We start from the raw sequence: 72089 nt of genomic DNA on the forward strand, positions 1-72089 counted from the left end.
TGCCTATCAGTAGTTAGTGCCTTCAGTAGTTAGAATCTTATTTATCTGGCAGTATTGGCGCTCGCTGTATTGCAGTAGTTTGAGTAAGGAAGATTCTTGTGAGGTAAGTGATTCATGAAAGGTATAGGTTATTGTTAGTCAGGGCCATTCTTTTGTAGGGATTATTGAAAGTCAGATTGCGTTGCGCAAAAAATATTCTGTGTCAGTTTAGTGTCGATCAGAATAGGTAAAGAGCGAAATGTCTGAGTACGTTCAGTTCTGCTCAGCTGTTTGAAAATCAAATAACGTAAGAGGTTTATCAGCACAATAATTCATAAATTTTTCTACGGGGATGTTTCAAATGGTCACCCGCACACGGCGAGAGTTTCTGCAGCTTGTCTTCGTACTCGCCAGACCATACCTTGGCCAGCACGGTTGTCGGATCTCTCCCCAGTTGAGATCGTTTGAAGCATTATGGGTAGGGCCCTCCAGCCAGCTCGGAATTATGACCGCCTAACGCGCCAAAACTGGACAGAATCTGGCGCGATATCCCTCAGGAGGACATTCAACAACTCTATCAGTCAATGCCAAGGCGATTAAGTGCTTGCAGAACGGCCAGAGGTGGACGAACGCCTTACTGTCTTCCTCAATTTCTGACTCTCTCTCTCTCTTGAATAAATCATCCAATCTTTCTGAAATTGCAAGCATTTGTTTGTCTGTACATGTACATCACATCTGCCGATTTCCGTTCAATTCGGGTAATTTCTTCGTCATGCGTCGTATTATTATTATTATTTTCTTTGGTCTTAGAGTATACTTTAAAATCAATGGACAACTGTTGAAAATATGATTTGTAAGGTGGCTATAATTTCGCACCTTACAAGCACCTATCCACATACTTTGCCGTGACCCACAAACACAATTAGGTATCATGTGACAGGTTGTACATCTTATATATGAATATATAAAGGAGACTGACATTGTCACGTACGTCTTGTAAATAATTGTTAACGCTTATTGCATGAAAGGTGACGGAGTGACTTTATTATCAGAACGGCATAATGAATGATTGCCTATACTACACTCCTGGAAATGGAAAAAAGAACACATTGACACCGGTGTGTCAGACCCACCATACTTGCTCCGGACACTGCGAGAGGGCTGTACAAGCAATGATCACACGCACGGCACAGCGGACACACCAGGAACCGCGGTGTTGGTCGTCGAATGGCGCTATCTGCGCAGCATTTGTGCACCGCCGCCGTCAGTGTCAGCCAGTTTGCCGTGGCATACGGATCTCCATCGCAGTCTTTAACACTGGTAGCATGCCGCGACAGCGTGGACGTGAACCGTATGTGCAGTTGACGGACTTTGAGCGAGGGCGTATAGTGGACATGCGGGAGGCCGGGTGGACGTACCGCCGAATTGCTCAACACGTGGGGCGTAAGGACTCCACAGTACATCGATGTTGTCGCCAGTGGTCGGCGGAAGGTGCACGTGCCCGTCGACCTGGGACCGGACCGCAGCGACGCACGGATGCACGCCAAGACCGTAGGATCCTACGCAGTGCCGTAGGGGACCGCACCGCCACTTCCCAGCAAATTAGGGACACTGTTGCTCCTGGGGTATTGGCGAGGACCATTCGCAACCGTCTCCATGAAGCTGGGCTACTGTCCCGCACACCGTTAGGCCGTCTTCCGTTCACGCCCCAACATCGTGCAGCCCGCCTCCAGTGGTGTCGCGACAGGCGTGAATGGAGGGACGAATGGAGACGTGTCGTCTTCAGCGATGAGAGTCGCTTCTGCCTTGGTGCCAATGATGGTCGTATGCGTGTTTGGCGCCGTGCAGGTGAGCGCCACAATCAGGACTGCATACGACCGAGGCACACAGGGCCAACACCCGGCATCATGGTGTGGGGAGCGATCTCCTACACTGGCCGTACACCACTGGTGATCGTCGAGGGGACACTGAATAGTGCACGGTACATCCAAACCGTCATCGAACCCATCGTTCTACCATTCCTAGACCGGCAAGGGAACTTGCTGTTCCAACAGGACAATGCACGTCCGCATGTATCCCGTGCCACCCAACGTGCTCTAGAAGGTGTAAGTCAACTACCCTGGCCAGCAAGATCTCCGGATCTATCCCCCATTGAGCATGTTTGGGACTGGATGAAGCGTCGTCTCACGCGGTCTGCACGTCCAGCACGAACGCTGGTCCAACTGAGGCGCCAGGTGGAAATGGCATGGCAAGCCGTTCCACAGGACTACATCCAGCATCTCTACGATCGTCTCCATGGGAGAATAGCAGCCTGTATTGCTGCGAAAGGTGGATTTACACTGTACTAGTGCTGACATTGTGCATGCTCTGTTGCCTGTGTCTATGTGCCTGTGGTTCTGTCAGTGTGATCATGTGATGTATCTGACCCCAGGAATGTGTCAATAAAGTTTCCCCTTCCTGGGACAATGAATTCACGGTGTTCTTATTTCAATTTCCAGGAGTGTAGTAGAAGTTGGAACGCCAATGGAGATGAAATGGCAGGCAGAACTCAAGCTCTGGGTGGAAGGCCCGTACAGGTGTTGGTCCTGCTTAAACACAGGAAGTAGACGGACGCCGTGACACCTGAGCGCGAAGACACAATACAGGGGCGACCGGCCGCTATCGGCCGCTGTTGTAGTAGGGCCGGAAGGGTAACAGAATAATTCTTCTGAACTTTGCAAATCTTGGACGGAGGTCAGAGGAACGAAGAAGCGGCACCTCGGAAACCACGCAGGCTGGGTTATGTCCAACGATTTTTATTCAGAAGCTTACCATTGTATTAGTATAGGTATTTCCTCGCAAACTTTCCGCGCTGGACGACAAAAGACTAAAATATGGTGGGTCGGCGATCGGAAGAATCTGTAGAGAGGGAGAATATTTCTTGGTTATGGGTATATGATTTGTTTTCGGAATTACGAGGGTGGGGAGCAGAGCCTTGCTGGGAGGCCAGCGGTGGAGAGACGTGGTCTTCCGTTGTGAGCGCCCGTGTGTGACGGTCGCTCGATATCAGCTTTTGTTGGTACAGACGGACTTGCTGTCTTTGCTCTCAGGAGAGTTTATAGTTAGAACAGTTAGGCACTGTACTGTTGCGAACCTATACGATACTGGACTATCCCTCCGGGTTGGAAGTCGTCGTTGAGTACGCAGCGTTCAGTAACCGAGAGCACTTCCTCTGTCTATACTTACGTTGAGACATTATCTGAACTCCGTCCTTGTGGCTGGGAGTTGGCGTTTCTCGTCTGTAGAACACAGAGAGAAGAAGAAAGTATAACAGTATATTAGTCAGAAGACCACCTTCTGCCGTCCTAGTGTTTGGAAGAGTTTATTTGTGGCTGGAGTTCTTCCATCGTCGCAGACGAGTACGAGAACCATCACTTCGACGCACCGGACGCAGTACATACAGTGAAATCGCAAATTACTTCGGCTTATTAGGGCTATAAAAGTCAAACAGCTGTGTTCGTGTTAGTTTATTTCCACTGAGGTTCCACACCACTGTAGATCATCTTTGAAAGTAGTGTCTTCTAGTGTTTGGTACGTAGATGATGTCAGACATTTCGCATTATTGATATTAGACGCGCAGTCATGATAAGGGTCAGAGTCGGGCAATTGATTATTAATTTTACTCAGGAAATGTAAACTTTGTAATATTAAGATTTTTTTAAAATCTACAATAAATATATAAGCAGGAACAACGTTTATCATTTAGTAGGATTAGTTGCTTTCATCATTCATTTATGTTTAGACTGTAATTTATAGAATTAAGAGATCTTAAGATCTGCTTCAGGGGGTAGTCAGACAGGGCCAAATCTTCATTTTAGCGATTATTATTCTCCGTTGCGCACATTCATTTTACGCCCGCCAGGAGTAGTATCATGGACAGTGGAAACCTAATGTGTCAGACGTCCCTGATCCAAATCAAAATCTTTGAACATTAACTTGAGTCGCACTGTTTCTTTTTTAATTTCTGTAAAGAACATAGGAGTTGCTACCTCCTACAAACTTGGCGCAGTGTTGTTGAATTAACATACCTGTCAAATAATAAAATTATAAACAGCCGACCAGTTGCAATGGATAAAGAAATTCCTTGCCTAGGTTTCGACAAATATAAATTTGACTTCTGTAGGAGGTAACTATTTTACATTAGTAAGGACTAACGTACCATCGCCGTTTAAACAGTTGTCGGCATAGATCCATGTGTCAAAAATAAAATATAACCCTAGAATTAGGGTTTGTCACGTTAATATAAAATATCTCATGGATCTTGCAAAGCTCCTTTGTGGCATGAGTCAGTCGGTGGCTAGCAGGCAATGGGTGCGCATCTTGTGACCTGAAAGAGGCGAGAAGAATAATATACCCTCGGATGCGGAATTAATTCGGCTCATTATTCATGTCAAATTTGGTTAGCTCTGTACTGTGAAAATGCGACGCTAAGAAGAGAAATTTCAGAGATTGTTACACAGGAAGAGAAATGGATAGTTTTGCCACATTTTTTAACACCAAGGGAGGACGCTGCCAGCACCTTCATAACAAAGTATCAGTTGAGTACTGTATAATATCATGGACCACTTATATTGTTTCTTTTCAATAGTAATTTTGTGTTCAGGCACTGTATTTTCTCCTTAGTCATTTACCAAGACAGGGTCCTACCCGAGTGCTACGATAATCCGAGTATCCTGCACAATGTGATCAAAAGTATCTGGATACCTGGCTGAAAATTACTTACAAGTTCGTGGCGCCCTCCATCGGTAATGCTGGAATTCAGCATGGGGCTGGCCCACCCTTAGCCTTGATGACAGCTACCACTCTCGCAGGCATCCGGTGCTGGAACGTTTCTTAGGGAATGGCAATCCATTTTTCGTGGAGTGCTGCACTGCGAAGAGGTATCGGTGTCGGTCGGTGAAGCCTGGCACGAAGTCGGCGTTCCAAAAAATCCCAAAGGTGTTCTATAGGATTCAGGTCAAGACTCTGTGCAGGTCAGTCCATTACAGATATGTTATTGTCCCGTAACCACTGTGCCACAGGCAGTGCATTATGAAGAGGTGCTTGATCGTGTTGAAAGATGCAGTCGCCATCCCCGAATTTCTCTTCAACAGTGGGAAGCAAGAAGGTGCTTAAAACATCAGTGTAGCCCTGTGCTGTGATAGTGCGACGCAAAACACGACCACACCATAACACCACCGCCTCCTAATTCTACTGTTGGCACTACACACACTGACAGATGGCGTTCACCGGACATTCGCCACACCCACACCCCGACATCGAATCGCCACATTGTGTACCTTGATTCGTCACTCCACACAACTTTTTTCGACTGATCAATTGTCCAGTGTTTAAGCTCCTTACTCCAAGCGAGGCGTCGTATGATATTTTCGGGCGTGATGTGTGGCTCGACCATGAAATCCAAGTTTCCTCATCTCCCACCTAACTGTCATAGTACTTGGAGTGTATCATGGTGCAGTCAGGAATTCCTGTGTGATGGTCTGGATAGATGTCTGCCTATTACACATTACGACCCTCTTCAACTGTCGGCGGTCTCTGTCAGTCAACAGACGAGGTCGGCCTGTACGATTGTGTGCTTACGTGCCCCTCCACGTTTCCATTTCACTATGACATCGGAAAAAGGGGACCTAGGGATGTTTAGGAGTGTGGTAATCTCGCGTGCAGACATATGACACATGTGACACCCAATCACCTGACCACGTTCGAAGTCCATGAGTTCCGCGGAGCGCCCCATTCTGCTCTCTCACGATGTCTAGTGACTACTGAGGTCGCTGATATGGAGTACCTGGCAGTTGATGGCAGCACAGCGCACGTAATATGAAAAATGTATGTTTTTTGGGATGTCCGGATACTTTTGATCACATGATGTATCTTCTCTTAGTGCAGAGGTACGTCATGCAGAATATATGGGTTGTCCTGCGACCAGTACCTGCAATTCTGGGAGTTTACAGAACCTGACAAATGAAACTAGGCTTCATCGGACGTGAAGTAAAGCAGGGTTTTCAAGTAACTGTTAGCAAATCATGTTAACAGCCTTCCATTTCTCATATAGATCTTGAATAGTGCTGGTCATGGGGAAATTCTTACCACGATAGTTCGCCTTAAACATTTGTTTACATTTCTTGATGGAGTCTGTCTTTATGTAAAAATATCAGTTCGCTGTTCTAGCCCCATTTCTATAACGACTCAACAAAATGAGCTCCTCACAACTGGCGTACTACTGAAGACACAAGTTCATTCAACTTTCCAATAAAATGCAGCGTACCTACGGTTTGAGACAGTGTTGCGCTTCACAAGCAATTGGACCAAAGACCATTAACCTGTAGGCGAGGAGTTCCGGTTTTATGCGGGACAGCCTGTAGCACATATTAAGGATTCCTACTGTTCCTTTAGCATCTGTAGCGCGGAATTAAATGAATCCCAATGCGTTATAATTAGTCAAATCTTGTCTTCACAGGCCCTACGGGAGCGATGGGCATGTGGATGAAGTACCTTCCTGGATTCCTCACTTAGAAGTGATTCCTGAAATCTTTTTAAGTAGGCTTTCGCGTTTCTGTCTATAAGGGTCTAACAATCCCTTGACTGTCTACCGTGGTAAAGAAAAGAGTTCGACACTCAGTGCTCTCATTTTTTATATCGATTCAGCATCGCAAGATAGTCCTATGTAGTATGGGTCCCACACATTTCAGTAATGATCGCCAGTATGTGCTTGAAAGCATCCGAACACTCTTACGTAATACGGAACCGACCATTAGAATTCACGGGAGCTCAACCTGACAGTGAAAAAATTTGCCTGGAGTATTGTATTGTCAGTAGAGAAGGAGTAACAGCATGATGGCTCGTTCCACGAGAGCTCAGAGACATCGACGTCGAATATTTATTGGATGTTACCTGAGTAACAGATCCATCGGAGACGTTTCTACGGCTCTAAAGCTGCCTACGTCGACGTTGATGGAGCGATTGTGGTATGGGAAGACAGAGGAACGACCACAGCTAAACCACGACTAAGTAGACCTCATGTTCAGACGGACACGGGCCGCCGAACATTGTGAAGGGTAGCTCTAGAAAGATCGGTGGAAGGGAATCACTTGTGAGTTGCAAAGTGCTACCAGCGGTGCAACTAGCACCATAATTGTGTGTTGGGAGTCGAGCTAGCACAATATTCGTGCGTAGGGAGTCAAAACGAATGGGGTACAGTAGTCGACTAGCTCCTAGTAAGCCACACGTTTATGTATTAAAAGCTAAGAGACGCTTTGTGTGGTCCAAAGAGCGACGCCACAGGACAGTGGATGCAGGAAGCGAGAGATTTGGAGCGATGAATCACTGTATACTCTGTGGTAATCCGATGGAAGGATTTGTGTTTTGCCGGCCATTGTGGCCGAGCGGTTCTAAGCGCTTCAGTCTGGAACCACGCGACCGCTACGGTCGCAGGTTCGAATCCTGCCTCGGGCATGGATGTGTGTGATGTCCTTGGCTTAGTTAGGTTTAAGTAGTTCTAAGTTCTATGGGACTGATGACCTCAGATGTTAAGTCCCATAGCGCTCAGAGCCATTTCAACCATTTTTTTGATTTGTGGGTGGTGAATTCCTGGAGAACGTTAAAATGGTTCAAATGGCTCTGAGCACTATGGGACTTAACTTCTGAAGTCATCAGCCCCCTAGAACTTATCTGTAGTGCTAACAGTGAAGTGCGGACTGAGAAGTGGTGTTGCGGTGTGGGAGTGTTTCTCGAGGTTAGGGTGTGGTCCTCTTATTATGCTTAAGATAATGTTTGATGTGGGAAGGATATGAACGTATTTTACAGCATTGCGTCCTGTGTACAATAGAGGAAAGTTCGAAGACGATTCTTGTTTGTATCAGCCTGCTAATTCACGCTGTCACAAAGCAGCGCCTGTGAGGCAACGGTTTGTGGATAATAACATTCCTGAAACGAACAGACCTGCCCAGGGCTCTGGATTGTAGCCAATGGAACATTTTTCGGATGAGCTACAATGTTGACTTCTCTCCAGACCCCAGCGTCCATATCACTACCTTCTTTGGTTTCAGTTCTTGAGGAAGCATGGGGCACTATTGTTCCGTAGGCATTCAGACACCTCACTAAAAGTGTTCCCAGCAGAGTAAAGCCGTCATAGAGACGAAGGAAGGACGCACTCCATATTACTGTCAGATAATAAGTGTCCGGATACTTTTGATCAGATAGTGTATAATAGGTCGTCTGAGTGTGTTGTAAGCAATTTCCTTCACAGATTGACTTGATTTTCCCACTGTGCTACCAGTGGGTCCAAGTCTACCAACTGATTGACTTATGTGATCGATCCATTTCATAGCCCTACAGTTTGTTTACATCCAGGTATTTGTTTGTGTTGATTGATTCCAATTGTGAAGCTATACCTATAAATATGTAAATGTCTGTTCTTTGTCCGTAATACCAAGACATGTGTAGTGTCTTCGCCAAAGTGACTCACAGGTGAGGAGATCTACCACAACTCCGTAGAATGATATACACTCATGCTCATAAATTAAGCATAATGCTGATACATGGTGAAACAACGCTCTGGTGGGCGGTTTGCGGGTTTAAATCGCCTCGGGGTGTGACCATGCGGTGCATTTGACCTGCAGTCGTCGTACGGTGGCGCTGGCAGCAGTCCACATACGCAGAGGCGTGTTGGTGCATGTCAGAGTACTTGCAGCGAGTAAATGTGCAGGCGTTTTCAGACGTGCTAATAGTGACTGTGTGTTGAAAATGGCTCAAAGAACACATATTGCTGACGTTATGAGGGGTAGAATACCAGGGCGACTGGAGGCTGGTCAAACACAGCAGGTCGTAGCACGGGCTCTCCATGTGCCACAAAGTGTGATCTCAAGATTATGGCAACGATTTCAGCAGACAGGAAACGTGTCCAGGTGCTACAGTACGGGACGCCCACAGTGTACAACACCACAAGAAGATCGGTATCTCACCATCAGTGGCCGCAGACGGCCACAGAGTACTGCAGGTAGCCTGGCTCGGGCCTTTACTGCAGCCACTGGAACAGTTGTCTCCAGACACACAGTCTACAGACGACTGCACGGACGTGGTTTATTCGCCGGGAGACCTGCAAGGTGCATTCCACTGACCCTTAGTCAGAGGAGAGCCCGTAAACCCGGTGTCAAGAATGGTCATTGGAACAGTGGTCCCAGGTTACGTTCACGGACGAGTCCAGGTATAGTCTGAACAGCGATTCTCGCCGGGTTCTCACCTGGCGTGAACCAGGAACCAAATTCCAACCCCTTAATTTCCTTGAAAGGGACCTGTATGGAGGTCGTGGTTTGATGGTGTGGGGTGGGATTATGCTTGGTGCACGTATATCCCTGCATGTCTTTGACAGAGGAACTGTAACATGTCAGGTGTATCGGGGTGTCATTTTGCACCAGCATGTCCGCCTTTTCAGGTATGCAGCGGGTTCCACCTTCCTCCTGATAGATGACAACGCACGGCCCACCGAGCTGCCATCGTGGAGGAGTACCTTGAAACAGAAGATATCAGGCGAATGGAGTGACCCGCCTGTTCTCCAGACCTAAACCCCATATAGCACGCCTGGGATGCTTTCGGCCGGCGTATTGTTCCACAAATTCAAACCCCTACGACACTTCAGGGGCTCCGACAGGCATTGGCGCAAGAATGGGAGGCTATACCCCAACAGCTGCTCTACTACCTGAACCAGAGTTTACCAACCCGTTGTGCAGCATGTGTACGTGTGCATGGTGATCATATCCCACATTGATGTCGGGGTACATGCTCAGGAAACAGTGCCGTTTTGTAGCACATGTGTTTCGGGAAGGTTTTCTCAACTTATCACCAATACCATGGACTTACAGACCTGTGTCGTGTGTGTTCCCTATGTGCCTGTGCTATTAGCGCCAGTTTTCTGCAGTGCCACATTGTGTGGCACCACATGCTGCAGTTATCCTTAATTTATGAGCATGAGTGTGTGAAATAGACAAAATGGTTTTGTGAACCAACACTTTATTCAGTTTTATAAAAACACTAATAAATACAACTTGTCATATAAAAAACTACTTAACTGTTACTTTGTTCAATGTATCAACAAATAAATACAATAACAATTCACGTCTGTCATTATATCATCGCATGGAGTCGTCGATATGTACAGTTCCCTGGCGTGATTGTCACACACACGTATCACACATGAGTTTTTTTAGCGTCAGCGGTAGCTGTATAAGCCAGTAGGAAAGGGATAAGGAAGAGAAGGAAGAAGAAATATTCTCGGTGGCCGATGGATGCGCTGGGTCGTCGGTTTCAGTGTTCCGATGTCGGTGCTCATCCTCAGGGGTGGACGGGCAGCGGCAGCGGGCCGTGGGGCGCCGGTGGAGGTGGTGGTGGCGGCGGCAGCGTGGGTGGCTGTGGGGGCGGCGGCAGGGGGTGTCCCACCTGCGGGACAGAGGCACGTGACACACCACACAGCAGGTAGAAGACTACTGGGAATCAGTTTTACGCCCAAGTGCCACAGAAACAACAGCTTTAGTGTAGACATTATGTATCTGTTATTCTGGTCACCTGCGTATTGCTGTTGTTGTTATGGACTGGTCTTTAGTCTTAGGCTGGTCTGATGGAGCCCTCCAGCTTGTCTGTCTTGTTTAAACCCTTCCATTTCTGCATAGCTAACACTAGACACATCCATCAGTACCAATTTGTTGTAGTCAGTCCTTGATGTTCCCTGCCATATTTATCCCTTGTAGTTTCCTCCATTCCCAAACTAACTATTGCTTGATGCTGTGGATCACCTATCACCTCATCTGTTCTATTAGTCAAATTGTGGCATAAATACCTTTTTTCAACAATCTGATTCAGCATTTCGTCAATAACCAATTTATCGGTCCAATCTTCAAAGTTCTATGAGAGAATTACTATGTCATCGTAAAACCTTGAAGTTTTTATTTCTTCTATTTGAACATTAATTCCTTTCCCAAATTTACCCTCGATTTTCATTTACTGCTAGCTGCAGTACTGTTAGTTAGCGATCTGAGTAATTTAAAAGGGTCGTATTACAGAGCAAGTGACATCAATAATGCATGTGGTGTTTGGCTCGTGTAGTGGTGTATACGGTACTCACCCTCTTGACGACGGCGTTGAATCCGTTGTGGGGGTCGGCGGTGTACTCGACGATTCGGATGGTGCCATCCGCATCGGCCAGACTGTACGCTCCACGCACCGTGTCCCCCTCACGAGTCTCCCACTGCTCCTTGTGGTCTCCCGTGTGGGAGTCCTTCACAGCATAGTCGTACTGGTAGTGAGCTGGGGCCTGCCAACACAGTGTTGCGTCGTCAGGGGCTGGTCACCTGTCGTCTAGGATCTGCTGTAGGATGTAGGACCAGGCACGGTCGGGATTTCGCAGCACAGCGCTACTGATAGTGAAAACTGAAGGAAGATTGTGTAACTCAGCATAGTCCTTCATCACAGACTGGTCACCTGTCAGCCATGCACTGGGAATAAAGGACAGCATATGGAGTGAGATATCTAGCCAGAAATAGTTGAGATCGTCTTAAAATAGTCCTGCTATAAGATGATGTGGCTAGCCAACTATCGGCTAGGTTCTGGTGCGGAAGAGTTGTGTAAGACATCCAACTACGAACAGTTGAAATAATTGCAACGAAATCCTACATCTAGTGAGGACTGTATTATGCTGGTCCTAAGCACAGTGGTTCATCATCAAGGGCTCGCCCCATGTCGGCTAGGAGCTGGGAATGAAGGGTGGCACACACTAAATCATATTCAACCAGGAGTGAATGAGATCCTCACATAATACATCGCTATTTACAGCTAGAGGATACTGCTGCTTACTACAGCACAGCGTCCCACCGTCAGAGGCTCTTTACCTACTAGAAATGACGGGCAGCACTTCATGAGAGGTAGGGAACAATCGTTGGCGACGCCCTCCCGGTAGTGGAGACCTGAGGGTAGGTCTATTCAGCACAGTGATCAGTTGTCAGTGACTTGGCCCTTGTTAGCTACAGAATGCAGACAGGTAAATGGTGGGAGCACTACAACTGGCCGTCGTAGACATACTCAGCAGACTGACATATTGGTAGTGAGGACTTGGTAAGTCGCCTGCTCAACATACGATCACTTGTCAGTGGACAGTCCCCGTCAGCTAGGAACTGCAGACAGATGATAGCATATGCTACAAGAAGACCAATGATGCAGGTATGTGACCCACTTGTCAAAGCCATACAACTAGTGAGGCTTGACGATGGTGTTAGTTCAGTGATCAACAGTCAGTCGCTAGTCCACTGACAGCTAAAGGATATGATGGAAGAGTACCAACCAAGCATGGGCGAAAGGCTCACAGCAATGTCGCACTGATATTGAAAAACAGAGCAGCAGGCTATTCAGGATATTAGTCAACAGTCTGCATTGCGTAAATACCTATGACCAGACTATTTCGTACAGTCGACAGCATACGGTGAAAGGTCGCCAATCAAGGACTGTCGAGACAGTCACGTGTTGTCCTATAGTTTGCGGGCTAATTTCGTAAGCCACGTATATATCAACGATAAATGAAAAAGAAATTGACTTTCATCGGTGTTGGTAAGCATACGTATCAGATCAAGCGCGAGGTGTAGTTTGTAGGCGGGCAGGCCTTTTCAGCGTGTGATGTGATTCTGCAGATACAGGTAAAAGACCATAAAGACTGAGACAGCTGCACAGACGAAAACGGAATTGGATAAAGTTCATGCAAAATCAGCACTGGCGCTGAAGGCTATTTGGGAATAATGAGTTTCATTGAGGACATCAGAGGTGGCCACACGTGTAACCGTTGCAAACCTTTAGGATACGGTAACAGACTTGAACATAAAGGAAGCGTGAGAAACAATTTTATTGTATAGATTTAAAATCACTAGGTACAAATATCCTGCAAGAAACATTTAATTCGTAAAGCCGAGTGGGGTCTTGGTGAAGTGACTGCTAATCAAGAACAGATAAGGATGAATATTTCGGTATTTCTGACAAAATTTAGGCTCCGTTCAGATCAATCACCAACGAAGATACCTAGATCACTGGAGGCGACTGGAGTGCAGGTGAGTATCATGAAGGTGGTAAAGGAGAGCACCAAAGAAATGGGAGACCGACTTTTCGACTGCAAGGCGATGGCGTCCCCAATTCCAAGAGTGTTACTGCGCTGACATAATTGTTTGGCAAAGACAGAACCATAGCTACTCGTTTTTAGGCTTCAATATTCCATAGTTCGGACATCAAATAAGAATGATGCACAAGAAAATGTTCTTTCACAATACAGCTCGCCAACAGTTGTCACAGAATCGAAGCAAGAATCAGCTGATATTTTACCCGGCCTCTCGTCCATCTTATTTTCCTCATACAGCTACAAGAGATTTAGAGGTACTTTCCAACTTGAAAACTTGTCTTGTAGGAAAGAACTTTCACTACACGAGCAAGTCATCTTCTTCATGACAGAATCTTTTGAATTTAAATATCATATATATACAAATATTTCAAGTGACGCCCAAGCCTTTTTGGATCCGTTGTCGTACATGTGGTGTTTTAAAAGTTTTGAGGTAAAACTCTATAGTAGAGAGCTACTACAAATCATGTATTTTAAGTGGTGATTGAGTGGATGACATATTTGCCAGACAGAGTCAACGACTCCACGTTGGACGTAGATAATGTGTGGCTCTGCGTGAGTCTGCTTCACTTACATTATTTGTATTTCCCGTATTTTATTTATTGTAATGGCACTGTATCTGTTCTACGAACAATGCTCCAATATTTATTAATAGGTACAATACCTTGTGTAGAATACAGTTTTAAATCTGTAGAAATCATGGTCAATGTTTAAGAAACATGTATTTTGCAACTGGTTGGCTATCATTTCCTGTCCATTGAGGCTCTTTTGAATAGTTTGGAAGAAATAACTACATAAAAATTCAGTGAAAATCTCTGGCCGAAATTGGTGGCAGAATTACGAGGCTGCATCCGGAAAAAACAAATACAGTGAAAAAGTCTTACCGATATTGATGGCAAAAGTAGGTGGCTGCATGGAGAACTAAAGCAAACCTTTCTTTCTATAAATGGTTTTTCTTTTCTTTGCTGATGTACCAAACTGCGCTTATTAGCATTATTTTGTTTCTAGTTAACGGTAACACACACTGTAGAATTCTTCTAAATTTTTGACAGCTGCCATGAATGCAGGTACCCGCAAGCCGTCATATGCTTACCACATAGTCGTAGATGATCTCGTGCTGAGGTGGTGGTGGTGGGGGTGGAGGTGGTGGGGGTGGTGGAGGCGCGTGGCCGTGGATGACGCCACCACTCACCACCGCCACGAGAGTGGCCGCCAGCACCTGGACGGAGAAGAAGCGACACTGTTAGCGACGCCGCCTGTGTACCACCCAATCACATACGGTTGATGCTAGATGCAAATTGACTGCAGCTTCTGTAGCTGCATTCATACACGTCCTCATAAAATTATTAAAAGTATCCAGTACTAATAAACAGAAAAATAGAAAAGAAAACTGATGACGCATCTTAACTAGAGACGTCAGAAAGTTAGTTACACAGGTTGTCCCACGCAAAGACCATTGCGCAATTAGGGAGGCTCATTGCCGGAAGAGCTTACATTTTCTGGGTTTCTTGCAGAGACAGTCCTGCTACGGTACATATGACATGTACATTACTGCATGGGAGTGAAGTAGGGTGGCTACTGGAAACGGTCTCCAAAAATGAAGTACGCGGATTAGGGCAGTGTGGAGCACGGAAAACCGGCCCTGACTACTAGACTGATCACTGAAGCCCGCAAATTGTCGTCTATTGTTTTGAAGCTGTTGCGACTACATTTCGTATTGTCACTATTTCTTTGTTATCTAATTATTACACGTTTATCTGTTTGTTGTCCTATCTGTGGTGTCACCGCCAGACACCACACTTGCTAGGTGGTAGCCTTTAAATCGGCCGCGGTCCGGTAGTATACGTCGGACCCGCGTGTCGCCACTACCAGTGATTGCAGACCGAGCGCCGCCACGCGGCAGGTCTAGAGAGACGTCCTAGCACTCGTCCCAGTTGTACAGCCGACTTTGCTAGCGATGGTTCACTGACAAAATACGCTCTCATTTGCCGAGACGATAGTTAGCAGAGCCTTCAGCTACGTCATTTGCTACGACCTAGCAAGGCGCCATTATCATTTGCTATTTATCTTGTGATGCATGTACCGTCAGACCGATGTTTACCAATTATGGATTAAAGTTAAGTATTCCAGAAGCTACGTACTTTTTTACTAGACTCAACTCCTTTAACTGTTCCAGACCTCACGCCAGCCTGCGTGAGCTTAAACGCGTGCCTTTCGGCTTCCTTCTAGTGGCTTGGCTGTCTTGCCAAGTCACAACACTATCTACTCGTAGTGGGCCACAATCAGTGTGTAATTGGCGAGCGGTCTGTATTGTGGCCCGTTTTTCGTGCACCACCTGTACGATTCTCGTGCGCAAAACGTCTAAATTGCACACAGATTAACCGTTAAATTCTGGCAATCTGTTGTGGCCGAGCGGTTCTAGGCGCTTCAGTCCGGAACCGCCCTGCTGCTACGGTCGCAGGTTCGAATCCTGCCTCGGGCATGGACGTGTGTGCTGTCCTTAGGACAGTTAGATTTAAGTAGTTCTAAGTCTAGGGGACAGATGACCTCAGATGTTAAGTCCCATAGTGCTCAGAGCCATTTGAACCATTCTGGCGGTCTATGATCCAAGTGCAGTGTCGGGTCCAGCCGTAGTGAACTGGCGCCAACAATTTGAAGAAATCCGGATAGACTTACGGTAATGCTGATACAGAAGGAAATAAGATCTTGCACCATGCGATTACCATCTTTTCGGCAAACTGAAAATACGTTGTTGGGGGAAAGAGATTTTCCAACGATGAAGATGTTCTCACAGTGGTTTTCTACAGCTCTGTGGCCAAGGAGCGGATTTTATATCGTCGGGGAACTGAACGATTTGTAGAACATTCTGACTGGTATTCACGGAGACTTGGTGACTATGTTGATGAAATAGTGCCATGCATCTTTGTCATTTTAAAGTATAGTGTAACATTCAGTAAAAGTTACTTGGCCAGCCATAATATTGTCATAACTTAATTTTTGAAATCTTCTCATTTATTTACGTCTACAGCTACATAGATACTCCGCAAACCACCGTACGGTGTGTGGCGGAGGGTACCCTCCACCACTACTAGTCATCTCGTTTCCTGTTCCACTCGCAAACAGAGAGAGAGAAACGACTGTCTTTATGCCTCCGCATGAACCCTAATTTCTCTTATCTTATTTTCGTGGTCTTTACACGCAGTGTATGTTGGCTGCAGTAGAATAGTTCGGCAATCAGCTTCAAATGTTGGTTCTCTAAATTTTCCCAAAACTGCTCCTCGAAAAGACCGTCGCCTTCCTTCCAGGGATACCCATTAGAGTTCCCGCAGCATCTCCGTAACACTGTCGTTCCAAGCCACCGGTAACAAATCTAGCAACCCGCCGCTGAATTGCTTCGATGTCTTCCTTCAATCCGACCTGGTACGGATCCCAAACACTCGAGCAGTTTTCAAGAATAGGTTGCACCAGCATCCTGTATTCAGTCTCGTTTACAAGTAAACCACAATTTCCTGAAATTCTCTCAATAAACCTTTCTTACCACAGTTCTCCCTTTGCAGCGTTACGCCCATATATTTAAACGACTTGACTGTGTCAAGCAGGACACTAGTAATACTGTAACCGAACATTACAGGTTTGTTCTTCCTACTCATCCTCATTAACTTACATTTTTCCACAATTGCAGCTAGCTGCCATTCATCACACCAATAGATATTTCGTCCAAGTCGTCTTGTATCTTCCTATACTCACTCTACTTCTACACTTTACCGTACATCATAGCATCATCACCAAACAATCGCAGTTTGCTGCCCGCCCTGTCCACCAAGTCATTTATGTATATAGAGAACAACAGTGGTCCAATCACACTTCCCTGGGACACTCCTGTCTCTGAGCCGGCCGGCGTGGCCGAGCGGTTCTAGGCACTACAGTCCGGAACCGCGCGACCGCTATGGTCGCAGGTTCGAATCCTGCCTCGGGTATGGATGTGTGTGATGTATTTAGGTTAGTTAGGTTTAAGTAGTTCTAAGTTCTAGGGGACTGATGACCTCAGATGTTAAGTGCCATAGTGCTCAGAGCCATTTTGAACCTTGTCTCTGATTACCATTCGCCATCGAGGACAACATACTGAGTTCCATTACTTAAGAAGTCTTCGAGCCATTCACATATATGGGAACTTATTCCTTTTGCTCGTACCTTCGTTAACAGCCTGCAACGGGGCACCGTGTCAAACGCGTTCCAGAAATCTAGAAATACGGAATGTGCTTGTTGCCCTTCATCCGTAGTTCGCAGTACATCAAGTGAGAAAAGGGCGAGCTGAGTTTCGTCGAGGGATGCTTTCTAAAACCATGCTTATTGGTGAACATAAACCCAACAAAGTTTATTAAGTTCGAACTGACGTTATTTTGCGTTTATGAGAGTAAGACGTGGCGTTGTATTATGGAAGCAAGACAAATAAAAGCAAGAGAGTTTCATAGGATTTGTCGACTTATAAAACCGTTCGCAAATGTAAAGTGGTGCAAGAACCTTTAAATCTTCAAAAAAATACATACACGCTAATGGGAAACACTGCTAATATGAAACCATGATGGAACAATAACATGGAAAATCAAGAGAAATATCCCGAATTAGAAAGACCGTAAAAAAGTATTGTATTTCTCCTCCATATTTAACTTGCAATAGAGGAAACGAAAAAATGCTCGGAAGCGTGATAAAAATTCAAGATGACAGGATAACTGTGTTATGAGTTACTGATGAGGCAATTATCCACAGATAAAATGAGGAAGATTTGCTGGACCCGTTGAAGAGACCAAACATCCTACTGAGAGGAAATGAAAGACGAAATTATTGACAAGCATCAGGTATGAAATTAGTGATAATTTCATCTTTAAACTGGGGGCCGCGTAGATAAGATGAGGAAAATCTGTTAACCCAGAGCCGGCCGTTGTGGTCGAGCGGTTCTAGGCGCTTCAGTCTGGAACCGCGCGACCGCTACGGTCGCAGGTTCGAATCCTCTCTCGGCCATGGACGTGTGTGATGTCCTTAGGTTAGTTAGGTTTAAGTAGTTCTAAGTTCTAGGGGACTGATGACCTCAGATGTTAAGTCCCACTATGCTCAGGGCCATTTGAACCATTTGTTAACTCAGAACCAAAGTAAAACGCGATAGACGATGCAAGGAGGACATAAGAACAAGGCTGGTACGGGCAAAGAGGGCATTCCTCGCGTAAAGGAGTTTTGTTACTGAATGTTCGTCTTTAGTTGAGGAATGAATTCCTGAGGATGAGTGTCTGGAGCATAGTACTGTATTTGGGAGGGGGGGGGGGGATTCATTGTCTGTGGGAAACACAGAAAGAAGAAAATCGAAGGGTTTGAGGCATGCCTTACAGAAGCCTGCTGAAAATTATGTCGACTAGTAAGAAAAGGATAGATTTTTCCGATCAATCAACAAGGAAAGGAATAGGTGGAAAACACTGATTGTCTGATTTACAAAAAGGGTGTGGCTGGTTAGACATGTTTACGATATAAGGGGAAAACTTTCAGGATGCAAGAGAGGATCGTAGAGCGCAAAACTTGTTGTGGTGGAAAGGAATTGGAATATTTCAAACAAATAAACCAACACACTGAGTATAAGTACTAGGTTGAGATGGAGATAAATACAGGAACGAAAATGGTGGCAGGACACTCCAAACCATTCACAAAAAGTACAAAAGAGTTTATGAAGGACAAAATCGATTCCTTTATTGCTGCAGCGCAACACTCAAATATCATCTTTATCACCACCTGTAGCGGTAGTCGTTATTAGTCCACTATTCAACTAATTGGTCTTCCAGACTTCTCCACACTTTATGATCTTCGCGGGTACACTTCAAAGTAACTCCCTGACCATTTTTTGAGTCACCCATTAATTTTCCAGCAGACTGTAATCAAAGTGATTTGTACAATGAGGAATCCACTGAATCATTTGTTTCCTCAGTTCGATCAATTCATGCCAGACACCTGTTCTTAAAATTATTAACTATTGCTATAACATTCTCAATATCGAAGTAATATCTTGTCAGTTTCCTGAGTTGTTGACTGATCTTTCCAACAGACTGTCGTCTAAGTGCTTTTGCAGCATGAGGAATACAGTGAAACATTTCCTATCTCGCTTTCATTAGTTCATTCCAAACAAATGTACTTAAATTTATTAGCCATCGCTATAACTTTCACAACTTTAGACGTGGCCATGCCTCTTCCTCCTGATCTTGCAACTTAGCCTTATTCTCAACATACCTCTCTACACAAGCCCCTGCAGCTCAGTGGCAGTCTTGGCAGCCTTCGTGTGCCTCATGTCGTCACGGCATTGTTACGCCTTTGGTATCGCTGTACAATATTTTTAATTTTGCGTTTCATCTGTCTTTCTTTTATCACGATGAGCCTCTATCTTGTAAGTAACATCTTATCTAGACTTGACCTTTGTTACCTGACGTACAATTAGGAGGGCTCCGGTTTTAGAGATCTATTTTACTTTACCAGGTCGTTTTATACTTTTAGATTCATTTAACGGAATGATATGCCCTGCATTCTGTCATATTTTGCCTTGACTTCCGACCTCTTGACTGATGAACATTTTTACTACAGTTGGACAGAGAATGTTGGGTGGTCTACTGGTTATCGCCTCAACTAAGTTATGAAATAAACCTGAGTACATACTTTATTCATATAGTTTCGTGTTCAGTTAAATTACATTTTAACCGAAGCAGGCCTTGTACGTCTCGCTGTTGTTCATGTACAGATGTAACCCTGAAGATGCGACTCCAGCGCCATGAAACTAGGTGATTCATAAACACATGTTTATCACACAGCTGAAGCGGTCTTTTTCACCATGATAGCGCTGGGAGTCGCTAAATGAGTTGTGCATTTAAGTGTCGTATCTCTCTCTGCCGCAGGTTATAAGACTACGAAAGGTTTGCCACTTAAACTTATTTTCCTAAATGAACTGTTAATATTTTATATTCTCAGATGCCTTTCTTTCACAGTAAGTTAAATTTAAATTTTCGATTGCAGTTAGTGCAATAATCCTTCAACTGCCACGATATTATGTCGTTTATCTTCCCGGTATCCCATCAGCGGCGTTGATGAATTACATTACATCTATGGTATTTAATTCTGAGGACCCCACTCACATGTGGCTTCAATTCCTCGAGCATCTGTCGAAACTCTTGCGCAGAAACAAACAAAAGGAGGAAAGAATGACAGCGGTACAAGAAAAGTGGCTCGGACAAAATATGCTAATAAATGAACTACGCCCCACAAACTTCAGAGATCAGGAAATTAGTCAGGAGAAGCAGAAAGCAGTTTCCTTGAAACTGAGTCAGCTTTTCCATCTTTTTCAGTTCTGTATGCTGTATGTTCTAGACATAACCGATTTGTAGATGTAGCCTTACTGCACAATGTTATTTAATTAATTGATACAACAACCTCACCGAACAAAATCAAGTGACATCTTTAAAACAACACTATGGTCGCTCTGAGCCCTGTAGTTGCTGTAGATCTGATAGCAGGCTGCCATGTTGTCTTCCACCCATGACGGAAGTCGTCGCAGAGAAGTGTTGCTCAAATGGTTCAAATGGCTCTGAGTACCATGGGGCCGGCCGCGGTGGTCTCGCGGTTCTAGGCGCTCAGTCCGGAGCCGCGCGTCTGCTACGGTCGGAGGTTCGAATTCTGCCTCGGGCATGGATGTGTATGATGTCCTTAGGTTAGTTAGGTTTAAGTAGTTCTAAGTTCTAGGGGACTGATGACCTAAGATGTTAAGTCTCATAGTGCTCAGAGCCATTTGAACCATTTGAAGTTCTATGGGAGCTAACATCTGAGGTCATCAATCCCCTAGAACTTAGAACTACTTAAACCTAAATAACATAAAGACATCACACACATCCATGCCCGAGGCAGGATTCGAACCTGCGACCGCTGCGGTCGTGCGGTTCCAGACTGAAGCGCCTAGAACCGCTCGGCCACAAAGGCCGGCAGAGAAGTGTTGTGATTGTGTGTGTGTGTTTACGTGTCACTGGGTTCCGTGGAATCAGCACAGTAAAGACGGGTGTACGCAGAGACGTGACACAAAAGCAGAAAAATCTATCGTGTCTGTACGTGCCCGAGGACATGCCACGAATGAAGTTTCTGGATTTATTGTTAGGTCAACGTAGACTCTGCAACATTTGAACAACCACAACCAACCGATTCAATTTTCACCCAAAGAAGTTACATTCGTAGCGCAATCCTGTCCGTCATGAAATTACCACACACTGGTATACTAAATTCATACCAACTCTCTGTGAAATATTCCCGAAAAGAATAGCTGCGGGCTTCTTTGATGATTACAGCACACGCTTCATGTGATCAACTTGGTTTACACAAAGAGTGTAACTCCACAGTAATTTTTATAATTAAAATAAATTACATCGAAACGCAATTTACAAAAGAAAAACCTCGAACTGGTTACTATCGTCTTACTATTAATCTGATCGGTCAAACAATTGCATAAGCACGTGGTACTGGTCTCACAAAGTACACCCCAAGTGGGGTGAACATAAAGAAAAGTTGCAATATTGAAAAATATTTTCAAGACGAGAAGTTATAATCTCACGCACATTCGCATTTAAGATTGATGATCTTAGTTAGAGTTACGGGTAATCAACACGTGGTTCCACTTTACTCACAAATTAGTGACAAAGCAACTACCGCAAGATATTCTGAACTTCACACCCGAATTACACTGCGTTGCAATTTAAGATAACATAAGATATTTTAGATCTAAGCCTGAAATAGAGGTGATTAAATTTTCATTTAGGCTGAACTTAAGAAATCCATTGTCCTACAGACTTAGCAGAGATGCGCTTAGCCGGAGATCTTACCACTTCAGACGCTCGCCGCGGACAGACTGCCGTGGGCCCCTAACGAGGGTGGCTCACAAATACAAACGGAAGTGGCCAGAGGGGCAGCTTCCTATACCAACATGACAAGGGACGGACAGGACCGTACTAAGAATAGAAACCTCTCTGCTTTTGAAAAGCGTAGCTACCTGTTCCGACGTTGGTCCTACTGTTCTCTAGCAGACAGGCTTGTCTGCTACCATCAAGCATGCAACTAGAAATACATTTGCTCATTCATCCTCTCACACAGAAGGGAAGGGGGATGACAGTACATTATCAGATACAGTATACAAAAGAAAGCGGATGTAGGTTCCGTATGAGACTGTGTGACATGAATTACATGTAAACTATGTTTTAAAGTGTAGTAGTGTAACAGATTGTTCTTGTTTATGTGTAAAAGTAACTCGTTCCACTGCTCAGTCTCCTCCGAGATAGAGTCAGAACCACCACAGTAAATTTATAAGAGGAATTTATGCCGTAAATGACAACAGATTTAAGAAATTAACATGAAAGGAATCCAACAGAGACCTTTCATGGTCGCAAAAAGATCCTAACCGACAGCGACTGGACGCAGGTGTGACGCCTTGTCAGTGACTGTTCGAAAGCTGAGAGGAACTGCTCGCGTCAATGAATGCAGATAAACCAGCGGCTGATGTGAGAGGACGCAGTCACGCGGTTGGAGAGCAATTGTGACGAGTGTGCGGGTGAACGAACGTCGACAAACAGGGCAAACGACGGCTGAGATAACGATCGCGTTGACAGATTGCCGTGGCAGGGTCCCACCTCATAAAGGAAACCTGCTTGACTGAGAGAAACATGCTTATGTTTCAGACTGTGTCAAAGACAGGCTCGCGTAGCAGATGTATGAAAACGAGCAGTCCCCGTTGAAATACTTTAGGAAAGCAGCAGATGAATTCAAGTATTACGGTCTACAATGCATGATCACGTTAAGGAAGATTTCAGAGTGCAAGAATACAGACTGATATTTGTGAATGAATTATCTGGCAGCGACGTGCAGCGGCGAACTGCAACTTGCCCTGCTTTGTAGGCACAATTACCAAACGACGTGCCTCGGTCACGAGTGTTATCCTATGATTAACTAGCTGTTACCCGTGACTCACCTCACATGTCAGTAGTTTTCTTACGATGAGTCATGGTGAGTAAGTAAGTTAACTGTATCTGCAGCAACGTCAGCTCCTCTCACGTGTCAGCCTGTTCGGGCATACACAGCTCATGATGTGTCCCCCCGTCTCACTCCCCACACATTCTCTAAGCCAACTGCTCCAACCATACGATGATGCGGCATGCACAGCCTCACTATTGAATGGTGTGTCCAAAGGGGCATGAGCTTCTACACATTATACAAAGCTATTCGGGTAGCACAGTACTCGAGGAGTGTACATAAAGGCTTTTTAGGCTAGGGGGTATTTTGAGGTGCTCACAGCAAGGGAAGTCAAATGGCGTTCCGAATAAACACACTTCGACTGTCACAATTTTATCTGTAAACCGTCGAAGTATTCGTAATACTACGTTAAATAACGAAATTCCTAAGATGCTGAGGAAGTAGAGGCTGTTGGAGTCTAGGCTCAAAAGGTGACGCACGATAGAAGACAAGCGAAGACTAGTGGAGATTCGTGCGTCCGTGAAAACATCTACGCGCGAAGCTTACAATGACCACCACCGTCACACCTTAGCGGAAGATCTGGTAGTAACCCGAGAAAATTCTGCTCGCACGTGAAATCGCTAAGCGGGTCTATGACTTCCATTCAGTCCCTTGTTGACCAGTCTGGCAGCTGAAGATAGCAAAACGAAAGCCGAAGTTATAAATTTCATGCTCAAGAAATCGTTCACGCAAGAGAACCGTACAGACATACCGACATTTGACCATCGGACAGACTCCCGTATGGACGCCATAGAAATAAGCATACCTGGCTTAGAGAAGAAACTAAAAGTTTTGAAAACAAATAAATCACCAGATCCGGATGTAATCCCAGTTCAGTTTTACAAAAAGTACTCTACGTCATTGGCCCCTTACCTAGGTTGCATTTATCGTGAATCTCCGGTCCAGCACAAAGCCCCAAGCGACTGGAAAAAAACGCGGGTGACTCCAATATATACGGAAGGTAGAAAAACGGACCAGCAAAATTACAGACCAATATCCCTGACTTCTGTTTGCTACAGAATCATTTAAAAATTTCTTAGTTCGAATATAATAAACTTTCCTGAGGCTAAGCAGCTTATGTCCATGAATCAACATCGCTAGTGCGAAACTCAGCTTACCCTTTTCTCACATGACTCAGTGAAAACTATGGATGAAGGCCAACAGGCACATTCCATATTTCTAGATTTCCGGTAAGCATTTGACACTGTCAGATTGAAGCAATTCAGAGGAGGGCTGTTAGATCTGTTACTGGTACATTCGAACAAAATGTAAGTGTTACGGAGGTGCTTCGGGAAATGAAGTGGGAATCCCTGGAGGGAAGGCGGGGTTCTTTTTGGGAAACACTATTAAGAAAATTTAGAGAACCGGCATTTAAGCTATCTGCCGAACGATTCTACTGCTGGCAACATACATCGCGCGTAAGGACCACGAAGATAAGGTACGAGAAATTAGGGCTCATACAGAGCCGTACAGACAGTCGTTTTCCCCTCCGTCTACTCGCGAGTGGAACAGGAAAGGAAACGACAAGTAGTGGTACAGGGTACTCTCCGCCACGCACCGTACGGTGGCTTGCGGAGTACCTATGTGGATATCGATGTAGATACACTGTGCAAAATTTAATAAGTTACTGTTACAAAGTATACGTCGCCACCCGTAGTACAAATGCGTACAGAGCATGTACACACTGTCCAATTTATCTTGACCAATTTATGAAGCAAATGTTGTTTAGCTGTCGTATGAAGAGCAACACGTCTAAGCCGCCCGGATAGCAATGCGTGTTAATGATCCGTAACCGGTACGGGGAGGAGCCGCAGAACCGGATCGGTTATGCCGGCCAGCCTGGATGTGGTCTTCAACCGATTTCCCACATCCCCACTAGCTGAATACCGCACTGGTACCCACGTCTCGCTATAACTACACGATATGCAAAATTTCGAAAAACTTTCGCTCACTTTCATATGAATAACACTACTCGCAGGCAGTTGTGGTGCACACGTTCCGTCCCGGGTGGAAACTGGGTGGCGACATTAAGGGCACTCCTTGAATTAACCACAACAAATCCGTTAATAACCATGCCGAACCCGCCCCGTTGCGAGACAAATGTACAAGAGAAAGGAGAAGAAGAACAGCAATACATGTGTTTTGAATGGCACCTTATCTTTCTTATACGAAAACATCGCGTTTTTGAAAAATACCACAAAACTGACTTCTGCTCTCCTGTACTGGGACAAAGCGTAATTACCATGAGAAAGGTAAGGATGTGTTAGATGACGATCATTTTGTCTTTAGGAAAGGTAAAGGCGCCAGAGAGGAAATTCTGACTTCGTGGTTGATTACGGAGGCAAGACTAAAGAAAAATCAAGACATGCTCATTGGATTTGTCGACCTGCTAAAGGCGTTGAAAATGTAAACTGGTGCAAGATGTTCGAAATTCTCAGAAAAATAGGGGAAAGTTATAGGGAGACACGGGTAATATACTATATGTACAAGAAACAAGAGGGAAAAATAAGAGTGTACGAACAAGAACGAAGCGCTCGGATTAAAAAGGGTATAAGACAGGGATGCAGTGTTTCGGAGCTACTGTTCAATTTGTACATCGAAGAAGAAATGATGGAAATAAAAAGAAAGGTTCAGGAGCGGAATTAAACTTCAAGGTGAAAGGATATCAAGGATATGATTCGCTGATGACATTGCTACTCTGAGTAAAAGTGAAGAAGAATTAATGATCTCCTGAATGGAATGAACAGTCTAATGAGTACAGAATATGGACTGAGAGCAAATCGAAGAAAGACGAAAGTAATGAGAAGTAGAAGAGATAACAACAGCGAGAAACTTAACATCAGGATTGACAGTCACGTAGTAGATGAAGTTAAGGAATTCTGCTACCTCGGCAAAAAGAATAACCAGTGACGGACGGAGCAAGGAGGGTATCAAAAGCAGACTAGCACTGGCAAAAAGGAGATTCTTGGCCAAGAGAAGTCTTCTAGAATCAAACATAGGTCTTAATTTGAGGAAGAAATTTCTGAGAATGTACGTCTGGAGCACAGCATTGTATGACAGTGAAACATGGACTGTGGGGAAATGGGAACAGGAGAGAATCGAAGCATTTGAGATGTGGTGCTATAGACGAATGTTGAAAATTAGGTGGACTGATAGGATAAGGAATGAGGAGGTTCTATGCAGAATTTGGGAGGAAAGGAATATATGGAAAACAATGAGAAGGAGAAAGAACAGGATGATAGGACATCTGTTACGACATCTGGGAATGACTTCCATGGTACTAGAGGGAACTGTAGAAGGCAAGAATTGTAGAGGAAGACAGAGATCGGAATACATCCAGCAAATAATTGAGGACGCAGGTTGCATGTGCTACTCTGAGATGAAGAGGTTGGCACAGGAAATGAATTCGTGGCGCGCTGCAGAAAACTGAGGACTGAAAAACATATATAAATAAATAAAAATAAAAAATGAACAAAGGTAACTCGTCCTTCTGTTGCTATTGTCAGCAAACAAATGAACACACAAGGAAAGTGCATCAGCCAACCACTTTCAGTTGAAGTTTTGTGTACACTGGTGTACACTATTTCAACACAAGTCCTCAACTGAAGACGGGTGGCTGAATGACTTATGTGCATTGTCCTTGTATCTTCATTTGTTTACTGACAGTAGCGGAAAGTCCGCAGCTCGTGGTCTTGCGGTAGCGTTTTCGCTTCCCGCGCACGGGGTCTCGGGTTCGATTCCCGGCGGGGTCAGTGATTTTCTCTGCCTCGGAATGACTGGGTGTTGTGTGTTCTCCATCATCACTGACTCGCAAGTCGCCGAAGTGGCGTCAACTAAAAAGGACTTGCAATACGGCGGCCGAACTTCCCCGCAATGCCATACGATCATTTCATTTCAGTACCGGAAAATGGAAGAGCTACCGAACTCCGTGTAACCACTTTTGTGCCAAGTTCATCGAATATTTATGTTTCCCTGAACGGTAAACTGGGATACGTTATTGAACAGATAATGAGGAGAGGAAGTGGATTTCCATACAAAAAATGTGGGTGCTATTAAAAATAGACGTGCTACTGTTCAGATCTTGGTTCAAAAAAGTTAAACATTTACATAATGTGACACAGTACTCAGTGTGTGGCTAGCGCTGTAACGCTGGCTATTTGACGCGTGGTGATATACTGTTTAGTATGTTGACGACTCCCAAAACTGCGTAGCTTTTAATTCTTTGTTTCTCCCGCGGATTTTGACGACGGTTTTATCCTACCATACGTGGATTGTCATGTGCTGTCCAAGTTCATCTTTCGACTGTGTTTTGTAGCTGTATTAGTCATCATTCGTTGTTCAGATCGGATGTCCGTCTGCCCTTTCATTCAGGACCTTACCGAAGAATGAGGTCTTTACGTGCGTTTGTGCCCGGGAATTTGTGGCACATGAAGTATTAGTTTTATATGACCTAATGAAATACTTCCAGGTTATGAAACCGGTCGTCGTACATTGAAAACACAATAAACAGTTATTACGGATTTCGACTTTCACTCAGTTTTGATGTAGACTATTTTACTATTTCTGACTTTAAATTGTTCGATTGTCCTTAACATTATGTACAAGTTTCTTAGCTGTGGTTGTCCGACCTATAAGGTTATTTGTGAGCAACCTTTGATTGATATACTTTTTATCTTGATTTTAGACAACAAAGTTATTTGGCGCTGGCCAAGATAAACCCGACAAATGGTTTATGTAGATGGAGATATTAGAAACAGAAAAGGTGCCACGAATAGCGGGGCGCCCTGCTGGGGTTGAAGGCTGTACAGCGGACACATGTAGACTTACCAGAGCGATCTTCATGCTGCGATGGCCGCTTGCGACTGGCCAGCGAGAAGGCGGTCCACCGTTTTATACCCTGCGAGGCGGACCGCGGCGGGGGCGAAAGCTCGTACTTCCCGGCCCATAACAGTTACCGCAGCACCAGGCCGTGGCGGCGACAGGGCCCAAGAGCACGCGACTTCAGCCGCTCCAGAGGCCGTGCTGGAGAAGGGCCACGTCCAGGCCGAAAGGCCCGGAACTGCCGTCATTGGAGACACTGCAGTCTGAATGGCCTCTGGAAAAATGCTGTCGGAATCTGCAGACGCCAAGGTTCTTGTCGATGGTGTTGTGGTCTTCAGTCCAAAGACGCTAGTCCAACCTCTTCATCTCCAGATAACTACGGCAGCCTACATCCATCTCAACCTGCTTACTGTGTTCAAGCCTTAGTCTCCCTTTAACATTCGTCAATTCCGCGTAGCACCTCATTTCAAACGTCTGCGCTCTCTTCTTATACATTCTGATTGTCGTCCACATTTCGCTTCCACTCCTGACAAACACTTCCAGAAAACACTTTTTGCCGCTGCACTTGATACGCAGTGTTAAATTCATTCCGTTTTCAGAAGTTTTTTTCTAGCTATTGTCGTTTCATACCGTCTGTATTTCTGCCACTGTCGGTTATTTCCCTTCCCATCTTCTACCTACAGGCTCCCATTCCATAATCTAATTCTCTCAGCTTCGTCTCATTTAATTCGTTTACACTCCATTTTGATTTTGTTAATTTTCATCTCAATCTATATGTTGAGCAAGCACTAAAGGAAACCAAAGAAAAATAGGAATTAAAGTTTAGGGAGAAGAAGGTTTGCCGATGACATTGTAATGTTGTCAGATACAGCAAAGGACTTGGAAGAGCAGTTGAACAGAATGGACAGCTTCATGAAAGGAGGATATGAGATGAACATCAACAAAAACAAGACAAGGAAAGTATGATGTAGTCGAATTAATTCAGGTGATGCTAAGTAAATTAGATTAGGAAACGAGAATCTTAAAGCAGTGGATAAGTTTAGCTATTTGAGCAGCAAAATAACTGATGATTTCAGAAGTACAGAGGACCATAAAATGTAGACTGGCAACGGCAAGAAAGCGTTTTTGAAGAAAGGAAATTCATTAACATCGAATATGGATTAATTGTTAGGAAGTGTTTCCTGAAGGTTTTTCTCTGGAGCGTAGCCATGTATGGAAGTGAAACATGGATAATAAACATTTTAGACAAGAATATAATAGAAGCTTTTGAAATGTGGTGCTACGGAATAATGTTTAAGATTAGATGGGTGGATCATGTAACGGGAGATACTAAACAGAACTGTGGACAAAAGAAATTCGTGGCACAACCTATTTAGAAGAAGGGAGCTATTGATAGGACGCTTCAGCTTACTGCTGGAGGGAAGTGTTGGGGGAGGGGGGCGGGGGGAAGGATTTGTAAAGGGAGACCAAGAGTTAAGAGATAAATACAGTAAACACATTCAGAAGGATGTAAGTTGCAGTAATTATTAGGAGATGAAGAGGCTTGCACAGGATACAGTAGCGTGGACAACTGCATCAAAGCAGTCTTCAGGCTGAAGACCACTACAAAAACAACAACAGCAACAATTTTCATCTTGTAACATCTTTCCACGATACAGTCCATCCTGTTCAACTGCTCTTCCAAGTCCTCCCCTGTTTCTAACTGACCTGTAACATCATCGGCAATTTGCATTCTCTCTCTCCTCGATTTTTTTGCTGCTTGATCAATGTACATATGAGGTGATCTGTGGAATTAGTCCAGTATAATGTGTCGCCTTTTGAACGGGAAGTGAACAATTTCTTAGTAGTGGAAGAATTCTCACCTGCAGAATTTGGTCGAAAAGGAAATCACAGAATACAATTCTCGCTCAACATATCCCTCGTTTTCTTCTCCGATTCTTTTATAGATTTCGCCTTTTCTTTTTAGCTGGAATATACTCTTTGAATTTCCTAAGTTATCAATGATAAAATGCAGATTGCAGTTCTAAGAGCCGAAGATAAGTAAGGGGGGCAGTAACTGACAAATTTGTGACCTACCTCTCATATTCTTCGCTCTCAACGTTGACCAAAAGAATTAAAGTCAAGAAGAAACAAAGAAAAGTGTGTTGAAATTCTGTTAGGAGAACAAAGGACTTGCAAGATCATTTGAATAGTTCTGTTACTTCTATATCTCTCAACAAGTCAGTGGTCATCTGTAGATTTCCAAAACATAAAAAAGGGAAAACACTCATTTTATAATCTACAAAATCGGAAATAACTCTATCGCCGAAATTAAAAAAGACTCAACCGTGAATTGCCACTTTTTTATAGATTATAGGCCTACTATGATTCTATTTATTCTCTTCTTATGTACTGATTGTCTGAACTTGACTGCTGGCTCGTCGAAACCGGTACAGCATTGTGAAATGTCTGATTTCGTCGAAAAAATACAAAAATAGAACAACGGAAGCCAATATTACTTTATCTGAAGCACATATAATTTTTTTTCGGAATGGATAGTGTCTTGAGAAGAGATTATAAGACACAAGTAAGTAAAAGTGAAAGAACAATGGAGTGGCTTAAGTCAGGTTATGATAAGTGAATGAGATTAGCTAATGAAACGCTAAAATTAGCAGAGCGGTTGTGGTGTTGGGACAACAAAATAGCTGACGATGTAGATCGAGAATTTGATGAATAGATGCAGAACTGGAGATAAAAGGGTTGTATGGCACAAATTAACTAAATGAAAGAATATGTTTACAGTAAGAATTGTGAGGAATAAAGGACTGGATACTTTGGTAATGGAGAAAATTATGGAGCACAAGAATTGTAGAGAAAGTCTATGAACACAGTAAGTAGGTTCAAAAGAATGTAGGGTGATGCAAATATATAGAACCTGTTCGATTTCATGAGAATAATTTTGTCCTACGACCATGATGTAATCCAGGACAGAAAGAAGGTCAGCATCGATCGTAACATCGTCTGTCTTTCTTATTGCATTGCAGATCTGGACAGTGCAGCTGCCACCTGTGCGTTAGAAGTAGTCACGAAGACTGGATGTAATTATAACAACCCATATCCCAGTCTAACTCAGGTATGCACATGCATGTCAGTTGAAATCTAGATCTGCAATACAGTAAAAAAGACAAATGATATTAGGACCGATGTTAACCTTCTTTCTGTTCTGCAGATATATAGTTTTGAGATGACTTGCTTAACTGGTGTACGCAGCTGGTTCAAATAGTTCTGGTTCAAACTAGTTTTCTGAATGATGACTATAACATTTCCTTACATTACAGCAATTAGATCACAAATCTATGACATAGGTGCATTTATTTCTTTTCTTTTCCAGAAGCAAATCAGCCCAAAGTGAAGACGTCTCGGTGAGGCCTAGGGAAGGCCCCCTTATCGGTGAAAGAACAAACGTCTTACGTTGGCGTATACTACGCAATTCCGTGAACCCCTCTGTACGTGACGAATGATAGAGGAACCGATATACTATATCCGATTTATGTAACGTGACTGAAGTGTGAGTCGTCAGCTCGTGGTCGTGCGGTAGCGTTCTCGCTTCCCACGCCCGGGTTCCCGGGTTCGATTCCCGGCGGGTCAGGGATTTTCTCTGCCTCATGATGACTGGGTGTTGTGTGATGTCCTTAGGTTAGTTAGGTTTAAGTAGTTCTAAGTTCTAGGGGACTGATGACCATAGATGTTAAGTCCCATAGTGCTCAGAGCCATTTGAACCATTTTTTGAACTGAAGTGTAAACTGCCCTGTAGGTACATTGAATCTTAGACGAGTTTACAAGAATATTCCAGTTCTGCTTACTGGCCATCTAGTCTCCACCGGACTATCCAGTCTCGACCGGCCGCCTTGTCATCCTCTGCCAATAACGTCATTTGAGTGCAGTTGGATGGCCATGGAGTCAGCACACCGCTCTCTGGTCAGTTGTCAGTTTTCCAGACCTTGGAGCCGCTGCTTCTCAAATAGCTCCTCAACTGATCTCACGAAATGAGTGCACCACTTCTACTCTCCCCCCCCCCCCCCCCCCCCCCCCCCCCACACACACACACACACCGAGGAAAAATTTCGGATAGTACCGGGAATGAAACCCAGGTCGTCCTCATGGTAGTCAAACATTCAGAATACTCCCCTACGGGAGCGGACTCTGCGATTATATTGCTTCGTACAAACCTACGTACAGGTACATCGACTAAGTCGGTTCTAGAATGGCGTCCACTAGTTCATTCGTCCTCATTTTTTTGTGTCGTCTTCTTAAAGGTTTTCTGCTGCTAGTAACGACTTTTCTTCTGTAGCAGTGTAGCACTTACAACGATTTGTTTTAGACAAAAAGTTTTTGAACATATCTGCGATGTACACTCGTCCTTGCCAGCGAACATTTTTCTTTATTTTTACAACTCATGACGGGTTTCGGGTTACCCTATCATCATATCTTTATCATCGATATACAATATCATGTCACTCACAAACAATCCATTACAATAGCGATGCCCAAGCTCACTGACGTTTTACTGTATTGTTTATAAACGGCAAGATACTGTGTATCGATGTCAAAGTTCTGATGATGGGTAACCCGAACGCATCATGAGAAATTAAAAATAAAGGAAAAATTTTGATGACTTAGACAAGCGTATAATTATTGCACCCATTTTTTTCTGTACAGGGTGTTTCAAAATGAATATACGAGTTTTAAGACTTTGTTGCATTTATACATTCAACTTACAATTACAAATAATACATCAAATTAAAGAGCAACTCAAACAGTTTTTCTTACGAGTGTTCAATGTGAGCTCCATTCGTCACACGTCGATTCGATAGGCGAGTTCTTCCCAAACTTTGATCAGTGTGTCTAGAGTGATTGCTGTTTCTAAAGTCGGGTAGCCTAGTTCAGTTGGTAGCGGAAGCACATACCCGTGATCCTTTATGAACACCCAAAGGTAAAAATCGCATGGCGGCAGATAGTGTGTGAACGTGGAGGTCATAAAAAACAAGCTATTGTCATCCGGCCTTTGCGCAAATCCAGCGGTCGGATACAATGTCGTTTAACCAATCGCTTACTGAGTTACGTCAGTCAGGCGGTGCACCATCTTGCTGACAAATAAAGTTCTGTGGTTCAGCTTCTTCCAGCTGAGAAAGATCCATAGTTCTAGCGCATCAAGATAAGAAACACCACTTACAGTTGCTTCACCGAAAAAGAAATGCCGGTAAACTTTCCACAGGGATATGACACAAAAAACATTCAATTTAGGGGAGTCTCTTGCAAATGTACCATCTAGGTGGGATTTGCTGACCCCCAGATGCGCACATTATGTGTATTCAAATTTCCTTTTAGGTGAAATGTCGATTCATCACTGAAGACGACGCTAAACAGAAAATCTTCGTCATCATATAGCAACATTTCGTTTGAAAAATTGGCGTGTAAACCGTAGTCTATAGGTTCTAGAACTTGTAACAGTTGTAAACGATAATGACGTAGATGTAAGCGCCTTCTTAAAGGTCTCTACACAGAAGTCACTGGAACTGCTGATTCACGACTAGCCTTTCGAACTGATTTCTTGGGGCCAAGCGCGAAAGACTCACTCGTTCGAAATGTTCTTCAGTCACTCTTGGTCCTTCCATAGTCTTCCCTTTATGCGAAGGTATACATGGAAACCTCTTTGGGTTGCTCTTTCATCTGAGTACTATTTATAATTTTAAGTTCAATTTAATAGATGTTACAGAACCTTAAAACACATATATTGATTTTGAAACACCCTGTCTGTTCCAATCACTGTCCTCCCCCACAATTTTATGCTCCCTGTGGATTCCTCTAAAACCGCTATGGTTATTTCCTGATGCCTTAACTCATGTTCTGTCACCCTGTCCGTTCTTCTAGTTTCTATATTCTAAATATTCTTTTACTCGCCGATTCTGCGAAGAATCTATTCATTCCTTATCAATCAAATTACTTCTTGAATTCCTTTTGGAACACCAAATCACTTCTCTTCCGATTTTCCCACAATCCATGATTAAATTCAGTACAGTGCTGCTCTCCAGACATACATCGTCAGAAATTTGTTTGTCAAACAAAGGCCTGTGTTTGCTACTAGTATATAGTATAAAGAATGCTTACTTTGCTAGTCTGCCTCTTTACTTTGTTTGGTACGCATTATCTTGCTTCCAGGGTAGTAGCATTCCTTCGCTTTGTATACTACATGCCCCCCAATTTTGGTGGTAGGTTTGTGACTAATTTGATTTCTGCTACTCCTCAATAGCTTGGTTTCGTTCTGTTTATTCTCAGTCCGTATTCAGTGCTCAGCACGCCCACCACTCTGACCAGCAGGTTCTGTTACCGGTCTCACTTTCAAAGAAGGTAGCAAACACATCAGCGAATGCTGAGCATTGATCGCTCTCTCGAAGGTTTCTTTTATTTCCTTTCTAGGATTTTCAATACACAGTTGATCAGTTAAGGAGAAACGCTGCATCCAACAACTTATTTAATCTGAATTCTTCCCGTTGATGTTCCTTTCTTACTGTTCCATCTCAATTCTTGTGCATATTGCGTATAGCTATTTCTCTGAGGACTTCAAATATCATGCACCACTTCATATTGAGCTACGCCCTTACTAGGTCCACATATCGCATGAAAGTATCTTGCTTTTTCATAACCAAAAATAAATGTGTTAAATCTTATGGGACTTAACTGCTAAGGTCATCAGTCCCTAAGCCTACACACTACTTAACCTAAATTATCCTAAGGACAAACACACACACGCATGCCCGAGGGAGGACTCGAACCTCCGCCAGGACCAGCCGTACAGTCCATCACTGCCGCGCCTAAGACCGCTCGGCTAATCCCGCGCGGCTTTTCCATAACCCTTGCCTCCGTTAACGTAGGGTCAGAGCTGTCTCCGTGGTGCCTCCACATTTCCTTAAGTTAGCAGTTAACAAGACGCCATCTACCAGATCCTTACTTTCCTTTCCCATTCTTCTGTACATTCCTTTTGTCAGCAACTCATATAAATGAGCCGTCCAGCTGGCTGTGCGGGAAAGATAGAGAGAGAAGCGGCGCACCGCGAAGGAGTTATCCCAATGTGACGGGAATTGATGTGATGTACATATACAGACAAACAAGTGATTACAATTTCAGAAAAATTGGATAATTAATTCAAGAGAAAGAGCTTCACAAATTGAGCAAATAAACAACGTGTTGGTCCAAGTCCGGCCCTTATGCAGGCAGATATACGGCTTGACATTGACTGACAAAGTTGTTAGATGGCCTCGTGAGGGAAAGCGAGCCAAATTTGGTGCAATTGGCCTCGTTAGACCATCAGAATCACGTGATGGTAGGAGGACTCTGCCCATAACGATTCAAACTTTCTCAGATCCGATGACTTTCCTGGCCCAGGCAGGGTTTGGCATGCATAAAGACAAGCGGTAGAAACCGTCGCAGTGTGAGAGCGGGCATTATCTTGCTGAAATGTGAGCCCAGGATGGCTTGCCATGAAGGGCAACAAAACAGGGCGTTGAATACCGTCGAAGTATTACTGTGACGACAAAACGGGGCGTTGAATACCGTCGACGTACTACCGTGATGTACGGGATGACAAGCAAATGGGTCTTGCTATGAAAAGAAATGGCACCCCAAACCATCACTCGAGGTTGTCCATCCGTATGGCGTGCGACAGTCAAGTTAGTACCCCAGCGCTCTCTGTGGCGTCTCCAGAAAAATGTGCAATCTCACTGGCTGAAGTAGAATTGCGTTCAGTGATGAGTCCCTCTTCGAGCTGACCACCGTGGACGCGTCTGGATACGCCCCTCCCTTTGGTGGGATACCAACCTGACCTTTGTCCGCCAAACGGCTCAACAACTACGAGTGATGGTCTGGAATGCCATTTGTTTTCACAGCGAGACCTCTTCGGTTGCCATCCGCTGCACCGTTACAGAATAACGTACGTCGACGGTATTCTTACATAAGGGTCAGAGATGGACCAAAGCGTTATTGACTTGCTCTTTCTCTTGAATAAATCATCCATTTTTTTTCTTTCATTGAATCTGGTTTTTTCAAAAGGAAATTCCGAACATCCGATGTAGGATTTCTATGCTCGCGAGCTGGACTCCAGTGGTTTAACAGTTGCTCCGCTTAACTTGATCATAATAGAAACTATCAGCAAATTTTATGTGCAGTAAGAACGCGCTGGATCAGCCCATTTGCGGCTCACATTAAGATTTCCTTTCATCCCAGGCTGGACTGGATTCCTGAGTGATAGGATACAAGATAGTGAAAGATATATTACAAATATGTGGCTAAGCCACACGTGGACACTTTTTCAGCAAGAAGTTTAGTAGACTGCTGTGGCGAAATAAAAGGAAAGAAATACCGGTCGAATTAAGCTGTGAATGCATGTCGTGAGTCTTGCTCACATGAGCCACATAATTTTTCCATTGCAAACGATGTATCGAGGTTCGAGGCCCAGAAAAGTATATACGAGGGCGTGCTGAAAAGTAATGCCTCCGGACTTCTTATGTGAAAACTTTTAAGGTTTTGAATAAAACTTTATTAACATTTTACATTTTTATTCTTCATATCTATGTATTTACTTCTCACATAGTCACCCAGGCGACGAAGACATTTCTCCCAAAGAGCGACCAGTTTATTGCTACGGTCAGTGTAGAATGTTTGACTTCGTTGACGAGGCTGCAACCTCATCACTTCTTGCACAGCTTCATCACTATCGAAATGGTGTTCCTTCAGAAACAGATGGAAATGGATGGGGCCGAGGAGAGACTGTTCGGAGGATAATCGATGACAGAGAACCCAGGGCGTCGGACTGTTGCAGATGTCGCAGCACATGTGTGTGGTCTGACGTTGTCATGCTGAGAGAGATGGTGCTTCGTGTGTGGACATGGACAGACAAAGAAATTACATCTGTCACTGTGTTACTATCTGTCGATGTGGACTTACTTCTTGACGCAAATTATCGTACAAAGTTATTAGTGTGAGAAATTTTTTATGTGCTATGGTGGACTTAAGAGAGCAGATTACTTTTGTTCAAATTATGGTTTAACTTTCCTGCCGTTTATGCCAGCAAAGTTTGATATGGTCGTTGACCGAAACTATAGTTCAATTCTTTTACGAGGGCAGTTCAATAAGTAATGCAACACTTTTTTTTCTCGGCCAATTTTGGTTGAAAAAACCGGAAATTTCTTGTGGAATATTTTGAAACATTCCCGCTTCGTCTCGTATAGTTTCATTGACTTCCGACAGGTGGCAGCGCTGTACGGAGCTGTTAAAATGGCGTCTGTAACGGATGTGCGTTGCAAACAACGGGCAGTGATCGAGTTTCTTTTGGCGGAAAACCAGGGCATCTCAGATATTCATAGGCACTTGCAGAATGTCTACGGTGATCTGGCAGTGGACAAAACCACGGTGAGTCGTTGGGCAAAGCGTGTGTCATCATCGTCGCAAGGTCAAGCAAGACTGTCTGATCTCCCGCGTGCGGGCCGGCCGTGGACAGCTGTGACTCCTGCAATGGCGGAGCGTGCGAACACACTCGTTCGAGATGATCGACGGATCACCATCAAACAACTCAGTGCTCAACTTGACATCTCTGTTGGTAGTGCTGTCACAATTGTTCACCAGTTGGGATATTCAAAGGTTTGTTCCCACTCGGTCCCTCGTTGTCTAACCGAACACCATAAAGAGCAAAGGAGAACCATCTGTGCGGAATTGCTTGCTCGTCATGTGGCTGAGGGTGACAATTTCTTGTCAAAGATTGTTACAGGCGATGAAACATGGGTTCATCACTTCGAACCTGAAACATAACGGCAATCAATGGAATGGCGCCACACCCACTCCCCTACCAAGAAAAAGTTTAAAGCCATACCCTCAGCCCGTAAAGTCATGGTTACAGTCTCCTGGGACGCTGAAGGGGTTATCCTGTTCGATGTCCTTCCCCATGGTCAAACGATCAACTCTGAAGTGTATTGTGCTACTCTTCAGAAATTGAAGAAACGACTTCAGCGTGTTCGTAGGCACAAAAATCTGAACGAACTTCTCCTTCTTCATGACAACGCAAGACCTCACACAAGTCTTCGCACCCGAGAGGAGCTCACAAAACTTCAGTGGACTGTTCTTCCTCATGCACCCTACAGCCCCGATCTCGCACCATCGGATTTCCATATGTTTGGCCCAATGAAGGACGCAATCCGTGGGAGGCACTACGCGGATGATGGAGAAGTTATTGATGCAGTACGACGTTGGCTCCGACATCGACCAGTGGAATGGTACCGTGCAGGCATACAGGCCCTCATTTCAAGATGGCGTAAGGCCGTAGCATTGAATGGAGTTTACGTTGAAAAATAGTGTTGTGTAGCTAAAAGATTGGGGAATAACCTGGTGTATTTCAATGCTGAATAAAACAACCCCTGTTTCAGAAAAAAAATGTGTTGCATTACTTATTGAACTGCCCTCGTATCTTGGCGGCTCGCGCATGCCCGCCCGGACACGACAGATTGCTGCGTTGCCAGTTGCACGCGCCAAGACAAGCAGCGCCATAGTATAGTATAGTATAGATCGCAAACTTCCGTTTGGTGGGGAGCGCGCAGTTTGTGAAGTAACGCAACGACGGCCGCATTAACCCTTTCGCTGCTGCAGTCACGTGCTCCCCGCATTCCGCGCTGTGCGCGATTTTGTCATCACTGCACTGCTCGCCTGTGCAGACGAATGGTGTTCCGACTGCTTTGACACACTTATCATCCGATTTCACAAAAACTATTTGGCCTAAAAATTTGATTTTTACCCATCTTCTTGACTGATACCTTGCCCCCATAAATGACTTAATTTTGTTTCGATGTTCAACGCAGTTATTGCGCAGCATTAAATGTAGTAAACCATTGCACGAAATTTTGAAGAGTTTGCAGAGGTAAGAGTCCACAGCGTATACTTTCCGTATGGTCGAGTTTAGTTGCCACTAGAAATTTCAAAAAATTGTATTCAAACGAATAAAATTCATGAAGTAGGACACTTCGATATTGTTTTTAAATAAAGAAAATATTAATTATCCAAGAAGGTTTGAACTCAGAACCTTCTGCTTAGCAGCCAAACAGCATAACCATTACACCGACACAGCTCGTCATCCACGAGAAATCTCGGAGGACATTAAAGAAGCACGCAAAATACTGACGAAACACTTGGTATGACTATGAATTACCCACGTTTCGTCGAACTACAATAGGAAATAAACAATTACCGCTGTTCTTCATTGCGAAATAGGAGTTAGTGAGAATGAATTTCCTTGCTATCGCCTGAATTAGGAGGCTTATTGCTAGTTCGGTTTAATTAATTAAAAGAATATGAAGCAATTGGTATAAGGTATGCTTTTTCCAAACTTTCTTTTATAGAAAGTCTGCTATCAAGACATTGCTTCTGTTCAATTACTTTATTTATGACTGAACATTTCTGAAACTGGAGACACTCGTCCGAGCTGTGGACTGCAGTCGAGCTCTGGCAACGTCGTTCTCTGTTCATTGGCTGACTGTGTTTTGTGACGTCAGATGCGCAGAACGAACCTAAACTCGGCCGCCGTCTTAAATGACGTGCACTTTAGTACCGAAATGTGCAAAATAAATGACAGCTCAAGGTTACACTATGAATTTTAACAATTTTTTGGCTGCTGAGCATGCCCTCCCACATACGTACATGAATCTATACCTGTGTCAACATGGATTCCGCAAAATCAGAGATCTACTGAAATGCATCTCACTGTGTTTGTCCACGAGACCCAGAAGGCAGCAGATATTTTTTATTGGCTGGAAATAAACGTATTGTAAAAGCCATTATGTCTTCTATAATGCAGATGCCGCTGAAGATAAGCATGTGCCGATATTGGGCCGGCAATAAAACAAGAGAGAAAAAAAAATTCTTTCGGTCATACACTGCTGGACAAAAAAGTGAAGCACCTAAACTGAAGAACCAAAGAAACTTGTACACCTGCCTAATATCGTGTAGGGCCCCAGCGAACACGCAGAAGACTGCAACATGACGTGGCATGGACTCGACTAATGTCCGAAATGCTAGAGGGAATCGACACCATGAATCCTGGAGGGCTGTCCATAAATCCATAAGAGAACGGGGAGTGGAGATCTCTTCTGAACAGCACGTTGCAAGGCATCCCACATATACTCAATAATGTTCATGTCTGGCGAGTTTCGTTGCCAGCGGAAGTGTTTAAACTCAGAAGAGTGTTGCTAGAGCCACTCTGTAGCAATTCTGGACATGTGGCGTGTCGCATTGTTGTGCTGAGACTGTCCAAGTCCGTCGGAACACACAATGGACATGAATGATGCAGGTGACAGACGGAATACTTCCGTACGTGTCACCTGTCAGAGTCGTATCTAGACGTATCAGGGGTCCCATATCACTTCAACTGCACAGCTCTACACTATTACAGAGCTTCCACCAGCTTCAACAGTCCCCTGCTGACATGCAGGCTCCATGGATTCATGTGGTTGTCCCCATACCCGCACACGTCCATCCGCTCGATAAAATTTGAAACGAGACTCGTCCGACCAGGCAACATGATTCTGGCCGTCAACAGTTCAATGTCGGTATTGACGGGCCCAGGTGAGGCCTAAAGCTTCGTGCCGTGCAGTCATCAAGGGTACAGGAGTGGGCCTTCGGCTCCGAAAGCCCACTTCGATGATGTTTCGCTGAATAGTTCGCACTCTGACACTTGTTGATTTGCCAGCACTGAAATCGGCAACAATTTGTGGGAGGGTGCAACTTCCGTCACGTTGAACGATTCTCTTCAGTCTTCGTTGTTCCCGTTCTTGCAGGGTCTTTTTTCGGCCGCAGTGATGTCGGAGATTTGATGTTTTATCGGAGTCCTCATATTCGCGATACACTCTTGAAATGGTCGTACGGGAAAATCCCCACTTCATCGCTACTTCGGAGATGTTGTTCCCATCGCCCGCGCGCCGACTATAACACTACGTTCCAACTCACTTAAATCTTGCCATTGTAGCAGCAGTAACCGATCTAACAACTGAGCCAGACACTTGTTGTCTTATATAGGCGTTGCCGACCGCAGCGCCGTATTCCGCCTGATTACATATCTCTGTATTTGAACATGCGCGCCTATACCAGTTTCTTTGGTGCTTCTGTGAAAAACATCGATGGATGTCAATGCAACTTCTCACACGCACACATCACCGGCAAGTACGTAAATGATTCGAGTTGAAGCTCTCTGTGACAGGTAGAACGGGCAGCAGAGTGCATTAGTTCCAATGGTTGAAATGGCTCTGAGCACTATGGGACTTAACAGCAGGGGTCATCAGTCCCCTAGAACTTAGAACCACTTAAACCTAACTAACCTAAAGACATCACACACATCCATGCCCGAGGCAGGATTCGAACCTGCGACCGTAGCGGTCGCGCGGTTCCAGACTGAAGCGCCTAGAACCGCTCGGCCACCACGGCCGGCAGTGCATTAGTATTGTTGATGAAACTTCCTGACTGATTAAAACTGTGTACCGGACCGAGACTCGAACTCGGGACCTTTGCCTTTCGCGGGCAAGTGCTCTACCAACTGAGCTACCCAAGCACGACTCATGCCACGTCCTCACAGCTTTACCATCACCTCGTATTGTTGATGTTTTTTGGTGTCATCAGGTCTGGTAGGGCATATAGAACAGAGACAGATGTTGAGTGATGACTGTGAACAACACGGGGATGCCACGTGCTTACGTGGTATAGCGTTATCAGCATCTGCAGAGTTTGAAAGAGGCCTGATTCTGACACTGCAGTTGGCCGAGTCGAGCAACATCCAGATTACTGGGGCATTCAGATATGACTGTGGCCAGATGATGGACTGCGTTGCAGTCTGATGGCAGGAACACTCCTCGTCAAGTTTGCGGTCGTGTACGCTTGACCACCACAAGGAAGGGTGGCTGTATTGTGCATCAAGCACATTGTAATCCCTTCACACCTGAACCTACCATCCGACAGCAAACAACGCAGCAGCATTCTCCATCATTCCTCACCACTGAACGGAGACTAGCAGTAACCGGTCTGGGGATTACCATCCAATGTGTAGGCTTTCGTCAACATCACACCGAAGTGGATGCGATTTCTAGTGTTACTGTGACCAGTGACCACGGACTGCTGATGAATCGCGTTGCATTCTATTCAGCGATGAATCGCGGCTCACCCAAGTGTCCTGGATGACCATCGGCAGCGTGCAAGGCTACCATCTGGGAAGAGGTCTTGCTCCTCCAATGTTCTGGAGAAGCATAGCGGTGTTACGCTGGAACGGTGTGAGGAGTCGTCGGGTATGACGTCAACTCATGGCCGGTAGTAATTGAGGGAACTCTGGTGGCCCCAAAATATGTACACTGAAGTGACAAAAATTATGGAATTGCAATATGCACATACACAGGCGGCGGTAGTATTGCGTACACAAGGTTCAGAAGGGCAGTCATTGGCAAAGCTGTTATTTGTACTCAGGTGACTCATGTGAGAAGGTTTCCTACGTGATTACGGCCGGGAATTAACGGGCTTTGAACGCGGAATAGTAGTTGCAGGTAGACACATGGGGCATGCCATTTCGGAGATCCTTAGGGAATTCAATATTTCGAGATTCATAGTGTTAAGAAAGCACCAAGAATACCAGATTTCAGGCATTACTTCCCACCACATTGGCCTTCAGTTAATGGGCGAGAGCAACGGTGTCTGAGTAGAGTTGTAAATGCTAACAGGCAAGGGACACTGCGTGAAAAAAACCGCAGAGGGCAATGTGGGACCTACGACGAACTTTGTAAGTAGCCTGTTTGTAGGTTGGTAGCGCTATACACTGTATTAATATCGCTGACAGCGTTCAGCGCCCTCGGCAAGGGATTCTGTGGTTGGACGGACTAGCAGTTAGCGAGTGGATAGGGATGTTTATGGACACGATATTCTTAGTGGACACTCTGTGTTGTTAGGACATACATTGCGAAGTGAGACGCAAGGAAATGTATGAGGGTGGATGTATGGTTGATAATACACTACTGGCCATTAAAATTGCTACACCAAGAAGAAATGCAGATGATAAACGGGTATTCATTGGACAAATACATTATACTAGAACTGACATGTGATTACATTTTCACGCAGTTTAGGTGCATAGATCCTGAGAAATCTGTATCCAGAACAACCACCTATGGCCGTAATAACGGCCTTGATACGCTTGGGCATTGAGTCAAACAGAGCTTGGATTGCGTGTACAGGTACAGCTGCCCATTCAGCTTCAACACGATACCACAGTTCATCAAGAGTAGTGACTGGCGTATTGTGACAAGCAACTTGCTCGGCCACCATTGACCAGACGTTTTCAATTGGTGAGAGATCTGGAGAATGTGCTAGCCAGGACAGCAGTCGAAAATTTTCTGTATCCAGAAAGGCCCGTACAGGACCTGCAACATGCGGTCTTGCATTATCCTGCTGAAATGTAGGGTTTCGCAGGGATCGAATGAAAGGTAGAGCCACGGGTCGTAACACATCTGAAATGTAACGTCCACTGTTCAAAGTGACGTCATTGCGAACAAGACGTACCGAGACGTGTAAACCCCCTTGGCACCCCCTACCATCACGCTGGGTGATTCGCCAATATGGCGATTAAGGATACACGCTTGCAATGTGCGTTAAGTGCGATGTCGCCAAACACAGATGCGACCATCATGATGCTGTAAACAGAACCTGGATTCATCCGAAAAAATGACGTTTTCCCATTCGACAATCCAGGTTCGTCGTTGAGTACACCATCGCAGGCGCTCCTGTCTGTGATGCAGCGTCAAGGGTAACCGCAGCCATGATCTCCGAGCTGATAGTCCATGCTGCTGCAAACGTCCTCGAACTGTTCGTGCAGATGGTTGTTGTCTTGCAAACGTCCCCATCTGGTGACTCAGGGATCGAGACGTGGCTGCACGATCCTTTACAGTCACGCGGATAAGATGCCTGTCATCTCGACTGCTAGTGATACGAGGCCTTTGAGAACCAGCACGGCGTTCCGTATTACCCTCCTGAACCCACCGATTCCATATTCTGCTAACAGTCATTGGATCTCGACCAACGCGAGGAACAATGTCGTGATACGATAAACCGCAATCGCGATAGGCTACAATCCGACCTTTATCAAAGTCGGAAACGTGATGGTATGCATTTCTCCTCCTTACACGAGGCATCACAACAACGTTTCATCAGGCAACGCCGGTTTACTGCTGTTTGTGTATGAGAAATCGGTTGGAAACTTTCCTCATGTCAGCACGTTGTAGGTGTCGCCACCGGCGCCAACCTTGTGTGAATGCATTGAGAAGCTAATCATTTGCATATCACAGCATATTCTTCCTGTCGCTAAATTTCGCGTCTGTAGCACGTCATTTTCGTGGTGTAGCAATTTTAATAGCCAGTAGTGTATATTACCCGATCCCTCTCTCTATAACGTACCCCTATTTTTCTCAGAATTTCGAACATCTTGCCCCGTTTTACACTGCCGAACGCTCTTTCCAGTTCGAGAAATCCTATGGACGGCCTGTGTCACGATATGTTTTCAGTGTTACTTGCGAGCTGCAGAGCCACAAGTAAATGAAATTGTAATTAGTGATTGCTGGAACAAGTGCGGCCTTACACCGACGGCGCGCTGATGTGGAGTCAGTATCTGGCAGCAGGCAAGGACGGCTTGGTGGCGGGTAGCTGGGCTAATCGCCGCCAGCGTCACGCGTCACACTGGCGGAGGGGATTAGCGCCAAGGGAACGGCCACTGAGCCGCACGCAGATCCGGCTGCCCGGCTATCCACACGTTCCTGGTCCCCTGCCTGCACCTTGCTCTCCAAGGACGGTACTGTTTCTCCAGTGATTGCCATTCCCGTCCTCGATGCTGTCTCTGTGCCGTTGACGGGACCTAATCTATTAACGAAAGGCACCAGAGAGGGCGCACAACAGCAGAGCAAGAACGAAACTTGCAGTATGTAGAGAGTACTGCTGGTCCGAAGAAGTAGCGATGTTGAGGCGTAGCGTCGTATAAGGATCCTGCCTTGGAGGCGGTTAAGTGGGAGATGTGTCTCACAAGGGAATCTCCCCATCGCACCCCCCTCAGATTTAGTTATAAGTTGGCACAGTGGATAGGCCTTGAAAAACTGAACACAAATCAATCGAGAAAACAGGAAGAAATTGTGTGGAATTATGAAAAAATAAGCAAAATATACAGTGAGTAGTCCATGTGTGACATAGGGAACATCAAGGAACGCGTGAGCTCAGGAGCTTCGTGGTCCCGCGGTCAGCGTGAGCAACTGCGAAACGAGAGGTCCTTGGTTCAAATCTTCCTTCGAGTGAAAATTTATTTTCTTTATTTTCGCAAAGTTATGATCTGTCCATTCGTTCATTGACGTCTGTGTTTTGCGACTACACTGCAAAACGGTGCGATTAGTAGACGAAAGGACGTGCTTCTCCAATGGGAACCGAATACATATTGAAACGTCCCCTTTGAACAATTATACAGGACTGTGCTTAACCTGACACACAATATTTTTAGCGCAACGCAATCTGACTTTCAAAAATCCCTACAAAAGAATGGCCCTGACTAACATTAACCTATACCCTTCACAAATCACTTACCTCACAAAAATCTTCGTTACAGGAATACAGCGAGCGCCACTACTGCCAGCTAAATAAAAGATTCAAACTACGGAAGGCATTAACTACTGATAGGCATAGTTAGCAAATGAAAGATTTTAATAGAGAACAAACAATGTATTTACCTTAATAGTGTTGAAAAATCATAATATACATAACAGATCATGACATCCAGTCTTAGGAATTTCCAAATTCCGCCATCTCTCTCCCCACATCCACCACTGCTGGCGGCTCACCTCCAACTGCGCAACGCTACGCGCTGTTCACATCCAGCTGCCGCTGCCCAACACTACAATGGCAGACAACAATGCAAACTAGCCACAGACTGCACACAGCACAGCCAGTGATTTTCATACAGAGCGCTACGTAACGTTGCCAATAAGAAAACATAAACAGCCTACTTACATAGCCCCCATGCTCCCCACAAAAAATTTTACAAATTGTTTTGGGCAGTGGCCAATAATGATTTGATAAAATTTTTCATAATTACAATAACAAAGATATCAAATGCACACACTTATTGATTCAATGTTGGTGAAAAGCTAAAATTTTCTCACAGTCCATAAAGACAGTCCTGATCATTCATCACAGTAAAATTGCAGAATTTTTCTCAAAGTCTGAGCAGTAAAAGAAACTGCACACGGAAGTAGTGGATTTCCATGCAATCTTGAAGAAGTAGTGTTGTCCTTCCAACGGAAAGACAGTGCTGACTCTTGACATGCAGACAGGTATTGGTCCACAACAGAGCAAACCCACAGCAGAGTCAGTCGAAATTTTGAAGAGTATTGGTAGGAAGGTCATCACAGAGTAGACCCACTATAGTCTTGGTAGAGATTACGGAATTGGTGGGCCACCAGAGGTGCAGACCCACTGCAGTCCTGGTAGAAATAATGGTAATGGTGGGCCATCAAAGATGCAGACCCACTGTAGTCCTTGTAGAGACGGCCAGCAACCATCTGTTGTGACTGTGCAGGTGCACAATCACCATTGAAGAGTCTTGCGGATAATATTGCAAGTCCATAAACCACCACTTGTGCACTCACAAAGCTTTTTTTTTTCTTATTGTCCTTAGAACCAGCAATGCTGTTAACCAGTCCCTTGCTGAATTATTAACACACGTGCAAACACTATCAGTCCCTACTTCTCACATATTGTCCATATACTATGACCAACAGAAACGTGTGCAGTGAAATGGAACTTACAAGTTAATAATATGATGAACTGGTGTCAATTACAATTTTATAACATAAGAATACAATTACAAAGGTACAAAATACATCATTAAAGAACATAACAATACAGATAACGTTTGTAGTAATACAGGCTTTACAAAAGAATCGAAATAAACATATACATCAGTGTTACAAAAATAATGACATAAGTACATACATAAAGATCAGAATAACTTTTGAAACATCACCTTCACATATGAGCAACAAAACAGAATAAATAATGTCTCAACATCTTTACAAAGTAAATAACATAGTGTTAGAAAAATTCTACAACATAGCTCTCATCAGCTAAACACATAAAGACAGGAAAAACACAAATACACAAGGGTACACAAACATACAGAGGGATGACACAAAAGGAAAGGACAGGGTTTGTTTTACTGCAGTATTTTGCATGGAGGTCTCCCTTTCTTCATCATTATTCCCAAAAGTACTATCTAAGCCTGCTTTCTGTATTCTGTTCACATCCTCTTTCAAAATAGTTTTTCTCCACTGTACACTACTTTGTTTTTGACCAAACCATTTTCTTATATCTTCTCAATGCACTTCTTCCAATTCATCATAGTTAGTTTCTTATATAGTCTACCCCCTCTTAAGCTAACTTAAATTTACTGAGCTCAGATGCTAAACTAAGGGACGAGGCAATGCAGCAGCACAAAACAAGTAACACAAACATCAATGACAAAAAAATCAAACTGGCAAAGCAATTGCAATATTACAACTAATATAAGGCACTGTGCAACAAACAAGAAAAATAAATGCGTAGTAAAACTGGCTTAACAGCGTAATACAAAGTCAAATTCAGTAACATTATGCCTGGTAAACAGCAGCAGAAAATGAAATAACTTATGTCTAAACATGACAAAGCTCAAGCAGAAAAAATAGTACACTAAAAATGGCCATGTCTAATACCTATGTCACATCTTAATACTAGAGTGATGCATCACTGTAACTTGCTCTAGCAGACAAGTTACCAAGTCACTGACAAAAATTATGTATGCAATTCCTGTGAAGTGGAAATGTCTTTTTGTGCTCCCTCATTTTTTGGGAGTACATCAATCATAAAGTTATTTTTTACTGTATCTGTAGGCATAAAATATCTATATTAGTACATCTATAAAATTTTATTTTAACCAATGCTGCAGTGCAGCTAGAAACTAGATATTAAACAAAATGAGTAATTATATATATATAAAGCAACATATGAAACGTCATTCACTAGGCAAATGGTGTCTCCAAAGGCAAAAAATTCTCTCAACTAGAAAGACAATGGATGTAAAATGTTTCTCATCATTTCATTAGGCATTTTAGTAAATATCATAAATTAAGAGCTCCACAGTGTAATCATATGTTCTCAAGTTCGAGTGTGTCGTATTTGCGATGCTTTCTACAAAGGAATGTCAAATAGCGAGGATAATGGCCTCCTTTTTTTTTTTTTTTTTTTTTTTTTTTGCACCTAATGGCTTTCTTTTGTCAGACGTCTACCTCTCAGCTGGGCGCCCAAAACGCATTATGCCAAGGTAACTTACCTTTCTTGCTGAAATATTTACGACGGCAGTTTCCGCCACAGTGACAGTCTCATATAAAAATATTTCACAGGTCAAGAATTTGGGTTACAAATCTGTAGAAACAAAATCCTGTAAATATAACAGAGTCCAAAAAATTTTCAGTGGCATTGTAATACATTCACGCATGTACACACATTTCATAATTCTTAAGGTACGATTCTTGGTTTCCAACATCCTTTTTCACAAGTCAGAGTCCCTAACCACTGTTCATTACTCCTTACCTTATTACACATATAAATATTCGTCGACACTTCTTCAATATTTCATCATAACAGATACGTAGCACAATCAAATTCTTCATATAGCATCAGCTTATTGACCATAAACATACCTCAGCAGCATAATACACATCGTCATCGTAAAAATAACATCATAACACCTCAGTCAACTCTCAAAATCGTCGTAGCTTCCTCCAATAATTTCAAAACCTAAAAAAATTTCTTTGCTCATTTCAATAGTGTCATCTACCTCAATCGTACTTTAAAAATTATGATCCCATGCCAAATACATCATTCAAAGGTCTCATAGTATCACAATGGTTCTGAAAAAATATGAGCAGTTCACAAAGTACAAACAACATACAATTTCGTAAGTGTGAAGTTATCCAAGGGTGTAATTACGTAAACGTCTCTCACTGATCTAGTAAAATAAATGTTTGTCTCTCTCAGGTAAATAATCAGATAGCTGTGTAATTCTGTGTTAGAGAAATCTGGTACCGATGTGTAAAGTTGTATAAGTAAATACCATAGTAGCTAGAGCTCCTTGTGCTTGCCAAACACATGGTACACAAAGTAGGCGTGTACCCCCCTGAGGATTAATGTAATTATACCCTCAGGTTTTACAGATTACAGCAATGGAATGAAATGTATCACGGAAAACTTTCTTTGTAATTCAAAAATCTTTAAAAATAAATGTTTTAAGTATAAAATTAATCACTCAAATACGTGTACTGTAGCGCTAAACTGTGTGTCTTGTTGCACATAATCTCTGTGGAAGTGTCGTAGTTATCGTCCTCTGAAAGCTAAGTTCTGAAGAAGTCAATGTACTTACCTTATGATAAAGTGAAATGCTTTGCGTATAGATATCGTAGTTATTATGCTTATTGGCGTGATGAAGAAAGTACTGTACAGTAACGTATTGTTGTGCCATGAAAAAGCCTGTCTCATTGTTGCTATACCACAAAAGTTACTACTAAAACATGTTTCACTTTCCAGAATAATACAGAAAAACTGTGCAGATATAAAACAGAAACACCACAAAAGCAACATTGTAAATTGTCACTCATTAGTAGCGTCGTGATAAAATCGTGTAGCTGTCACATAAACTAACCACTGTGTCATCTGGTATCTCACAGAAAGTACTTTAAATCCAGAATGTATTTTCAAGTAAACCAAAATGTTGCATTAAAATCTCATTAGCAGTAGTGATAAATGTTCTAAGTACGTGAGCCTTATAGTCGTTACGTAATCGTGCAACTAACAAGCAAGAATGTACACACACAATAACACTGTGACGTCTGTTCACGATAACAATGCATTCGTAATTTCTGTTTCAATAAGTTCTCTTGGTTCTTGACTGGATATTTAACTTCAAACATTGTTGCATGTTAACAGATTCTAAGTCTGACAAAGCATACTAGTAATGTAAAGTGAAAAATTTGATGGCAAAGACTAAGTTATAAAGCAGATTATCTTTCAATAAACGGTTTTACATGTGAAATGTGGTGCAATCGTTTACTCTTCCTAGTACGCAGAGGTTCAACTTGAATGGAATTATCATGCGGTATACGTCGGTGAGGAATGCTAAAATTTTTCTCAAGGTTAGCGTCTATGTTATTTTTCTCTGAGCCAGCCGGCGCACGCGGTTGCCTGCGGTGCGAGTCATTGTCTGTTCCTTTGTTGGCGCGCGTCGTTATTGGGATTAGGAGACCTAATTTCTGCAAGTTCACCTTGACGAGAAGGCCCTGCCCTGTTTGAAGCACGCCAGTTCTGATGCAATTCAGGTCTGTCGATACGATTATATCGTCTGTCATCATGTCGGTAGATTCCATAGTTTCTTTCTTGTCGGTCATGTGGTGGAGAATTTCTCCCGAAATCGTAACTGCGTGGTGGACCGTTGCGTCTGAAGTTATTCTGTCTCCCTTGATAATAATTATTTTGGTTCCCATATTGTCTGTTTCTATGGTTATCTCTGTCACATTCATTACTACGAAAATTCGATCTTTCTCTGTAACTATTATTACTCTGCCAGTGGTTGTCATATGGGTGGTGTCTGTTTTGGTCACAATTTACGTTGTAAGAATAGCCTTGTCGTGTCCAGTTATTACTTCTGTCATCACGGAATTGTGACGGATGTGATCTGTAATTGTTCTGCTCCTGTTTTCGCATTCCGTGACTGTCAGTGTCAATTTCCAGTTCTTGTAAGAGTCCCTGAAAAGCTTCAATGTCGTCTTTGCAACGTCCTGCCAAAATAATATGTCGTAAATGTTCAGGTAATTTGATTAAGCAAATGCGGATCAGTTCTGAGGGGCTGTATGGGTTTGAAAGATACTGATTCTTATGCAAGATGTCTTCAAAATATTTGACAAGACTGGAAAATTCAGATTGTTCAAAGTGTTTTATCATCATGATGCTATGTTTTACTCAGTCTTGTGTAGCTTGAGACCAATATGCTGAGAGGAAGGCATGGTAAAATTCTCCTTCACTGTGACAATCGTGAATGACCGATCGCACTCTTACAGCTGGTTCATTCTCTAAATAGCCACACATAAATTCTAATCTGTGTTCTAACGAGCAGTTGGGAGGAAAACAATGAGAGAATTGATGGAGCCATGCTTGTGGATGAATGTCGTTGCCAGAATTCTTAAATGTTTTGAATTTACGTGTAGTAATGAACAGCTTATAGTCAAAATCATCATGTCGGCGAGTCGCATGTCGGTCATTGTTACGTCGTGTCTCAAAATTCGGTGCACAACATTGCCAATTTCTTTCATAACTTCCGAAATGCCCTGTGTTATTATTTTGTGGCTTATCCGTATTTCTAAGTTCCTCTTCCCGTGTTGGAGCGCGAGTGTCCTCTGAAATATGAAATTTTTGTATTACTTGTGCCAACTGATCTTGTACTTCCCGGATTTCTCTTTGGTGTTGCGTATTAATTTGATTCTGATTTTGTTTGAATTTCTTAATTTGTTCATACTCTTCTGTGTCAGTGGTGGCTACAGGTCTTGTGTCATTCAGGTCATCATCTACCTTTGCAGATAAGTTAGTGAACTGATCTGAAAGTTCGGCTACTTTATCCGATAATGAAATTATTTCCTCTGTGTGTTTTTCTGAACCAAGTTTCAGAGTGTCCATTTGTGTTGAAATCGTATCTACTGTGTCCTTTAAGTTTTCTTGAGTTTTTGCAAGTTGTGGAACCGAATCGGCAGATGCAACTGAGTCAATTTTAGCTTGCAAGGTGTCGTGATTTTCATGAACAATAGTTTGCAGTTATTTTATGGCTGATTCGTGATTCTGTAATGCATTTTCATGACGCGAAAAAATAGGTTGGAAATGCTCACAAATTTGTGTTTTTACGTCATTACAGACTTTTTGACATTTCGATTCGATTTTATGTAACTCAGTAGTTAAATCTTCACGTGTTTGTTCAAGTGTGGTGTCTAACTTTTGAAGATTTTGTTCCATTGTGTCTAACTGTTGCTGTGTTTGTCTCTGGTGTTGTTCCATTGTGTCTAACTTTTGAAGGTTTTGTTCCATTGTGTCTAACTTTTGTAGCTTTTGCTGTGTTTGACTCTGATTTTGTTGCATTGTGTCTAACTGTTGGTGTGTTTGTCTCTGATTTTGTTTCATTTGTTGCATTAATTGCAATAATAATGTATTAGTGTCTGGAATCTGTTCCTCTATGCTTTTCGGCAGTGCCTTTTCACCGGCAACATTCACATTTTGACGAGCAGAAAATGTGTCTTGACTTATTTGAGAAAACGGTGAGGACCCAAAACCTGAATCTACAGTATTTGCGAGATTGTTTCCTGTCATTTCGGATTCCTGAGGCGAGCTGCTGCCGACCGATCGATCGATAACGCTTCCCTGTTCACTAATTGTTTCACTGTGTACACCATTATTTGCAGCCCGCTCCATTTCCCTATGCGCAATTACCAAATTACTACTTTGAACATTAGTTAATTCATTACTCTGCGGCGCTAACACACTGCTTTCGTCTTCACTGTCATTTCTCAGTTTACTTTGGAGCCTAGTATTACGTTTTTCACACGCCATAATTGTCACAATGTTTCACACGATAACACAGAAAAGCACAATTTGAAAAGCAAAATAAAATAACATAGCAATGGAAATAATGTCTACTTAATTGCAAGCGCAGCTGCGAAATACTTGGTGCAAATCTACATGCATGCCACAACTGTTTTATACAACAATAAAAAGCTACAACTACAATGGAAATTCCCTCTACAGTTACGCGCTGGCAATAAACAAAAGCTACACTAATTACACAAACTACAAGAAAAAAATCAGAAGATTCCAGTGAGGTATCCTCGGCTACGGGTCGACATATGAAACGTCCCCTTTGAACAATTATACAGGACTGTGCTTAACCTGACACAATATTTTTAGCGCAACGCAATCTGACTTTCAAAAATCCCTACAAAAGAATGGCCCTGACTAACATTAACCTATACCTTTCACAAATCACTTACCTCACAAAAATCTTCGTTACTGGAATACAGCGAGCGCCACTACTGCCAGCTAAATAAAAGATTCAAACTACGGAAGGCACTAACTACTGATAGGCATAGTTAGCAAATGAAAGATTTTAATAGAGAACAAACAATGTATTTACCTTAATAGTGTTGAAAAATCATAATATACATAACAGATCATGACATCCAGTCTTAGGAATTTCCAAACTCCGCCATCTCTCTCCCCACATCCACCACTGCTGGCGGCTCACCTCCAACTGCGCAACGCTACGCGCAGTTCACATCCAGCTGCCGCTGCCCAACACTACAATGGCAGACAACAATGCAAACTAGCCACAGACTGCACACAGCACAGCCAGTGATTTTCATACAGAGCGCTACGTAACGTTGCCAATAAGAAAACATATACAGCCTACTTACAATTTGATCGCAAGGTCACAGGTCAACCGATTCCTCCACAGGAAAACACGTCTGATATATTCTATACGACACTGGTGACAGATAATAATTGTCTGAAAATAAAAAAATTTAACTCTTAACTCAAGGGAAGACTTGAACTCAGGACCTTTCGTTCGACAGCTGCTCACGCTAACCACGGGACCACTGAGCTTGCACTTTCCTTGATGTTGCCTTTCTTGCAAATGGGCTACTCAGTTTGTATATTTTGCTTTTTTTTTCATAGTTCCACACAACTTCTTCCTGTTCTCGACAGTTCTGTGTTCAGTTTTTCAAGACCTATCCACTGTGCCAACTTATAACTAAATCTGAGGGGGCTGCGATGGGGAGGTTCCCTTGTTAGACCTGGATGGTGACACATGGTGACGCGAGACTGGACGCGCATGTAGTTCATGTGTCAGCCGATAGAGGACAGTATTGGATAGGAGGACTGTGATTTTAGTTTCGGTTGTGCCCACTAGAGTGCGCTAAAGTAATGGAATGTTTTTCATAAACTATTCTAGTATTTTCATAAAGTGTTTTTATGTATTTTTGTGTATGTAACATGTTATAAATGTGTTTTAGCAGTATGACTGATGCGTGAGTGTGGATTAGTGTTAATATGAAGATAATTGTTTAACGAGCTATGTAGTAGGATTTAGTGTGGGAACATTTTGAAGAAGTATGGGTATGAACAAAGGGGATTTTTGTAGAATAGATTTGTAAAGTAAGTTTATGGAAAAGGGAAGTTAATTCAGGTATAAATAATAATAGTAAATAACTCTATGCATAAATAAAACTTCAGCATATTAGATAATTAGTCGGTAAAAAGTGCAGTCGTTAGGTTTACTATTATGCCATTGGTTATTGATGAAAAGCGCAGACTGACGCGGAAGAATGTTGTTTTTCTATTGGCTGTTGAGTAAACTGACCAATGGTAAAGCAATATTCTTCGCGCGCCTTTTTTCTGCTGGTAGCGAAGACAGAGTATTCTAGAGAGGAGTCGGAGCCTATCCATGAAACAGTTCGGATGTGTGTAGTAGTAGTTCCGATGGAAACGGTAAGTTGCCGGATGTAGCAGTGTTTCATACATCAAAAGTGTGGTAAAGTGACGGCATAATTATTCCTATGGGCGTGTAGAAATTTCGGAATTTTTAAGTGAATTTTGTGACGATAAAAGACATATTCCGCGTGGCGTATTGAGCAGGTCGGTGGCTAAAAACTGTGACTGCATTTGGTACCGACAGAATATTTGGCGAGCATTATCGATATAAAACAATCAATATTTTTGTAGCTATTGCGTTTTCGGGAAATGCAACACCATAAACTTGCTAACGTGAGTGAAAGGGATTGCGAGTGACTGTGTTAAGACTAGCACGGGCTTGGCAGCGATACTTGTTCACCTAAGTGTCAGAATATATTAATTGAGGACAAAATTTCCAACCTCTCATTTCATATGAAAACTTTCTCCCGAAACGTAGATTAGTGACTTTAATTTCAGCCTGGTTCACCTCGAAGTACAGTAGGTTTCACTCGGCTTCCCTAATGATGATCTGCTGAGACAATGTTCACAGGTAGTTGCAGGTACGTCGTAAACGGACGGAAAGAACCGCACCGCCGCAATGCGTCATCGCCGCTTCCTCTGCTGCTAAAGTTGATTGTTTGGGAATATTCTCACCATAAGAGGTGACCACTTCCATGCTGCAAGTTATTCATATTTAACACTACCGATGACGGGATGCAGGGAAAGGGGAGAGAGGGTAGTTGTGTGGGAAGGAATGACAGGGTACTGGTGCACGGAAATAGAGGTTCTGGGAAACCGAATAACCAGCACGTGCAATACTAAACATACACTGATGAGCCAAAACATTATGACAACCGGCTTTAATATATTAGTATTGGTTATTTAATGAAAATTTTTCTTTGTTCATTTATTATTATTAATAAATCATGTTTAGATGCGCTCTTATTTTAATTATTGGTTTTAGTTGGTTTAGCTTAGTTCCTTATTTCCTTTTATCTTTACTCTCCTGAAAACATGAACATGAAAAAAAGCAAAACAAAGATAATAAAATGCAGTCGAATTAAATCGGGTGATACTGAGGCAATTAGATTAGGAAATGAGTTTTGCTATTTGGGGAGCAAAATAACTGATGATGGTCGATGTAGAGAGGATATAAAATGTAGACTGGCATTGGCAAGGAAAGCGTTTCTGAAGAAGAGAAATTTGTCAACATCGAGTATAGATTTAAGTGTCAGGAAGTCGTTTCTGAAAGTATTTGTATGAAGTGTAGCCATGTATGGAAGTGAAACATGGACGATAAATAGTTTGGACAAGAAGGGAATAGAAGCTTTCGAAATGTGGTGCTACAGAAGAATGCTGAAGATTAGATGGGTAGATCACATAATTAATGAGGAGGTATTGAATAGAATTGGGGAGAAGAGGAGTTTGTGGCACAACTTGACTAGAAGAAGGGATCGGTTGGTAGGACATGTTCTGAGACATCAAGAGATCGCCAATTTAGAACTGGATGGCAACGTGGAGGGTAAAAATCGTAGAGGGGGACCAAGAGATGAATACACTAAGCAGACTCAGAAGGATGTAGGCTTCAGTAGGTACTGGGAGATGATGAAGCTCACACAGGATAGAGTAGCATGGAGAGCTGCATCAAACCAGTTTCAGGACTGAAGACCACAACAACAACAACTCCTGAAAACTTGGAAAATATGAATATTTCGTTTTAAATGCCACAGGAGAGCCAGAGGTGTATTCCGCAGCGGAAATCTCGCAGAAAGTCCTCGTCGTTGTCTGCTCCACCTCAAATCTCTAAAACCTTTACTCGATACGCAGATCGTTCGGCACAACTGTGTGCTATGTTGTTTGATGATTCTGGATGATAGGTCCAACAATTTAGCAAGTTAAAATTTATTAATTTCGAGATAATGTCTCGACGAATTATGACCGTGTAAATGCAGGTTCGCACTATCGTTCCAAACTTCACCTCCGAGCGATCTACGTCTCGTAATATTTGTACCATGGTAATTAACTAATTTCTATATGGAAATACACTCCTGGAAATGGAAAAAAGAACACATTGACACCGGTGTGTCAGACCCACCATACTTGCTCCGGACACTGCGAGAGGGCTGTACAAGCAATGATCACACGCACGGCACAGCAGACACACCAGGAACCGCCGTGTTGGCCGTCGAATGGCGCTAGCTGCGCAGCATTTGTGCACCGCCGCCGTCAGTGTCAGCCAGTTTGCCGTGGCATACGGAGCTCCATCGCAGTCTTTAACACTGGTAGCATGCCGCGACAGCGTGGACGTGAACCGTATGTGCAGTTGACGGACTTTGAGCGAGGGCGTATAGTGGGCATGCGGGAGGCCGGGTGGACGTACCGCCGAATTGCTCAACACGTGGGGCGTGAGGTCTCCACAGTACATCGATGTTGTCGCCAGTGGTCGGCGGAAGGTGCACGTGCCCGTCGACCTGGGACCGGACCGCAGCGACGCACGGATGCACGCCAAGACCGTAGGATCCTACGCAGTGCCGTAGGGGACCGCACCGCCACTTCCCAGCAAATTAGGGACACTGTTGCTCCTGGGGTATCGGAGAGGACCATTCGCAACCGTCTCCATGAAGCTGGGCTACGGTCCCGCACACCGTTAGGCCGTCTTCCGCTCACGCCCCAACATCGTGCAGCCCGCCTCCAGTGGTGTCGCGACAGGCGTGAATGGAGGGACGAATGGAGACGTGTCGTCTTCAGCGATGAGAGTCGCTTCTGCCTTGGTGCCAATGATGGTCGTATGCGTGTTTGGCGCCGTGCAGGTGAGCGCCACAATCAGGACTGCATACGACCGGGGCACACAGGGCCAACACCCGGCATCATGGTGTGGGGAGCGATCTCCTACACTGGCCGTACACCACTGGTGATCGTCGAGGGGACACTGAATAGTGCACGGTACATCCAAACCGTCATCGAACCCATCGTTCTACCATTCCTAGACCGGCAAGGGAACTTGCTGTTCCAACAGGACAATGCACGTCCGCATGTATCCCGTGCCACCCAACGTGCTCTAGAAGGTGTAAGTCAACTACCCTGGCCAGCAAGATCTCCGGATCTGTCCCCCATTGAGCATGTTTGGGACTGGATGAAGCGTCGTCTCACGCGGTCTGCACGTCCAGCACGAACGCTGGTCCAACTGAGGCGCCAGGTGGAAATTGCATGGCAAGCCGTTCCACAGGACTACATCCAGCATCTCTACGATCGTCTCCATGGGAGAATAGCAGCCTGCATTGCTGCGAAAGGTGGATATACACTGTACTAGTGCCGACATTGTGCATGCTCTGTTGCCTGTGTCTATGTGCCTGTGGTTCTGTCAGTGTGATCATGTGATGTATCTGACCCCAGGAATGTGTCAATAAAGTTTCCCCTTCCTGGGACAATGAATTCACGGTGTTCTTATTTCAATTTCCAGGAGTGTATATACATCTTGAATACTTGATCTTACTTATTGGATTTTATTTTGTACTTAAAACTATTTGAACATTTACTATACACCGTAATGGCGTCTCATAACAATACAATCTCTCTCCTCCTCTCACACGTCCGATCTCTCTATTTTCTTCACAAAGAGTCCATAAAACAAAATCTTTGGTTCCGTAAGACACAGAGATGCGTTCGTAGCATGGGGCGTCCAATTCTCGCAGTCGGTATATGCCGTTCATTGCAATATCAATTCGTCGCACCATAATTAGCCATTTCAGCACTGCCAAGTCGACAGCTGCCATTTTTCTGGACTTGCAAAACGCCTACGACAAGATCTGGCAAGACAACCTCGTACACAAGATGCTGACACAGGACCCCTATACTGGATACTTATGTCAAGATCGTGGATGACTTTCTCCGTGGCGGGACTTTCCTAGTGGCTCAACGGGGAATGCGTTCTGGCATTCGCCAATTGTCGGCAGGCACTCCGCAAGGATCGGTGCTATCTCCCATCCTTTTTAATATGCATGTCAATGATATGCCGGTCATGCCCGAGTGCCACCGTGCACAATACGCTGACGACACAGCACTATACACCACCGGCCGCATTACTGCGCCGTAGTCGCCCGCCTCCAGCGACAGGTGGACGCCACTATCACCTGGTGCCGGACAAACAAAATAGCTCTCAATGCCGCCAAAACTACGGCAGTTTACTTCACGAAACGGCGCCCAGTCCTCCGCCGCAATATCTCGATTGCAGGTGTGCGGGTGCGCTGGTCCCCGACAACCGCCGGCCGCGGTGGTCTCGCGGTTCTAGGCGCGCAGTCCGGAACCGCGCGACTGCTACGGTCGCAGGTTCGAATCCTGCCTCGGGCATGGATGTGTGTGATGTCCTTAGGTTAGTTAGGTTTAAGTAGTTCTAAGTTCTATCGATCTCCTAAGACAAATGTAACACTGTCACGTTGGTCTAAAATTACATCCAATTTTGCCAGAAACTGAGCATCAGGCTCCTGTTCCCTGCTTTCGCGAACTAGGCATTCCTGTCTTTCTTTTTCTTCGCGAGCGAGGCGTTCTACTTTATCTTTCCCCTCACGCTCCGCTCGATCTACAACTAAAATATCTTTAACTTGTGAAATTAGAGCTTGCTCGCGGATCAAGCGTTCTAATTTGTCTTTCTCTTCGCGTTGCTTCTCTCTGAGATCTAATTGTGCAGTAAAGAAATCAGCTGTTCGTGCTGGTGCTTGCACAACGTCAGTGGTTGATGCTGTTGTATCACCTTTACCTATCCTGCTCATCTGAGCCTGTTCATCAGCATTGCCATATACATTATCGTTTACATGCTGCTCTCCCATCCTTTTTAATATGCATGTCAATGATATGCCGGTCATGCCCGAGTGCCACCGTGCACAATACGCTGACGACACAGCACTATACACCACCGGCCGCATTACTGCGCCGTAGTCGCCCGCCTCCAGCGAGAGGTGGACGCCACTATCACCTGATGCCGGACAAACAAAATAGCTCTCAATGCCGCCAAAACTACGGCAGTTTACTTCACGAAACGGCGCCCAGTCCTCCGCCGCAATATCTCGATTGCAGGTGCGCAGGTGCGCTGGTCCCCGACAACCGCCGGCCGCGGTGGTCTCGCGGTTCTAGGCGCGCAGTCCGGAACCGCGCGACTGCTACGGTCGCAGGTTCGAAACCTGCCTCGGGCATGGATGTGTGTGATGTCCTTACGTTAGTTGGGTTTAAGTAGTTCTAAGTTCTAGGGGACTGATGACCACAGCTGTTAAGTCCCATAGTGCTCAGAGCCATTTGAACCATTTGAACCCCGACAACCACCTATCTCGGGGTCCAGATGGACTGTCATGCGGAGTATGTCACCAAGAAAGGGCAAAAGCTAACCAGGGCTTTGTACCCGGTCTTTCGCAGTAGGGAACTTAACCTGCATACCAAGCTCCGCATTTACCGAACAGTTATTCCGCCTGCACTCACGTATGGATCTGCTGCATGGGCCACGATTAGTGTCACCAGGATGCGGAAATTGCAGCGCCTGCAGAACAAGGAGCTCAGGTGGAACCTGCACGGCCCGCCACTCACGAGAATTGTCACTCTCCACGAGGAAGCGGATATCGTCCCCCTAAAGACGACCATACGCAACAACGCGCGGCGGCTCTATGAGAAAGTGGATGCCTTGCGGGACACTGTCCATGGGTTACGCCACGTTGGGACCACACTTCCACGCCGCTGGCATCGACATGCGGTTCCCCTAACCATCCTAGAGGAATCGGATTCCGACCATGGCGAACGATAGGTCTGGCACGCCCACCACGGACGCATCATTTGGCGTGACTAGCCCCCATTCTACGTCCAATACTTTCCAATCATACCTGCCCACGTTAGGCTAAATTTTTCTGCCTGACTCATGTAGTCCTGTCACCGTCAGAGGGTGGTACGGGACTACAAGTCCCACCGCCACACCTCCAAAGTGAATTGCAGTGACGCAGTCACTGCCCTGTGGATAAATTTACTGCCTCACCAACACAGTTAGACCGCAATAGACCGGTGATGCTGTATTGTAACATATCACAAAAAAAAAAAAATAAAAAAAAATAGCCATGGCATCAACTATCTTCAAACCACTGTAGCACAGATCTGATTCAAAAGCACATATAAACATGTTGCTGAACGATGAGGTCGCCGTCGGGGAAGACGACAAGCACGAAGGAATATTGGTGGCTCACAGCTGTCAGGGCCCATGCAAGAGCAAGAGAATGCCTTCCCTAGCGCAATACCACTTCCACCAGCCTGCGCCCGCGGAGCGCTGCACGTTTCGAACCACCGCTCACCTCGATGACGGCGCTTGTGGAGACGACCGTCGACCTAGTGCAGCGAAAACGTGATTCACCCGAAGAGTCCACAGGTTTCCATTGATCGGCGCGCGAATCCCGATGGTCATGCGCCCACTACAATCGCAACTGACGATGTCGTTGGGTGGACATGCGAACTCGTAGGGGCGATCTGCTGCGGAGCTTCAAGTTCAACAATGTACGATGAACGATGTGCTCCGAAACACTTGTGTGTACACCACCATTTTGGTCTTTCTGCAGAGATGCCACAGATCACCGTAGATCCCGCTTTACAGAGCGGACAAGCCTACAAACCCCACGTTCTGCGAATAATCTTGGACGTCCAGTCATTTAGCTCCTAGCGGTAGTTTCACTGCCCCGTATCTCTTTCTATAGATATCCACGACAGTAGCAAGTGAACATCCGACTAGCTTCGCCGTTTTGAGGTACCCTTTCACAGGCTCCGCGTATTAATAAACTGCCCTTTGTCAAAGTCTCTTACGTCAACGGATTTCCTCATTTGCAGCTCATATCTTCGCTAGGGTGATCCCCCGTCCGTGTGTTCTCCGCTCACATACTTTTGTTACCACGTCATGGGCCCACAATGCCACCAGGCGGCATCCAATGTGGTGGTGGGGAGTGGTCATAATGTTTTGGCTGATCAGTGTATAGAGGCTACATCATGTGAAAAGTGATCTGTTAGTCTCAAAAATGTCAAGTTTTTAGTATTCATATTTGTTGCCACAACAGTGTATCAAATATTTAAATGATCGTTACTCCAAGAGGAAGATGTAGCTGTATGGTATCGACACTGGTCAGGCCAGTATGTAAAATCTTAGAATCTATAGACTGACTGTCTGAACCTGCCTTTTTTTTAGCCTTCCAGGGGGAAATTTTGAGACAACTGACCGGAAAATACATATTTTTACCATTTTAGAGCCATTTTTGAGTTAACAGCACACTATGCAACATATAATGTTCATTATTTGACGAGCGGCGCAATGCGCACAGGTAAGCCATACATTTCATTATCATTGTAGTTCATATTCAGAGTTAGACACAGTGATTGTCCGAGTGCATTTACGAGAATTATATCAATATGAGAGCAAAGGTTTAATGCCAGTCAAATATATTTTGAAACTGCCGCATCGTTATTTCAAACAGTTTAACAGGTAAAGTCAGATGCGTTTTGTTCAGTGACCATTTGTTGTGTAAGTATGATAATAGTTCTGGTACAGCAATTGTTTTCCAAACTAACAAAGATTCGTAATATTTAGGGCCAACATTAGCACAAAGTCATTTTGTCGCAGAGTCAGGCAGGGTACCTAAATTTTATTGAAAGCAGATAGCTTTCTCGCAGTCGTATTGTTTGATCGACCGTTTACTCTGGATTTCACCCGTGTCCGTTATTAATAAGCTTCACGTGCTTTCAGTTAACATTTGTTAGTTGCTCAGCTTTGCATATTTTATCGTTTGGCTTCACAGTTATACTAATAATAAAACGTTTTAAAGGAAAATTTCTGCTGCAGCCTTTGTGATTTCCGCTCCTCAGGACAATTAGGATTATGAGGCAAAAGCATTCGCAGTCCGCTTGTTCGTATCGTACGTTACGTAAATGCTGAATAGACTCATTTTCTCTCCTGCTGCAACCTTTGTCATTTACCCTCTTCAGACCAATTAGTATTCTGAGACACAATGCAGTCTTCAACATTTCTCAATTACTCATCCTTGCATATTTTACCGTCTGAGTTCACAATTATACGAGTAATGAAACATTTTAAACGATACTATGAACGTCATACAAGATGCTTCAGTTATTCACGTGCCGTACAATGAGATAATTTTGCTGGTACATTCGGTGATATGTGTGAATATTGTCTGCAAATTGTATTGCGAATACAATTAGTAGTACAGAAGTAATAAATTAAACGTCATGCATCGTGTGGCAGTTTTACTGCAGGTACAGCGAAAACCTGGTAAGCGATAAACATTTTTTCGTTTCATCTTTTGTAAGAAACTTCCTGGCAGATTAAAACTGTGTGCCCGACCGAGACTCGAACTCGGGACCTTTGCCTTTCGCGGGCAAGTGCTCTACCAACTGAGCTACCGAAGCACGACTCACGCCCGGTACTCACAGCTTTACTTCTGCCAGTACCTCGTCTCCTACCTTCCAAACTTTACAGAAGCTCTCCTGCGAACCTGCAGAACTAGCACTCCTGAAAGAAAGGATATAGCGGAGACATGGCTTAGCCACAGCCTGGGGGATGTTTCCAGAATGAGATTTTCACTCTGCAGCGGAGTTCGAGTCTCGGTCGGGCACACAGTTTTAATCTGCCAGGAAGTTTCATATCAGCGCACACTCCGCTGCAGAGTGAAAATCTCATTCTGGATCTTTTGTAAGGGTTGTCAGCGAGAAGATTGGACATGTTTGAAATTACGTGTGATGTTTGTTGGAAGTGACAAAGTGCTCTCACTCTCAAATACTGGATGAATCAAGTATGATTATCTGCGCGTCGTAAGCTACAATGCTTTTTAATCTACCTCCCCCCTTCCCCTCCTCCACCCTGCAATCCTGGTTTGACAAGTTCTTTACAGACAGCAATTGATATATGTACCAAGTTTGGTTGGAATAGGTCAAATGGTTGAAATGGCTCTAAGCACTAAGGGACTTAACAGAGGAGGCCATCAGTCCACTAGACTACTTAAACCTAACTAACCTAAGGACATCACACACATCCATGCCCGAGGCAGGATTCGAATCCGCGACCGTAGCAGCAGCAAGGTTCCGGACTAAAGCGCCTACAACCGCTCGGCTACAGCGGGCGGCTGAAATCGATCAAGTGGTTTAGGACAAGATGTGGGACACACATACACGCATATATACATACATACACAATGTGATCAAAAGTATCCGGACACCCCCAAAAATACACATTTTTCATATTAGGTGCATTGTGCTGCTACCTATTGCTAGGTACTCCGTATCAGCGATCTCAGTAGTCATTAGACATCGTGAGAGAGCAGAATGGGGCGCTCCGCGGAACTCACGGACCTCGAACGTGGTCAGGTGATTGGGTGTCACTTGTGTCATACGTATGTACGCGAGATTTCCACACTCCTAAACCTCCCAAACTTCCCTAGGTCCACTGTTTGCGATGTGATAGTGAAGTGGAAACGTGAAGGCATACGTACAGCAGAAAAGTATACACGCCGACCTCGTCTGTTGACTGACAGACACCGCCGATGTTTGAAGAGGGTCGTAATGTGTAGTAGGCAGACATATATCCAGACCATCACACATGAATTCCAAAATGCATCAGGATCCACTGCAATTACTATGATAGTTACGCGGGACATGAGAAAACTTGGGATTTCATGGTCTAGCGGCTGCTCATATGCCACACATCACGCCAGTAAAAGCCAAACGCCGCCTCGCTTGGTGTAAGGAGCGTAAACAGTGGATGAGTCAACAGTGGAGAAACGTTGTTTGGAGTGTTGATTCACGGTACACAATGTGGCGATCCGATGGCAGGCTGTGGGTATGGCGAACACACATGAAAGTCATCTGCCAGAGTATGATGTGCCGACAGTAATATCCGGAGGCGGTGGTGTTATGGTGTTGTCGTGTTTTTCAAGGTGGGGGATAGAACCTCTTGTTGTTTCACGTGGCACTATCACAACACAGGCCTCTGTTGATGTTTTAAGCACCTTCTTGCTTCCCACTGTTGAAGAGTGATTCGGGGATGACGACTGCATCTTTCAACGCGATCGAGCAACTGTTCATAATGCACGGCCTGTGGCGGCGTGATTACAGGACAATAAAATCCCTGTAAAGGACAGGCCTGCACAGAGTCCTGACCTGAATCCTATAGAACACTTTTGGGGTGTTTTGGCACGGCGACTTCGTGACGCCGGCCGCTGTGGCCGAGCGGTTCTAGGCACTTCAGTCCGGAACCTTCCTGCTGCTACGGTCGCAGGTTCGAATCCTGCCTCGGGCATGGTTGTGTGTGATATCCTTAAGTTAATTAGGTTTAGTTAATTCTAAGTCTAGGGGACTGATGGCCTCAGATATTTATGCCCCATAGTGCTTAGAGCCATTTTACTTCGTGCCAGGACTCAACGATCGACATCGATACCTCTCCTCAGTGAAGAATGGGCTGCCATTCCCCAAGAAACCTTCCAGCACCTTATTGAACGTATGCCTGCGAGAGTGGAAGCTGTCATCAAGGCTAAGGGTGGGCGAACACCATATTGAATTACACCATTACCGATGGAGGGCGCCACGAACTTGTAAGTCATTTTGAGCCAGGTGTCTGGATATTTTTGATCACCTAGTGTATGTAAATCCATTTTCATAATTTACTAGTGAATCTAGTAATGCTTCGCAATTGCTAAATTTGTTTGGGAAATGGGCATACATCCTAATCTCCTTTCCCTCCCTCTTCTACCCACTCCTCCTCCTTCCTCCCTTTGCCTATCCCCTCCTCCTCCTCCTCCTTCTCCTCCTTTCTGACTATCACTTCAACCCCCTCCCCTCCGTTCCCTGTACATCTCTTATTCTACACTCTATCTTATCTTTCTACTTTCTCCCTCATCTCTCTGTCCACGTCCCTTTCTTTATATCCATTTCCTACTTCCTCTGTCCCTCCTCCTTTCCCCCTCCCCCTCTCTAACCTTACTTATTGTTGTTGCAAACGGAACCTTGGTTGGGAACAGAAGTCAAAATTAATGGGTAAATCAGTTGGAATCCTTAGTACACGGGCTAGATGGGAGAGACCTCTCCATCTTCAGGCACTGTGAGGATAGTAGCTTTAATGACATCATTTCGCATTGTTTTAATCTACGAACAGGTAGGTGTATAGAGTTAGCCATAAATTCAGCTTTTAAGTTTTCTGTTGAAAATGTTGCGGAAAGAAAAACAAAAACGCACATTTTCACAGCACATCATAGGACGTCCTTTCTCGCAGCCGGTTTAACAGGTAGTGTTTATATTACATAACATGTCTTTTATTCCATAATATGTCTATATCTCCAGTGATTGACGCTGCTCGGTATTTGTTGTCAGTCAGTCTGTTGGACTTCATCCAATCGAATCTGGCTTGAATTTATGTGGATTGTGAAAAAGGGATGTCAGTAAGAACATGGACTTAGTGAAATGAAATAAATCGGAATTCACTGTTTTGATAATAATTTAGTTGGTGTTTTGTAGGCTTTCGCCCTGACTCATGGTGTTGAACCATGTTTTCTATCGTTCCTTTCAGAAAGAAAACGAGTAGCCCCGATGGTTTACCAACTGTCGAGCGCGATACGTACAGCTAGCTGCCCATGGAAGAAACACGGCAGTTCACGGTTTATTCCACACACTTCCAACGACCGGCCTTGCGATTTATTAATCGTCATCGCAAATCCAAGGCGAACCGGAAACTGGACATGCTTAAACTGAAACGGCAATTCGGCTGTAATGAGTGGTATTCTTGGAATCAGAACATCCTCGCCTTTGAACTTTCCTGTGATTATCGTCGCTTCCATCACGATGTTCATCAGCTTGTCAACAGCGAGTCTTGCTCCATTGCATGATTTCCGTTGGTTCAGATTACGTACCGTGCTTATCACCGGGCCGACCTTGAGCTGCAAATTATGGGATGGTATTCCCGGCAAATCTAATGAATTCAGGAATTCAATTAGATAACTGACGACTTCATCTGTATAGGCAACGAATTCTATCGAATTAAATGAATGCAATTGACAAGCGATTTGACTTCGAATTTTTATGTTCAAATCGACTACTTCCCTATTTTTCGCTGCGAAAAGGACTCGTTCGCTGAAACAAACACGGTTTTTGTAATTCGCAGCAACATTCGGGAAAATTTTAGTATTCTCTTCTCTTTCGATGTTGTGAATTAACAAAAATTTGGTTGAAACGAAATGCGGTCAGTGGTAGCTTCGTCCGGAGTTTTTCAATTGCCGATGTCTAATAACAGCTTGGAAAACTGTATCCGTTGCTCCGGAGTCATAATGGATCGTTCTTGAAAAATTCTTATTCCATTTTCCCCCAAATGCTCTCTACGCTCTTCGTCAATCTCATGGACACAACGGTCATGTAGTTGGCCTGTGTTGCGCGTACGCCGCACTGGTAGCATTTTTTCCAAAGAAATAAACCACGAACTGAAATAAATTGAATGTTTGCAACACACCAGACTACCTCGAACTGGCATCAATTCAGGCTTTGCAACACATCAAATATATGATAACACCGATAACACACTAAAATATCGCTTTCAATTGTGTTCATTTTCGAAAAACATCAATAATCAGTGCGGTATTTTCTTGTAATGAAAACATGCGACAGCAGAACTGTCAAACTGAACGTCACAATTTTTATTTTATGAAAACATATGACAGTAGAACTGACAAACCGATCATCACATTTATTTCACTGAGATTTTCATACAAACACACAATCTAGATTTCCATCTTTTCTGATGGATTTTCCAAAAAGTTTCTTTCACACAAACCTTGTCCTGAAAATTACGAAAAAAAAATCAGCCAAATCGGTCGAGCCGTTCTCAAGCGACGATTTTTCATACATGCGGCAGTTGATTATTATTTATGTATATTACATAAAATGTTACTACACAATTTATAATTTAACCAGTAATCATTCACCATAGATTCTTTAAACAATCGAACTACAGTCCATGAAACTAGTTCAAACGCCAGATCACTATAAAAATCAGTTAAATATTTGACGCTAAGTATGCAAAACCTTTATTATTATTATTTTTATTTTTTTCGCATTATTCACTCATATACTTATGAAATTATGCTTGAAGTTCGTTGTAAGTCCCCACGTGCTGTCATTATCAAACACTGCTTAACTATGCGTAAATTCAGCTTCGCTTTAACAAAACGTAGCTTTTCACACGTCTCAATGTTTATGACGTCGTATCTCCGTTTCGTACAATGATATAATTTTGCCGGAACATATACGAATGAAATTTCCCGGCAGATTAAAACTGTGTGTCGGATGGAAACTCGAGCTCGGGACCTTTGCCTTTGGCGTGCTAGTGCCCTGCCGACTGAGCTATCCAAGCACGACTGGCGATCCGTACTCACAGCTTCAGTTCTGCTAGTACGAGATGAGGTACTGGCAGAACTGAAGCTGAGCGGACGGGTCGCGAGTCGTGCAGAGCACTTGCTCGCGAAATGCAAAGGTCCCGAGTTCGAGTCTTGGTCCGGCATACAATTTTAATCTGCCAGGAAGTTTCTTATCGGCGCACACTCCACTGCAGAGTGAAAATCTCATTCTGTATATATTAAAGTTGCTGCAAAATGAGTTATGAATAGAGTTAGCAGTGAAGGAGTAATTTTAAATGCCATGCTCGAGGCTGAAGTTGTATTGTATGAACAGCGAAAAGGTAATAAACGATAAAGTTTTTTCCTTTCATTATTTTGTGAGAGTCACATCACAAAAGTAGAATCTCTTCTACGGAACAGAAGTAACTGGCAAGGAGAAACTCTTTCAACTTTATGTCAAACATTTTATATCACTGGTTACGTCATTAGAAATTTTGCTGGCAACATTGTGCAACACTTTTTGTGCTAAAGACGACGACATGGAGTGTTGAATGTTATTTTTCCTTCTGGTGTTGTAATTATATGCATCATTGTTCCTTTTGATCTTCAGTGCAGTATTTACAACAAACTTCATGAGTGAATAAATATACTGTGAAGGCGTAGTCAAAATGCCTAACTCCTAAAACAGATGTCTACAAGATGATCGTGGGTGACCACTACATATTATTCCTACAGATGCGTTTTCGGGCAACGAAGACTTCCTCTCTTAAAGCTGAGTTACCACAGAAGATGTGACTAGAATTGAGATTTCCATGCATGTGTTAGATGCGTATTTGTATGTTTGGCCATCTGGGGAGTAAACTCATATTTTGAAGATTTTTTTCGATATAATATCAAGAATTAAGACATTTATAATGCATATTATATCATTTTTCTGGCTTTATTGCATATAGGCCTATTACAATGACTTGTATGACAACACTATTTAGTAATGCTTTTTCTCGAATTGATTATGCCAAAAGTGCATAACATGAGCAATTTCGCGAATTCTGTTGGTGATCTCAAGCGTCCTAGTTCTGCTCGGTAGGGATCGGTAGAAGCTAATATCCTACGAGTCTTCCCTCATTGCTGCTAATCCTTGTTACCTATGGCAAGTGGCACGAATTATTGTACGTGAGTTATGGAATTATTGTACGTAAGCTATAGAATTATTGCATGTGAGCTACGGGGTTATTGTACGTGAGCTATGGAATTATTATACATATTCTATGGGATTATTTTTCGTGAGCTGTGTGGCATGAAAAGTATGTTGCGAGCACTGCAGAAAATACTTGCCTCTGCGCTTGTGTTCCCCACGACTTACCCACTCACCGCAATCGCCTCTGAGTCGAGAACATTATGAAATTTGCAGAATGTTACGTAATAATTATTTGAATTTGAAAAATTTAAGGAATTGTGAGCAGGAGGTTTCTCCGTAGAACTGTATGTAAAATATGGCAGCACCCCATCACCAAACGTTTTCCTTCCCGCATTTCTACTACGAAATCCGTCAACAATGCTTTTCGTTGTCGCTAACAAAGGGAAGCGGCTGAATTCTGTACCAGTTAATGAAGCCGGTACTTCATGCATTTATGACGAATTATATTTAGCTGTGGCTCCTGACGTAGGTCGCAATTTCTTCAGTTAGTATGCATTTGTCACTTCTTGTAAAGTGGAAAGGTCATTTTCTACGTACAGGAATGTTCTGCCGGATAAGCACATGAGCTTAAATGAAGACATTTGGAGAAACTGGTCATTCTGTACTGTTTTAGGAGAACATATAAATATAGTACTCAATTTTATATAGCATATTTATATTGTTTTGCTGCCTCATTGTTCATGTTTACTGATATGATACGTACGAATGCGTGATTGTTTTACGATCCAATAGCGAATGAAAATCAGGGTGCTACATATGACATTATTGAATGAAAATACGCATGTCAACTTAATGATTTCTTTCTCCCCAACATATACAATGTATCTAAGTGCAAAGGTGGCTGGACTTAATTTTTTTAGGAGTTCTAAAACGTGCTTTTTACAAATTAAATTCTCAGCATTATGGACACCCAAAAATTTTCATGTTTCCACGCTAATTATTATTTCGTCATTATGTGATAAAGTTTTCATTGGTGTAGTACCTCCAGATGTGCAGAACTAAATATGTTGTTTCTTCTTAAAAAAAGTTTCGAAAAAGATTCGAAATAATGTGTAAAGCTTTGGAAGTCGCAACCTGCACTTATCATCAAATGCAGGATGAATATAACGAGGATGATTTGAACGTCGTGGATTACCACGCCTCACTCATTCCTGAATTATTTTAAAAATGAAAAAAATATATTCTTGCATCTTTATGTATATATGGACTTATTTATTGTAAATTTGAGCAAAATTATAATTTGTCAATTTGATTCAAAAATAAAAAATAAATTTACCGATAAACTGAAGATTTGGTAGCTGAGAATGCGGAATGAGAAGTCAACTGTTACTTTTTTTTGAACGCCAGTGCGCTTATTGCAATAATTAATACGTAAATATGACTTTCCTGGAGCCCTTTGGAATGGGTAGCCAATCTTCACTGTTTTGCGATGTAGGGCACCATTTCAGCGACAGAGGTCAGCAAGAACCATGAAACTAAAAGCAACAGATTTCCAGGGTCTCAGAGGTGAATGAATTCATTTGTTATTACAAAACGTGTAAACAGTCGGTGTCCAATATATTGGACATTAGGTCTGAAATATGGCGGTACATAGTCACAGATTACCCGTAAACATACAAAAAACGTCTCATTATAGTGGTAGCTTTACTTTGCTGTTCGGTTGCCCTTATTCGCCTTTGTTGACGAACAGAGCTGCCACGGTAGTTTTGTGTATTACACTACACATACGGCTACAGCCGTCATAATGCAGCAATAGGGATATTGACAAATTTTTGGAGTTGTTTTCGGTTGGTAGTAGTAGTATTATTATTGATATAAGAATATTTTTTTATAAAAGTTTATTCGTATTCATTTCAAAAGGCATTTTTTTGTTTTTTTTCTTTTTTTTTAGTTTTCTAAGTCAGATATGACGTCATGTGTCGGTAAGGTATCTGTCAGACGCTACTAGTCTTAAGAAATGTGAGTTCCCCGTCATAAGTCATTAATGAAGATGTCTGAAAATAGTTGTCCCAGATTTGAAGAACCCAAGTATCTGCGTCTGGTGACAGGAAGTAAACAGGTTCAAAAAAAATGGTTCAAATGGCTCTGAGCACTATGGGACTTAACATCTATGGTCATCAGTCCCCTAGAACTTAGAACTACTTAAACCTAACTAACCTAAGGACAGCACACAACACCCAGTCATCACGAGGCAGAGAAAATCCCTGACCCCGCCGGGAAGCGAACCCGGGAACCCAGGTGTGGGAAACGAGAACGCTACCGCACGACCACGAGCTGCGGACAGTAAACAGGTTCCTGGGTCCTGTTTTGGATGAAATGAAGTATGGAAAAAATAGCCTTTCCGAGTAATCGAACGCTTTAGAAGTTGCAAGAAGGCCGTTCAGCACATTTTTAAAAGTCTTAGAGTCTTTGTTAACTGAGGTGCAATTGCGAGTTTGACGCGAGATTTGAAAGATGGATGCTGACCTTTTTTTTTTTAATTCTATTTTTTTTTCTTCTGTGTGGATCCACAGCCTCTAAATACTTACTAAAAGAAAACATGGTCCGTGGTAGCCTTTATGGAAACGATGTTTATTTAAAGTGTGGGATTAGCTAATTTCGACAACTTTTTGTTTCAAGCACCTGTAAAAAGCAACGTCGACGAGCGTAACATTATCTACACACATCTCCATACATCAGCATGTATAAATAACACATTACGCAACTTATCACACAATATTTCTACTTACATGTGTGATATTACGTGTTACATATTGAAATCATCGCATTATTTCTTTACACAAACAAAGCA

At 43.7% G+C, this 72089-nt stretch overlaps 1 protein-coding gene across 1 annotated transcript; it reads right to left on the reverse strand.

Moving 5' to 3' along the window:
• Window positions 1-10066: 10066 nt before the first annotated feature.
• LOC126419387 (uncharacterized) lies at window positions 10067-59526 on the reverse strand. The gene is made up of 4 exons (XM_050086574.1): window positions 59152-59526; window positions 14253-14378; window positions 11132-11320; window positions 10067-10449 (listed from the first exon to the last, which is right to left on the reverse strand). Exons 1-4 carry the CDS (start codon window positions 59524-59526, stop codon window positions 10345-10347), a joined length of 795 nt encoding a protein of 264 aa, XP_049942531.1. The 3' UTR covers window positions 10067-10344.
• Window positions 59527-72089: the final 12563 nt, after the last annotated feature.

This window comes from Schistocerca serialis, chromosome 9 (assembly GCF_023864345.2).
Source record: "Schistocerca serialis cubense isolate TAMUIC-IGC-003099 chromosome 9, iqSchSeri2.2, whole genome shotgun sequence".
Lineage (NCBI taxonomy): Eukaryota > Metazoa > Arthropoda > Insecta > Orthoptera > Acrididae > Schistocerca > Schistocerca serialis.

Coding starts and splice junctions, on each gene's coding strand:
- LOC126419387 (XM_050086574.1), bottom strand. CDS start 59,526: ATGGGAGAGCAGCATGTAAACGATAATGTATATGGCAATGCTGATGAA. Junction 14,379..59,151: donor AGTTTCTGGCAAAATTGGAT/GTAATTTTAGAC, acceptor TTCTCCGTCCAG/GTGCTGGCGGCCACTCTCGT. Junction 10,450..11,131: donor TCAACGCCGTCGTCAAGAGG/GTGAGTACCGTA, acceptor TCTGTCCCGCAG/GTGGGACACCCCCTGCCGCC.